The 72089-nt window shown below is 44.7% G+C and overlaps 2 protein-coding genes across 2 annotated transcripts; one reads left to right on the forward strand and one right to left on the reverse strand.

Annotated features, from left to right (window-relative positions):
- Positions 1-11436: 11436 nt before the first annotated feature.
- Positions 11437-41105, reverse strand: GET3 (guided entry of tail-anchored proteins factor 3, ATPase). Its single transcript, XM_077470398.1, has 7 exons — positions 40914-41105; positions 36692-36839; positions 36012-36160; positions 24627-24777; positions 18740-18847; positions 14111-14308; positions 11437-11991 (listed from the first exon to the last, which is right to left on the reverse strand). Exons 1-7 carry the CDS (start codon positions 41054-41056, stop codon positions 11860-11862), a joined length of 1029 nt encoding a protein of 342 aa, XP_077326524.1. The 5' UTR covers positions 41057-41105; the 3' UTR covers positions 11437-11859.
- Positions 41106-41436: 331 nt separating this feature from the next.
- Positions 41437-49313, forward strand: TRIR (telomerase RNA component interacting RNase). Its single transcript, XM_077470399.1, has 3 exons — positions 41437-42080; positions 44301-44381; positions 47672-49313. The coding sequence occupies exons 1-3, from the start codon at positions 41622-41624 to the stop codon at positions 47777-47779; spliced, it is 648 nt and encodes a 215-aa protein (XP_077326525.1). The 5' UTR covers positions 41437-41621; the 3' UTR covers positions 47780-49313.
- The last annotated feature ends 22776 nt before the right edge of the window (positions 49314-72089 follow it).

Consider the following 72089-nt stretch of genomic DNA (forward strand, 5'->3'; position numbering starts at 1 on the left):
ACCAATGCACGCATCAGAAAACCAGACACGCATTTCGCAAGATCATTGCTCGCTCATCAGGGGTGGATGCGGATGAAGTGTATTTAAATAGACAAAAAGATGTGTCACAGTGGTAAATGTAAAAGCAATGGCAGAATGGGCCAGAGCAAAACGGCCCAATACTTACCAATGAACGAAACCAGAGTTTTCATCGCTGAACCCCCAAATGGACAACAGCAGCCAGAGTATGGCACGGGAGCTGAGGGGGAGAAGAGGAACACAGGTACCCCCAAGGGGGATGCCAGGCGGCAGACATGGCATCGGTGAAGGTGAATCGTGTTACTCAGTGGCTAACTGTGACCACCTCATTTAAAGTCCGAGGGCAACTCTCCTTTTTAGTATATGTATATATGGATAGAGGTGTATCACTGTTGACTGCAGAACTTTAATTTTGTTTCTATAATATGAGGTTAAACCTTAAGAGTTTCAATGTGTATACAATCAGGCAGGCCCTTGCATTACATGGTTTTGATAAACCTGAAGAAAAAACTGATAGTGTGTATGGGGCTTAACAGGATTTCTTATAATATTGCCCTGTATTTGGCTCCATCCATCTTCCCATCAACTCTGACCAGCTTCCCTGTCCCTGCTGAAGAAAAGCATCCCCACAACATGATGCTGCCACCACCATGTTTCACGGTGGGGATGGTGTGTTCAGGGTGATGTGCAGTGTTAGTTTTCTGCCACACATAGCGTTTTGCTTTTTAGGTAAAAAAAAAGTTCAAATTTGGTCTCTTCTGACCAGAGCACCTTATTCCACATTTGCTGTGTCCCCCCACATGGCCTCTCACAAACTGCAAATGGGACTTTATTATTTTCATAATCGATTAGTTGGCTGATTATTGTTTTGATTAATCGGTTAATAGCCTTAAAAAAAAAAGTGGGTCAAATTGACGTTCATTGTGTATGTGATTTTTGTTCAGAGATGAAGTGAAAATTTCAAACAAAATTCTTTCATTCAGCAAATATTCTCACCTGAATATTGATCCGTGAGGCCAGCATAAGGCTCGTGCACACCTATGCAGTTTTTGCCTTTGATCTGTTTCTGCAGTGCTTTTTGCTGTGCGTTTTGATTTTTGTGCATGTGATTTTACTGCAATTTTGCGTTTTTTGCATTTTTTGGGCAGATTAAAAAACACAAATTGCTGCAAAAACACATTACATTATTTTCTGCAGCTTCTCCATTGAAGTATATTGAACCAAAAAAGCACCGTTTTGCGTTAAAAGTCCCTGACCCTTTCCAAATATGCAGCGGCTGAAAAAAAGCACAGATATGAACGTGTCCCATAGGAAACTATGTAAATAGACTGTAGTGCTTTTCTGCAAAAAGCACTAACAAACATATAGATGTGAACCAGGCCTAAGACGTTTAGTAACATAATGGGGTTAAAAAGACTAAAATTAGCCCTTTATAGTACAAAAAAGCAGATAATCACTACTGGAAGGGGTTCATTTTTTTACTGTAGAACAGTGAAAGTAATATTTACAGTAGTGATCAGGGGCGGACTGACCATTGGGCCACTCGGGCACTGCCCGAGGGCCCCGTGCCATTAGGGGGCCCCATCAGGGTTGCCAGCCTCAGTAAAACCAGGGAAAGTATGTGAAAATCTGTGTTTTTTTTTACATCTGTCTCTGAAATGTCCTTTACCGACATACTTTTGGTCTAAAAATCCAGAGATTATAGCTGCCCCACCTCTCCAGTACCTTCTCAGCCAATAGAAACATGTCTATGTATACTGTGTGATTGTATACTATTTGTGTATACTGTGTGGCCCCATAATGTCTGATTGCCTGGGGGCCCCATAATCTCCTATTGCCCGGGGGCCCCATGAGTTGTCAGTCCGCCCCTGGTAGTGATTATATTTTTCTACTATAAAGGGCTCATTTTAGTTTTTTTTTTAACCCCATTATGTTACTGGCCGATTAATCAATTATTAAAATAGTAATCGATTAATTTCATAATCGATTAGTTGTCGATTAATGAATTAGTTGTTTCAGCCCTAGTGGACAGATTCTCCCACCTGAGCTGTGGATCTCTGCAGCTCCTCCAGAGTTACTATGGGCCTCTTGGCTGCTTCTCTGATTAATGCTCTACTTGCCCGGCCTGTCAGTTTAGGTGGACGACCATGTCTTGGTAGGTTTGCAGTTGTGCTATACTCTATCCATTTTCAGATGATGGATTGAACAGAGCTCCGTGAGATGTTCAAAGCTTGGGATATTGTCTTTATAACCTAACGCTGCTTAAAACTTCTCCACAATTTTATCTCTGACCTGTCTGGTGTGTTCCTTGGCCTTCATGATGCTGTTTGTTCACTAATGTTCTCTAACAAATCTCTGGGGCTTCACAGAACAGCTGTATTTATATTGAGATTACATTACACACAGATGGACTCTATTTATTGTGAGGGGTTAGCTCGGCAGCGGGTGTGTGTGAACCCTTGGATGGGTTCACAACACAAAATCAGGCACAGCAGACAGCGTTGTAGGTGCAAAAAACAAAAGATGCAGTTTATTTATGCTACATGCAGTGAAACATAACAGCCAAACAAAAATAAAACATGAAAATAAATCCTGGTCAGCTTGACCTCTAATTCCCTGTCTAACAACTGAGTGCAGCCTTGTGCTGCACCAGTCCCTGTCTCTGTTGTAGAGATTTGCCACACAGGCGTTAACTCACCGCACAGAACAGGTGTCACACTCCCCAGTCTATACAATACAAAACTGGTTCCAGGATGGAGCATCTCCCTAAGCATGCTGGGGTTTTTTGTAGAGGTCTTAATGAGCCCACTTACTTCAGCTGGGCTCATTAACTCTTCCCCTCTAGTTGTACAAGTCTGCATAAAGCCTGAATCTAGGGCACACATATTTCCCATCCTGGATACAACCAGGTGACTTTACCTGCCTGCTGCCACATTATATATTAGGTGACTTCTGAAGACAATTCCACTAGATTTTAGTTAGGGGTATCAGAGTAAAGGGGGCTGAATACAAATGCACGCCATACTTTTCAGATACTTATTTGTAAAAAATGTTGAAAATCATTGATCATTTTCCTTCCACTTCACAATTATGTGCCACTTTGTGTTGGTCTATCACATAAAAAATCCCAAAAAATACATTTATGATAACAAAATGTGGAAAATTTCAAGGGGTGTGAATACTTTTTCAAGGTACTGTAAGTCTCAGAGAAGGGATTATTGACAGCTGAAGAACCCTTTGCAGTACTTCTAACCACTACTCATCCATAAGTGGTTTCATACCTTGTATTCATGTTTCTTTGCTTAATGATGTCAATAGACAGTGGGACCTCGCCCATAAAGGATCATATATTCTGGATACCTTTTGTGTGGGCCATTTATTATAAAAAATAAAAAAAAAAGTTACATTATATTTCTTATATGTATAATTATTTGCGATTTCCACAGGAGGAGGGACAGGAACCATGGTCAGGATGTTATTTTAGGCCCGCCAGCCATTGTCCTTGTCTGTCACCTCTCGCCATCTATTATACAATTATACACTACTATCACACTTTCAAAGCATTATAAAAGGATTTTTTTCTAAGTGGACACAACAAACATGGTTGTCCCTGTTTATCCAGCACTCGAGCAGACAATGCACAGTGACTGTGGGAAGTAAAGTGACATTAAAGACAGAATATCCCCTGCTCAACGCACTGTTGTCTTATGAGCGCTGATCTAATAAGTAGAGTCATCCACGTACGGTGGGAAGGAAAACAACATAAATGCATCTGAAAAAGTCTCTGACGTCAAGAGCAAAAAATTTTACTAATGCATGAGAGCACAGTCAACCAGTTTTGTATAGACAAGGTCAAAATGGCTACCACACACGAACGGACAGGACCAAAAAAAAAAGTCAATAGCAAGACCTACAGCTTGACAATCTCATTATTTATTTATTATGATTTTTTTTTTCAGTGCCCAAAAATTACAACCTCCATTTTTTTTTAATTCTCCATTATACATGGTACAATGCGGCCAATACGATCTTTGTATAATTTTTATATTTATCAAAACTGTGAAGTTTCTTCCGCTCAGCACTCAGTAAGTAAGTGCAATTAGTGTGAGATTTAATAGTATTGTTAAAAAGCGGGAGTGTACAATGATGCTTTCCAAAATGCTTGCAATGTATATAATTAGCCTGAGTAGGATCATTTATTTAATCTCACTAAAGTGTAATAGCACTTTAAATGGCCATCTAGTCCTGCGATGTGAATGCGCCTACCAGACATGCACAGTTCAAGTCACAGCTGTTTCAGGAGTGAAGCCATGCCAAGACCCTCACCTACCTAGACACCAAACAGCACCAGGCTGGGTGGGTGAAACCTTGCTTAAAGACAAAAAAAAAAATGTGTGTGATTACTAATACCCTGTTTCCCCGAAAATAAGACAGTGTCTTATATTCATTTTTGCTCCTAAAGATGCACTAGGTCTTATTTTTAGGGGATGTCTTATTTTTCCATGAAGAAGAATACAGTACACATTTATAGTTGGATTAAAAAAAATGGAAATGTATTACTTGTATATAGTACGGTAGTTGTTGTCATCACAAACCAGCATAACCAGACCCTGTGTGTCTGTGTCGGCCAGATTCCACACAATGTGGCCGACTCCTGCCCCGCGTGACTCACTCACTGTCTAATTGTGAGTCAGTCAGGGCAGAGCGTGCAGCAGCTTGTCCTGGCGGAGGAGCAGGCTCTCTGATTTAAAGAGGCCTCACACTGCCTGAACAGCTCCGGCTGTGCTGTGGCCAATCAGTGAGCTGCGTGGCAGCGCTCTCCGATACGGTCCAGAGGAGTCAGATGCTTTACGGTAGCTTCGGGGGCCTTATATCCTGGGGTGGCCTTATTATCCGGGGAGGCCTTATATTACAGCGAGAAGCAAAACTGGAAGTAGGTCTTGTTTTCAGGGGGATGCCTTATATTACAGCGAGAGGCAAAACTGGAAGTAGGTCTTATTTTTAGGGGGATGACTTATATTACAACGAGAGGCAAAACTGGAAGTAGGTCTTATTTTCAGGGGGGATGCCTTATATTACAGCGAGAGGCAAAACTGGAAGTAGGTCTTATTTTCAGGGGTGATGCCTTATATTACAGCGAGAGGCAAAACTGGAAGTAGGTCTTGTTTTCAGGGGGATGCCTTATATTACAGCGAGAGGCAAAACTGGAAGTAGGTCTTGTTTTCAGGGGGATGCCTTATATTACAGCGAGAGGCAAAACTGGAAGTAGGTCTTGTTTTCAGGGGGATGCCTTATATTACAGCGAGATGTAAAACTGGAAGTAGGTCTTGTTTTCAGGGGGATGCCTTATATTACAGCGAGATGTAAAACTGGAAGTAGGTCTTGTTTTCAGGGGGATGCCTTATATTACAGCGAGAGGCAAAACTGGAAGTAGGTCTTATTTTCAGGGGTGATGCCTTATATTACAGCGAGAGGCAAAACTGGAAGTAGGTCTCATTTTCAGGGGGGGTGCCTTATATTACAGCGAGAGGCAAAACTGGAAGTAGGTCTTGTTTTCGGGGGATGCCTTATATTACAGCGAGAGGCAAAACTGGAAGTAGGTCTTGTTTTCAGGGGGATGCCTTATATTACAGCGAGAGGCAAAACTGGAAGTAGGTCTCATTTTCAGGGGGGATGCCTTATATTACAGCGAGAGGCAAAACTGGAAGTAGGTCTTGTTTTCGGGGGATGTGTTACTTTCGGGGGAAAGACGGTAGAAACCTGAAATGGAAAAGATATGTAGCCTGTTACACAATCTTTCTGAAAATGCTAGTTGCCCAATGTCAATTTGTTCCAATGGCGTGAACACTTTTGAATAATTGACCTCAAACCAGTATGCAAAACAGAAATTCAGATTTTAGTTTAAGGGTTTCCATAGCCAGCTCAACTTTTGTTTGATTCTTGGTGAATCGGATGAAATCTGAGCTGTGGGTGACCTTGCCAGCATCATCCCAGTCAACAAAAATTAAAATTAAATATTGAATCACGCAGGTGGACATATATCAGCCCAACAGTGACTGCTTCCTGTCGGATGCAGTCGCTGTTTTTAAGCACCATTGTTTTCAGGCAGCCATGGGTGCCAAATGCCTGAATAGAAAAGGCAGCAGTGGAGACTCCCCATGCATGCTAAACACCAGTTCATTTTTTTCTTGTACAGCCTACCCGCTGTCGGCATCCTAAAGTGGTTGTAAAGGCTGAAGGTTTTTCACCTTAATGCATTCTCTCCTGTGCAGCCTCCCCTTGGCCACCTTAAATAATTTCCATGAGCCCAATCTCTATGCAGCGTTCTGCCCGAGGGCAGAGGTGCTACTCTCTCCCCCCCCCCCCCCTTCCTCACAGGACTCAGTGAGAGCATCAAGGGCCATTGGGTTCTGTTACTATCATTTAAACCCAGTGACAAGAGAACAAGGCCACGACAAACTATGTGTGTCAACAGACACACACACAGTACAGCTTGAGATCAAGCCCGCAAAAGTGCCCCCATAGCAAGTGGCTTGCTATGGGGGCACTTGGTGGGGGGGGCCATGAGGGACCCCAAAATAGGAGTATCAGGGCTGCTCTGTGCAAAGCCATTGCATATAGCAGGTAAGTATAACATATTTGTTATTTAAAAAAATAAAAATAAAATAAAAACGGATCCTTTACAATCACTTTACCTAACACATGTTTGTTTCAGGTCAGTGACTTGAAAAGTATGGAACGCGAAGAAAGCCAGGAAGCTGGCATTTAAAAATAAAAGGGGGGGGGGGGGGTCACCAATGGCAGTCTGTTTTCCCCTCTTTTTATTTATTTATTTTTACTTGGAAGGGGGAGTGGGGGTGAGACCAAGGAACAGTCATCAAGGTGTCTCATAGGAGGCCGCTGTAGTTGACGTTGACACACAGATCCTTTCAGGCTCACATACTGGGATGAGAGAAGGGATAAGACTGTGCAGTACACTATGGCTTTATATTGCAATCATCTGTATCAGTGATGTGCTATAGTAGATGTGGCTTTGGGGGGGGGGGGGGGGGGGGGAGCTGGACGTTGCCGGCAGGTTATGTAAGGGGCACAGACGTTTTCTGTCCAGAACTGTGCGTCTCTCTGGGGTTCCCTCCTGTGCTTTATTTAAGGGTAATTAAGCAGAAAATCCAAATATAGGAGGAGTGGAGGGGAGAGCGATGAGGAGGGACAATCTGATTGACCTGTTCCCAAAACAGAAAAGACCTGGAGTGGATGGCGGCACTAGCTGTACAGGAAAAAAAAAAAAAAAAACCCTCATTCAAAACCAACTCTCGGCTCAATCATTGCATGGCAGGGAGGATGGGATAAGACTGAAAAATGCAGGAACTGGTGGCAAGCAACCCGATCTGGTTCAATAAACATTCATCAGTTTTCCTTGTTTAAGTAGCTGTGAACACAGGCAGGTGGGATCAGATTGTGCTTTGCTTTCATTGCTCCATAAGGCCTTGTTCATGTGGGCATCAGTTCATCCAATGCCCCATACTCATAAATTCTGCCAACAAAAGTCGGGTGAGAGCTTTGTCAGAAATTCCAACCGTGTGTACGCTCCATCAGACTTTTGCTGGCAGAATTCCAGCCAGCAAAAGATTGAGAGCAGGTTCTCTATTTTTGGGTCAGAAAAAGCTGCTATCCAAAAATTCTGTTATGCAATTTGGACGGGAAAAAAAATAAATAAATAAATAAATCACGCATGCTCAGAAGCACTGAACTTAATTTTCTTGGCTCGTCGTAATGTTGTACGTCACAGTGTTCCTGACGGTCGAAAGTTCCGAGAACTTTTGTGTGACCGCGTGTATGCAAGGCAAGCTTGAGCGGAATTCCATTGGAAAAAAACATCCAAGTTTTTTCTGATGGAATTTCTGATCGTGTGTACGGGGCATAAGTGCAGGCAGTCCAAATTATGTCAATTGGTACGCAATGGCTGCAGGTACACAACTGCTTCTGCCAGTCTGACATTCGTGTGGGTACAGGTGCATGTCCCCGAACGCTGATAGTTGGGTTGATTTACTAAAACTAGAGAGTGCAAAGACTTCCATTTTTTTTTGTCAAAACCAAATTGAACAAGCTGAAGTTAGAAGCCGATTGGTTTCTAAGCAGAGCTGCACCAGACTTTTCACTCTACAGTTTTAGTAAATCAACCCCAGTGTGAGTTCAGACGGTCGTGCACCAGCACCCATATGGATGTCAAATTTAGAGCAGCAGTTGTGTCCATGCAATCATTGGGTCTCATCTGACATGAATGGGACTGACTGCACATTGATGCACGTAACACTTGTTCATCCCCGTGCAGGCAAATACGGCCGTTTATGCAGGTGTATACCCATGAGAGCAAGGCCTAAAAGCAAGTGTGAATACATGGCAGCCCCATCTCAAATGTACATCAGCCCTTCGTAAACCGTATCCAGCAACACCTTAAAGATAAATTCCCGATATGTTTTAATTTTTACATTATTCACTTGATCTAGCTTGGACCAGTAAGTATGTATGTGTCATGCCCATGGCAAAGGTGACAGCAACAAGGAAGGCAACCTTGTCAGAATAGACAGGAGAATATATCTCATAGGTTCAAAAGGTTGCTTCTAGAGGACAGATGTATCAGATTGAGATCCTATGGCAGTGATGGCGAACCTTGGCACCGCAGATGTTTTGGAACTACATTTCCCATGATGCTCATGCACTCTGCAGTGTAGTGGAGCATCATGGGAAATGTAGTTTCAAAACATCAGGAGTGCCAAGGTTCGCCATCACTGTCCGATGGCATCCTACAGAGCACACCTAGACAGTACTGTGAGCAATGCCAGTGTACATGGAAGGTTTCGGCAGGCCAAGGTGTTTTTAGTGAACCTAGGCTTGTGACCTTTGGCTGCGTTGATGCAGGATGCTCTAAGGCAGGGGGTCTCCAAACTGTGGCCCTCCGGTTGTGCAGGAACTACAGTTCCCATCATGCCTAGTCATGTCTGTTAATGTCAGAGGTTTACAGTGCTTCATGGGACATGTATTTCCACAACAGCTGGAGGGCCGCAGTTTGGAGATCCCTGCTCTAAGGCAGGGATCTCCAAACTACGGCCCTCTGGCTGTTGTAGAACTACACTTCCCATGAGGCATTGTAAAACTCTGACATTCACAGTCATGACTAAGCATGATGGGAACTGTAGTTCCTGCACAACCGGAGGGCCATAGTTTGGCATCTCCTGCTCTAAGGCAAGGCACATGCACCAGTTAGGATAGAGCTGGTATCCATAAGTTTAGGAGAAATAGCAGCAGGTTTGACCGCCTGTACTGAGTCCTACAAACCCAACAAGGTACCATCCTCAGCTTCCTCTTCATGAAGTACAGAAGCAGTCAGAGTAAAGTCATAGAGAGACTCTGAAGGACAGGAGGAGGGTGCCTGCTTGTGGTCCCTACAACCTGAGGTCTTATAAAGGACTGAAAGCCTGCACATAAATTCACATAGGCAAGAGGAGGTGGGTGCCATGGAAGCCTTTGAGAATGGTAGTGACTCTTCAGGACAGTGAGCAGGGCTAGCAAAATCAGAACCCATATGGAAGAACACCGTTTTAGTTGTGGATGGACCACAGCCCTAGACCAGCAACAGATCTGTCATGCTGCAGGGAAAAAAACAAAACAAAAAAACATTCTAATGGCTATATATAGCAGCTAGGAAAGCTTGCTAGAATCTTGAAAAAAAATTAAAATAAATAAAAGATTTGCTTCTCTCATCTGTCCATTCTCCGGACACTAGCAAAAAAAAAACAAAAAAAAAAAACAGAGGCTTTCTGGGAGTAGGAGGGGGTTATACAGGGCTGCCAATATAATATCCCATGGGAGTAGGCTCCTGTGTCTTGTAATGTATGATTAATACAAATTCTCTAACTATGTTTGACTGTGTGATGCCAATTAACAGAATCAAAAGGGGAAATGCTGAAGGGGAGAGCGATAAAAGATTAACAGATTATTTCCTGGGTGAAGGAAAAAGCTAGTAGTAGTGTAAATAATATCTAAGAATATTGACCTGAGATTTCAAAGAGCAAGTGTCGCATAGAGTATGAAGAGCATAACGTTACTTACATTAGATATGAACTGCTGCCATCATCCTGTGCTGCTGGCTCATTGTGGTAATGCCAGGAGCTTGAACTCAACAAGTATCATTGGATGGAGATTAATCTGCTCGGCAGCACTTGGTACTCAAATGATAGCTTAAAATGGAAGTAAACTCCCCTATCGTTTTCAGTCAAGGAAGCTGCCATCTTTGCCTCTGTTTAATCTTCAACTGCTATGGTGCTGCACATGTGATTTGTTATAACACCAGCTGGTGGATGGTTTGATAGTTTGGCTGAGAGCACAGCCAATGGGCAATTAGCATTCCCGGCATGCCTTTTTTTTTTTTTTAACTGTTTAAATCGATGGGTTTAAAAAAAAAAAAAAAAAAACAACATGTTATACTTACCTCCTCTGTGCAGTGGATTTAAACAGCTCAGCCCCGATCCTCCTCTTGTCGGGTCCCTCTTCCATCATGCCGAGTGCCCCCACAGGCAGCAGCTTGCTATGGGCACCTGAGTCACAGCTCAGTGTGTCCATTGAGACACGGAGCCCTGACCAGTCCCCACCCTCTCCTGATTGGCTAACTGACTTTGATTGACAGCCATGGGAGCCAATGGCACCACTGCTGTGTCTCAGCCAATCAGGAGGAGAGTCCCAGATGGCTAACACACTTGTGGACATCGCTGAAGAGATGCCTTTACAGCTCCTTTAAGAAGAGCTCTGAAGCCATCACTGGGTTGGTAGAAATCTGCTGGGCTGGTGGTCAACAGTAGGACCCCTGGGGACTCCTTGTGGAACCCTGGTTGTGCACATGGGATTATGCAATAAGGCAAAGCATAGCATCTCATAATAGACAATCAGCACTCATCTTTAAATTTTCATTGCTTCTCACTGCTCTTCTTAATAGCGGATTTATTGCTACATATAAATTGCACAGTAAGGTGTCTCAAATGATATACATCATTTAAGTACTTTCAGGTATAACAAGGCTCTCTCAAAAGCTGATATTTGTCAAATACCAAGTGTATACACAAACGATAATACCAAGTTTGTGTGTGGTAAAAAAAAAAAAAAAAAAAGTGTATGTGTGTAACGTGTAATTATATATAAAAATGGATCACACCGCACCCTATAAAGGATATTGGTTACCTATACACCCACCCCACCCCACACACACACACAAATAAGGATATCAAGTATCTATATTCCCCATAATGATCATATCAAGTATCTCTACACTGATAATCACATGGTACAGTATAAAAATACTAAGTATTTATACACTGGTAACTGGATTATAAATATTGTACTCTGATAATAAACACCCAACACAGATTTGTATAAAGAGATTTTAATACTCCGCTCCCAGAGCACTACACTTTTGTTTTTTGGGGAGAGGCGGTATATTAGCGATACCCTGAAACTAGAGTGATGTCATGCTTAGTATTGGTTTATAGTGTGGCATTCTCAATGCTTTTGTGAGCATATGAAAAGACAACCGTCCAGGGAGATAGAATGATGCTGAGACACATACACAGACAACAAGGAGATCGGAGTGAAATGTACATATTGTTTGGGTCCCCAAATTCCAGAAACAATAAATAAACCCTCCACAAAAATAAAAAAAAATAAGGGTGGGGAGGACAGGAGGTTTTTGGAGGGGTAAAACCTAATCTGTCAGAGGGAGGTCATCTGTCTTGCTTGCCTCTGTAGTGTTCATGAAACGGTGTGTGGGTAACCAACCCACATCCCAACCCCTCACTTCCCACTTGGAGGTGTGTACGGCTCCAGTAGAAGGTTAGAGAATGTGTTCACGTTTTCTGCTCCCCTAACTTCATGCGGGAGAAGAGGGAGCTTCACGATGTGGAAATCTTCATACAGGTCCTCCATCTTGGATAGAATTAGAGAATATTACAGAATGAAAAAAATTAATTAAGAAACAAAAAAGCAATGAAAGCGGGTAAGAGACACGGAGAGAAGAGTAAGGTAGAAGCAGAAAGATGTTCTGCCAGTGGTAACACCTTAAAATTAGTCTCGCTTTTGACTATAGATATCTGAACGGTTTATTTATTTTATTTTGTGCCGTTCTGTTGCATTTTGTTTCACTTATAATATGCATAGATGCCACATCAGTTATCACTTTATGTTCTGATGACCGGATTCCCTGCTGTGTGTGTGGGCTGCACCGTCCAGTCACTTGTTTTTAGTAGATGACTCCTACATATACAGGGGACAAGCTGGTCTGGCATTAGCTATAATTAAGCACCCATTTGTGGTGTGAAATATGCAAGCTTTGCCTTGTCCTGTTCCTGAGATCGATGTGACATGTTAAATCACTGACAATGGCACCATCTGAATCAGTGCGACGCAGACCTTGCAGCACCACACAGATTTCCAAAAGTAGTTCCTGTACTACTTTTGGCGACTTTGGGGGCGATTCGAATAGCCATCTCTGCATGACCCCCGCACAGATGTCTATCAAATCACCCCCCAAAGTCAGACTGCATTGCCAGTTTGAAATCATTCAGTTCACTCCCATGTGCAAGTTCAGCTGAACTCACACAATTTCAAATTGTGAACCTGGGCTAAAAAAGTCAGCAGCTACAAATAAACGCAAACTTACCTGTCCAAGGATCCAGCTTTGTCCTCTCCCCAACCAATTCTTCAATCGGCTTTGAGTCCAGGCACTGGCATCTTGATTTACAGCTTCATAGCCGGTCTCTCACTGTGCTACGCTTTGTGAATGGGTCCAGTCTTCCAGGACCTGTGATGTGTCCCAAAAGCCTGGGGGGAGGTTTTGGGAGCGGGTACCTGTCAAAACTAGGTACAAGCGCCCTCCAAAAAGTACCAAATGTGGCAGAGGCTGTAAAGAAGTGGAACTTATCCTTTTGGTTGAGATTACGCTTTAATAAAAATCTGCACACATTGGTGTATTTTACATATAGGCTTAAATAAAATGGTAGCACAGAATGCCTGATTAGCCTCCACCACTTAATCCTTTTACCTCATAAACCCCCCCCCCCCCCCCCCACCATTCATGCAACTGCACATTATATTCCCCCCCCCCCCCCCCCCCCCCCACACTACCTTTTTGGGAAAACGTTCCTGCAAAACCAGATTTCTCACCAAGGCCAGCATGACATCTCCCTGCTGCCCGAGGCCTTCAGGGATACTCATGCCAGACATCCCAGGAGGCCTCAGGGTGATGTAAAGCACATCATCAGTGGGCTGGCTGCAACTACCAGGAAGAGAGAGACAGCCAGCACCCAGATGAAACAAGAGAGGACAGGGTGAGCAGCAGCAAAACAGTGTGTTACTCCAGAGCAGAACTGGATTCGTTGGGTGTGAATGCAAGTTTATGAAAAGCAAATCCCACATGGTGTGGATGAAGCCTCAGGCTGGGTTCACACTACTGCGAACTGGATGCAGGTTTCACATCCAATTCGCATAACATTGGGACCGGCTCTCTATGGAGCCAGTTCACACAGCTTTAGTGCTAACTGCACAGGAGGCCTGTGCTTCTGTTGGTCCCATTCAGGTCCAAATGCAGCCCAAAATTTGGGCCTGAAAATTGGACCAGAAACTGTGAATGGAAACGCACCAGACTTTTGCTGTGAGCCGCTGCTTTCTCCAGTGTGAACCCAGCCTTGGTAGAGGTTTCTTTTAATACCAGGGAGGTCCTCCTCCCTAATAACTTTACTACTCATTTATGCAAATCAGCTCCACCTTCTCATTTTTCCTATGTAATTTTGTGTACTTCCACTACCAGGATACTCCACCTGTTTTCAGAGAAAAGTAAGATTTCTCTACCCCACCCATATTTATCCTGGCAGCTCCATCCACTCTACAAACCAGAATACTCATCTGATCTACCTTTTAATACCAGACACTTCCAACCACTTCCTATTACCAAATTCCACCCTTTGGCCAATAGTCAAGCCCCAACCCCCCTATCACCCTGTAGGCCGCTCCCTCTCCTAGATTCCCCCCCACCCCATCATTGACATACCTGGTCAAGGTATTTTGACTGGATCTTGTGTCGGGCTTCGCACATCCTGCATGGCTTCTCAGGTTCAGGAAACACCAGCTGGTTCACTATGATGTTATGTGTGTCTATTTTACATTTCGCCAACTCCTGGATCAATCGCTCTGTCTCATACAGGGACAGGAACTCGGCAATACAAACGCAGATAAACGTTGTCTGCTCCTGTATGGAGAGATATCATACCAGCTCTGTCAGCAATATGTTATTTTATTCATCAATGTGTATAGCAATAAAAAAGGTAAATAAAACCTTAAAAATTCATAATAATAAAAAAGTTGAAATTGTATATATATATATATATATATATATATATATATATATATATATATATATATATATATATATATATATATATATATATATATATATATATATATATATATATATATATATATATATATATATATATATTATAATATAATATATTTATGTTTAGAAAAAAGCTAGGTGTACAATATTGTATTTGTCCATTAAGCATTATACCCAAATAAAGGCCTTCAAAATATATTACTAAGCTCTAATATGCAGGGTCAACTAATATATGTAATATAATGGGGGTTATTTACTAAAGCTAGAGAGTGCAAAATTTGGTGCACTTGTGCATAGAAACCAATCAGCTTCTAAGTTTTATTGCCAAAGCCTAATTGAATAAGCTGAATGGCTACCATGCAGAGCTGCACCAGAGTCTGAGTGCTCCAGTTTTAGTAATTCTCCCCCAATGTGTATGTACATACAGTAAGGGGGGGGGGGGGGGGGGGGGGAGTATTTGATCCCCTGCTGATTTCGTATGTTTGCCCACTGACAAATGATCAGTCTATCATTTTAATGGTAGGTTTATTTTAACAGTGAGAGACAGAACAAAAATATCCAGAAAAATGCATTACAATAAAGTTATAAATTAATTTGAATTTTAATGAGTGAAATGATCCCTTATCAATCAGCAAGATTTCTGGCTCCCAGGTGTCTTCTTATACAGGAAAGGAGCTCAGATTAGAAGTACTCTATTAAAGGGAGTGCTCAAAACTCAGCTTGTTACCTGTATAAAAGACACCTGTCCACAGAAGCAATCAATTAATCAGATTCCAATCTCTTCACCATGGCCAAAGCTGTCCAAGGATGTCAGGGACAAAAATTGTAGACCTACACAAGGCTGGAATGGACTACAAGACCATCGATGAGCGGGTGACAACAGTAGGTGCGATTATTCGCAAAATGGAAGAAACAATAAATAACTGTCAATAGCCCTTGGTCTGAGGCTCCATGATAGTTCTCACCTCATTGAGTTTCAATGATCATGAAAACGGTTGAGGAATCAGCCCAGAACTACACAGGAGACTACATAGTCACCAAGAAAATAATTGGTAACACTACGCTGGGAAGGACTGAAATCCTGCAGTGCTCACAAGGTCCCCCTGCTCAAGAAGGCCCATGTACATGCCTGTCTGAAGTTTGCTAATGAAGAACTGGATGAAAGTGTTGGTCAGATGAGACCAAATTCAAGCTCTTTGGCATCAACTCAACTGCTAAGGGGACAGGACAACATCACAGCATCAAAAGGACAATGGACCAGCGAGGCCATGTACCATCAAATCTTGGGTGATAACCTCCTTCCTTCATCCAGGGCATTGGAAATGGGTCGTGGATGGGTATTCCAGCATGACAATTGCCCAAAACACACAGCCAAGACAACAAAGGAGTGGCTCATGAAGAAGCACATTAAGGTCCTGGAGTGGCCTAGCCAGTCTCCAGACCTTAAAGTGGGAGTCTACCGGGACTCCGCGTTTTTTTTTTTTTTTTTTAAAGCCAGCAGCTACAAATACTGCAGCTGCTGACTTTTAAAATAGTGACACTTACCTGTCCAGCGCGCCCGCGATGTCGGCACCCGAAGCCGATCGCTAGGTCGTCTGTCGGGTCCTGCCGCCGCCATCTTGGGTATGGGAATCAGGAAATGGAGCCGGTTCCCTACTGCGCATGCGCGAATCGCGCTGCGCAATAAGGACGCTCCCAGCTGCCTCTGGGAGCTGTGTGTTTCCCAGCAGGCAGCGGGGCACTTGCGGGAAGGGGCGGGCACTTGCGGAAAGGGGCGTAAGTTACGCCCCTTTCCCGCAGAGAGCTGTCCCGGAAGTGGGTGCAGTTACCTGGATTATCCAGGTAACTGCACCCCCCTCCCCCCTGAAAGGTGCCGATTGTGGCACCGGAGGGGGGGAGGGTTCCGATGAGCGGAAGGTCCACTTTAGGGTGGACCTCCGCTTTAATCCCATAGAAAATATGTGGATGGAGCTAAAGGTTTCTGTTTTTTTTTGGTTTTTAATTCTGTCCGTCTGTCACTGTTAAAATAAACCTACCTTTAAAAATTATAAAGCATTAAAATAATTAAAGCAGAAGTTCATCCAAAGCTCGTTTGGCTGTACTTCTCCTGTGGATCACAGGAGTGCAGTTCGTTCTGCACTCCTGTGACCCGCTGTCAGCTGAAATCACAGAGCTGGTCTAGGCTGTGGAAAGATCGCAACAATATCGTCGAGATCAGCATCTGGCTCAGCCTCTCAGTGAGAGCTTGTGCCAGCCACTCCCACCCCCCTCTACAGTATAGCGCTCGGGTTGGGGAGCAGAGCAGACAGTGGTAAATGACAGTCATCAGCTCTCTGTGCACAGAGCTCTGAGAACTGAGCCATCAGCGGTATTTGATCACTTGGTTCTCTGTCTTAGGGCCAGTGGGGGACCGATGCTGCATCCACCTCGGGTGGTACGATTAAAAAAAAAAAATAATAATAATAAATAAAACCCCACACACCACACCCACACTTTGTTGAACCCACACAGTTTTTTTTATGATGCATCTCTCACACTCAAAATCCTCAACTGGTAAAGTAGCCTTAAAACACTGCTGTACACATCTAAATATGGCAAAAGCTTGTATTCCACTGTCCTGTAAGCAGGCAACAGCGTCATCCATAAGCCTGTGGTTCGCCATAGTGAACGAAACTCACCAAATGGAAATGGCTTGTAGCAACAGCTAACTATCGGGAAGAACGCTGCCATAAAACGTGCTTCCGCTGGACCGAGTTTACTTGATCTTTGGACTACCGAGAAATCGTAGGTTCACAGACAGTTCAACATCCCATATACTTTTGATGATTCAGGACAGTACTTTCCTCCCACAAAGCATCCAGATATTGCACATCCCCCACCACCTCTGCCCTCATATCTACTCCCTCCCCTGATTCCCTCTTCCTTTCTGGTCTATTTGTTGGTCTTTCTACTTTCTTGGTATGTATGAGAGGGCCCTCAACTTGATCCAGGTGCATGCCTAGTAGTGTTATGCTTGGGGATTCTTCTTGAGCTACCTCAAGTACCATCAGCTACAAACTCTTTTGGCTCCACCAACTATAGCCTAGGCCAGCGATGGCAAACCTTGGCACCCCAGATGTTTTGGAACTTAATCTCCCATGATGCGCATCTACACTGCAGAGTGCATGAGCATCATGGGATGCTAAGATTCGCCATCGCTGGCCTAGGCTATTACCGTTTTCACATACCGGCAATAAACCTTGTTCACAGAGATGCACTGGATCTGTTAACTTTTATACAGGGAGTCCCCGGGTTACAAACAAGATCGGCTCTAGGTTTGTACTCAAGCTGAATTTGTATGCAAGTTGGAGCGGGTACATTTTTTTTTTTTTTAAGTGCAACTCCAGCTAAAAAAAAGATAAAAAAAACTTCAAAATTATTATTTTTTGAGATATCATAGGGAAGGGTTAACACCCTGTAATGTTTGTTTTGCTGCCTGTGCCCCTGTTCAGAAGATTTCACCTCACTTTCTGTCCTGTGACAATTGGATTTTAAAGTTTTGGGATGTTGTGGAAACAAGGATAGGTGATAAAGCTCTTCACCCACCCCCCCCCCCCCCCCATAACTCTTACAGGCGTGAATTTCCCTTCCTAGCGGGAGATTTCCTCTCACTTCCTGTTGTCTCCCTCAGTATGTATGTATGTATGTATGTATGTATGTAAGTAAGTAACTCAGGGACAGCCTGTACTGTATTTTGCCACTGGATTTGTTGAGCAGCTGGTCCCTTACTTATTCTTACTGAACAAAAAAACAAAACAAAAACACTGCTGTACATATTTGCTGAAGATAATTAAGAACACTTTAAAGTAGAAGCCCACCCTAAAACTAAAATCCATGCATCTACAGACATCCACGATCTAACACTAACCTATCTAGCCCTCTAAAGAAGAAAGTCAGTATACATACCTTTTCTGCAGACAATCCAACGCGATCCCACACTGAGCTGTCAGCCATGGTTTCACTGTGTAGGCAGTTGCAGAGGACACGTCCGACAACGGAAGCCCCATAGTAACTCCCCATTCATTTCACAGCTGTTGTCGGCTGTCTCCTCTGCAGAGCTTCCGCCGCTGGAGATCTGGTGGAATAGACTTTAGAAAAAGGTATGTTTACCGATTTCTTCTTTACAAGGCTAGATAGGTTAGTTTTAGAATGTAGCTGTCTGTAGATGCAGGGATTTTAGTTTTAGGGTGGACTTACACTTTAACCATGACTTCAAATCATATTGGCCACTGCTACAGATCTCACCGGGTCTTTGAACTGTTCGCTGACTGATCGGATGACGGGGAGAGTCTCTTCTAACTTGGAAGCAAGCTGGTCGGCGTTCATGTCCCCAAGTCCCAGCATGTTGCACATCTGAAAAGCAGAAAGATAAAGTAGGAGAAAAAAAGAGTGGAATGTTGGGATTAATGTGAAACATCAATGGTCCCAAGTCAATTTCATTTTGTTTTGGAAACTTCAAAGTCAAAAATTTCTGATTATCATTTTTCATTAGTAACAAAAAAATAAAAATAAATCTTGATATTAAAAACACAAAACATGACTAATAGTTTGCATGACCACTACCATTCCTCAGCGTGTAAAAGCTGCACAGTTTTGAACAAAGGAAAGAAAGAGTTGTTTATGTTACCTTTCATTTTTATTTCTGTCTTGGTGTTTAACGACTTACTCTCTCAGCTGCCTACGGGGTGCCTAATTTAATGGGAATGAAGTGCTGGTGTGCCTACGGTTGGCCCTACACTGGGGACACTTGGGACATGCCTCTGACTGCCTCTACCTCATGACACTTGGATCCCCTATTATGAACGTTGGTGGCTGGTGTTCTCAGTTCTTGTGTTTCTTTAAAGGTACATGAACTCTGTGCTATTTCTTTCATTTATGTGTTATTATATATATGTTGTAATTTGGGGTTGGAGCCGGAGCTGCGGCCTGCGACTTCTGTTTTGGACGGTTGCGGGTTGCTGCTGCCTGGCCACATGTGTTTTCCCTCCGGGGGGCGTTGGGCTGGTCTTGGCCCCCGGGCTCCGGTCGTTTCGATGGCTGGGGCTCCGGGGGAGGGGCCCCGGTCGATTGCCCCTTTACTGCACTGCGATCTGCTGCGTGCGCATGCCGCGGTAGACCCAATTGGGTCTGGGTTGTGTGTGCTGCAGGGGTTGCAGGTCATAACCTGTAATACTTACCTTCTCACTACTCTCCTTCTCTTTCCTCTCCTTTTCAAACTTTTTCTTTCATCCCCCTGCCCCTTCCTTCCCCTGCCTCTGGTCCCATTTCCTGGTAACGGGTTGTATTTGGAGCTCTCTGACAGAACCCCATGGCCGCAGTGGAATTGTTATCGTTAAACGTGAGGGGCCTCCATGCCCCTGGTAAACGTCATAACCTATATCGGGAACTGGGTTGCCTGCGGGGGGACATTGTCTTCTTACAGGAGACCCACCTTACCCACACCACCTCGGTGAAATTATTCTCCCCGCAATACCCAACCTGGTATTATAGTCTCTGATGTGCATAAGGCAAAGGGTGTGGCCATTGGGTTCCGCAGAGGTACCTCTTTTAATATGGTGAAGATGTTGAGTGACCCTCACGGACGCTTTCTGTTCCTCAGGGGCAGTCTGGGCGGGATGCAATGCACGTTGGCAACCCTCTATGCTCCTAATCGAGATCAGGCCACCTTTATTGCCACTACGCTTAGGAAATTGAGACTTTGCTGGTGGATGTGTTGTCCTGGCTGGAGATTTTAATGTCCCATTGGAACCAGGGTTTGATACGTCCATGGGCAAGTCTTCGGTTCCTCGTAAGCGTCTTGCATACATTCGTAAACGATTGTGTGACGCCCAGTTAATGGACGTATGGAGGATAATGCATCCGCGAGCAAGAGATTATACGTAGTACTCGAGCGCCCACCAATCCTATTCCAGGATTGATTTTTTCTTTCTTGATCACCAACAGCTTTCCCTATTAACAAATTCAGAAATTGCTTCATCAACCACATCTGATCATGCCCCCATTTTGCTTACCATTAATATCTCTTCATTGCCCCGAAAACCAGCCAATTGGAAATTGAATGAGAACCTTATTAGCGAGGAGGCAGACAAAATACACATGCAAGAGGAACTAAATCAATATTTCAAAGACAACACCCACCCAGAAGTTTCCTGAGGAGTACTATGGGAAGCCCATAAGGCCCATATGAGAGGTAAGTTGGGCTCCAGAAGGAAAAAGGAATTTGCACAGCAACAATCTAAACTATTGTTAGAAATTAGCACCCTTGAGTCACAACACAAGGTCAGTCTCGCACAAGCCACACTGCATAACCTAACAGTGAAGAGGGAGGAGTTGAAGGCCATGTACCATGAGCAATGGAAACGGGAAGCCCGTAGGGTGTCACAAAAATTCCATGAATGGGGTAATAAACCGGGGAGGCTTTTGGCTCATTCCCTACAACAGGCAAAAACCAGGGCTTTCATTGATAAAATTAAGACAGCTTCTGACACTCTCACGCATGAGACCACAAATATAGCCAAGGAATTTCATGCATTTTACCAATGCCTATACCATGTCCCTCACGCTGTGCCGGACTTGGTGGTTAGGAGAGCTCTGATCCGAGACTATCTACAGCAGGCCAACTTGCCCAAACTGAACTCAGAGGCCCTCGCTTCGTTGGACGGAGAGTTTTCTGTCCAGGAGTTCAACGTGGCACTGAAGGCTATGGCGAGCGGCAAGGCCCCTGGACCGGATGGCTTTACGGCCTTTTACTATAAGACCTTTGCGGAGACCCTGTTGCCGCGCCTCGCCTCTTATGCCAACATGATCTCACAGGGGGGGACACTCCGTCCGGAGACGCTGCATGCACATATCTCGGTGATTCCTAAGTCGGGGAAGAACCCTAGTTTATGCGGGAGTTATCGACCTATATCTCTCCTGAATCTGGACGCTAAACTGTATGCCAAAGTTATAGCGAACAGGCTTCTACCCCTACTTCCACGCTGGGTTTCCAGTGATCAGACTGGGTTTATCCCGGGTAGGGAGGCACGCGACAATGCCCTCCGCACCCTGTCCCTGATGGCTTTTGTTAGGGGGTCCGCCCAGCCCACCCTGTTACTTTCTACAGACGCGGAAAAGGCGTTTGACAGGGTGGACTGGGAGCATCTCATGGCAACCCTGTCTCACTTGGGAATCAGCCAAACCTTTCTAGCTCACATTTCAGCACTATACCATTCCCCTACAGCTCAAATTCGTGTTAATGGTACCCTCAGTGAATCCTTACACTCTATAATGGTACACGTCAGGGCTGCCCCCTCTCACCGATTTTATTTGCTCTATCCCTGGAACCTTTCCTCTCTACAATTAGACACACACAATCCAAACATCCATGGGATCACTGTTGGTGATCGAGAACATAAATACGCTGCCTATGCGGATGATATTCTGTTCTACATATAACAACCTCCGATTTCCCTTCCCAATCTGATGTCTGCCTTCTCACAATTCGGTCTCATCTCTAATTTTAAAATTAACATGTCCAAATCGGAGATTCTTAACGTCTCTATCCCTGGGGAAACTGTGGATCGTCTTAGAGATTCCTTCCCTTTTAGCTGGCAAAAACACAAAATGAAATATTTAGGCATCTACCTCACACCTAAACCCCAGACTCTGTTTCGCGCTAACTATATACCCCTTCTTAATGCAATTCAAATGGACTTACAAAGATGGTCCCAAGTAGCACATTCGTGGTTGGGGAAAATTAGTGTGATTAAAATGAATATCCTACCCTGGATTCCGTTTTTACTCCAGATGATTCCAGTGGGTATTCCAGCTAGTTTTTTCACGCTTCTAGATTCACTGATCTGCAGATATATATGGAACAGAAAGCGTCCGAGACTGTCCCGAGCCCTTCTAGCCAGACCTAAACGGCTGGGGGGCCTGGCTTTACCCAACGTGAAACTTTACCTTTTAGCCGTTGTTCTCAACAGGATATCGGACTGGAAATATCACAAACATTCTAAATTGTGGGTTGCCCTTGAATTGGCTCTCAGTGGCACGGACCTCTACACCCAAGTATGGATCCCCAGGAAAACATAGGTCGTTAGCACCTAGCTCCTCTCCTCTCACCTACTCTACTCTATGGATCTGGGACTCGATATGTAAACAACACAAGTGGTTATATCACTCTCCCATTATGCCTCTGACTGGCCATAATTACTTCCCACCAGGAAACATTGACCCCAGAATTCATTCCTGGAACCTGGGTAATACACCCCTGCTACACCACGTCGCCAACCAGGATGGCATTGTGCCTCCATCTCAACTAATACTTCCCTCACGGGAAACGCCCATGGATCACTGGGCCTACCGTCAACTTGCTGCCTTTGTATGCTCCCTGCCGAAACCATTGCGCTCACTGGCGGATTTAACATCGATTGAATCGGCTTTCACAGAAGACCAGCCGGTGGAGAGGCCTTTATCCTTTTTTTACCACGTTTTACAGCTTTTGTTGATTAAGGGCTTCCCCTCCTTTTTGTCTAATTGGGAGAAAGACCTTCGCAGCGAGGTTTCGGAGGCACAAAAATCTACTATATTATCTATGGCTCATCTAACATCTACGGCCTCCAAAACGGCAGAAGTGAACTATAAATTTTTAACGAGATGGCACTATACCCCAGTTGTCCTACATAAGTTGTTCCCTCAAACATCATCTCTTTGTTGGAGAGGCTGTGGGGAACGTGCCACACATGCCCATATTTGGTGTTTCTGCCCACTCATACGGCCTTACTGGCTAACTATTCTACATTGGATGAAAGTCATTTTGGGTTATGAGTTATCCAATGACCCATGGCACAGGCTCCCCAGCAGGACCCTATAAAAAATCTTTGACTCCACATTTGCTTAATGCTGCTAAGGCACTTATTCCACGTAGGTGGAAGCAACCCACGGCTCCCTCTTTACGTCAGTGGTTGATGGAGGTAGATCGCATATATTATTTGGAGGATCTTACCTACTCCCTACAGAATAAATCGGACCTGGGGAAAAAGATTTGGTCCTGCTGGTTAGCCTTCAAGTGTACACCGGGGTATACGGACATTATGTCACAAGATGGATAAGTTATTGTACTATCAGGTGTCCCGTCTCTCTGGCGGGGATAGGGCCGAGGCAGACCCTTACTCTCTCTTCCCCTTCCTCCCCTACACTTTCTGGTTCTTGACCTTCTTCTCTCTATCTTTGCTTTCCACTCTTTTTCTCCCCCCGCTTCCTTTCTATTAGCTTGGTACAATTTTATTTGATTGACGCAACAAGGGACTTTGCAGTCATGCAGTTGCAGCCCCAATTATTGGTTGGTAACTGCTCTGTTAGGTTGGGTGGGCTTAGAACATAAACGGATATTTACTTTCGGGATGCTAGCACCTCGGTGTACTATGCCTTGAACTATAACATCTGCAGCCCTTGTCTTACTTTGTACTGTATATTGTATGTGCCAAGCTTCCCGTTATTGTTTCTTTGTTTTCTTCTTTTTTAAATAAACATAAAATAAACAAAAAAAAGAAAGAAAGAAATAAAGAATTCTCAGCACATGGAATGCAAGATGAGCTTACCCTGCTGTGTTTTAATGCAACTATTAGTCAGATCTGGTGAAGAGGGTAAGCAAATGCTCATCTCTTGTAATGGAGTACAGTACTGTGATTTAAAGCGGTATTGAAGCCAATCATTGAAAACCACTGACAGGCAGGGATTTTATAACAGAAGAGACCCTAGTTATCTCTTCTGTCATAAATGCCTGTCCCAGCCTGTTAGCTGTAATGCAATCTGAGCGGTGCATGGGCCACATGTATGGGGTCTGCTCTGCACTGAGATGAAGTGAATCCTGTGTGCATACAAAGGAGTAATGTCATCACAGCCTGGCCAATCAATTGAACTGATCGACTGAACCTGGAAGAAAAACCGCGCAAAAAGATAGAAGCACCCGTGACCAGCTGCAGCAGTGACAGCACAGCTGGTATGACAGGTCAGTCTGCCATGATGCGTTACTATGCGATGAGAAATAAACCTCCTGTGGCCCATTAAGAAAAAAATAACAAACAGTTTAATACCACATTATTTAAACATATTTATTTAATATAGCCTAGTGAAGAGGGGGTCTCACCTGGGATATGAAGGGGCTGATCTGGTTTTTAATCTGCATCAACCTTCCCAGACCTCGCTCCACAATGGTTGGAAAGTTGAGGAGTCGCAACGTGTGCCCTGTAGGAGCCGTGTCAAAGACCACTACTGAGAAATTCATTCCTTTTACCAGCCTGAGAGGAACAGAGGAAACAGCATTGGTTACAAACCCACATAATGGACAGTAAAAACAAATGAATGAGGGCGCAGCAGGCCTATTACACAGTGGACGGCCAAAGAGACATCCTGACTTAACATGCTGCATTCTTGATTCAGGTTTTTGTATTCAAGCCCATTTCCCTCTGCATCACTCAGTCTAATCTAGCTAGTACAGGGGACTATGGACTTCCAACTCAAGATAAACAAGAACACAAATGTCCACTGGCTTCCTGAGGATGCACGTGTGCAAAATGCGTTCAGGTGCAGCAGCATGATCCAGACGTCAGATCCGGCATCAACCAATACACCACGTCCTGTAACTGGAACACACTGGCCCAAACTGCGGGAAGGGCGAGTCATATTGCTGTGAATGATTGCTGAATCAACTAGGTGCCGATTCTGAGGGAACCATCAAATGTGAGTAAACCATTTTGTTTTTAAATACAAAGATTTTAGCTTATTAAACATGTTGCGCAACGATGGCTTCTCTTGTGGCTTATTGGCATTTGTTGAGGAACCAACTGAAACTTCTGGGAGCATATGCTGTAATACGCATGACCATTGGAGTAAACTAATTAAGCAACATAGACCTCTTTGGGATCTTAGAGTTCTGATGAGGGTACCCGTAAGAACAAATCACAGTTTGGGAGTGTTTATTGAAAGCAAAACAGTGGACTGTGTACCTTTCAGTAAACGTGCCCTCACCTCCTCAGTGATCCTATCTCAAACCATAAATTGTGTGATCAATAACAAATTATATAAATATTTATCACTCAGTGAATAGCCAAATTTACATTTAGATTACCGTATATACTCGAGTATAAGCCGAGATTTTCAGCCTCTTTTTTGAGGCTGAAAGTGCCCCCCTCGGCTTATACTCGAGTCATCGCTGTCTGCCCGCTCGATCAGCGTGTCGAGCAGACAGACAGCGGCCATTCTATAATTCAAAAGCCGCGCCTCCGGCTCCGCCTTCGCCTGTGATAGGCGGAACACTGAATTTCCCAGCAGCCTGTGTTCCGCCTATCACGGACATCGTATCATCCTCGTACTACGGACGAGGATGATACGATGTACGTGATAGGCGGAACACAGGCTGCTGGGAAATTCAGTGTTCCGCCTATCACAGGCGAAGGCGGCGGCGCAGCTTTTGAATTTTACAATGGCCGCCGAGGCGCCGACGAAGAGGGCACGGGACGGAGGCAAGGCAAGGCACGGCACGGCACGGGACGGGACGGGACGGAGGCAAGGCACGGCGGCGAGGCACGGAGGCAAGGAGGCAAGGCACGGGACGGAGGCTCGGGACAAAGGCTCGGGACACAGGTAGGCTGGACACACACACACACACACACACGGATGGATACACACACACACACAGGGATGGATGGATGGATGGAGACACACACACACAGGGATGGATGGATGGATGGATGGAGACACACACACACACAGGGATGGATGGACGGACACACAGGGATGGACGGACACACAGGGATGGACGGACACACACACAGGGATGGACGGACACACACACAGGGATGGACAGGCATGTCTTACCCTCGGCTTATACACGAGTCAATAAGTTTGCCAGTTTTTTTGGGGGTAAATTGGGGGCCTCGGCTTATATTCGGGTCGGCCTATACTCGAGTATATACGGTACATATACAGTGACAAATATAAACAAATGTGAATATAGTCCATCCACCAAACAATATTTAAAAATATCCAGATTACAGAAAGTCTTTCTATAAATGCGTGAACAAATCTCCAGTGTTCAGATTCCTTTTTACAAGTGACTCCTTCACCACACCATCTGTGATTTATGATCCCCCCTTCGTGAAAACACTCACCGACTGATAAGCCTTACACAGCCTTCAAGTCAAATGATTCAGTCCTCTTAGTCCTGTGCCTCCTTCCCAGCTCCGTGTATGTCAGCTCAATATTCACCAGATAGCCTCCCTCTGTGATTTCTCTTTGAGGTATATATATATATATATATATATATATATATATATATATATATATATATATATATATATATATATATATATATATATATATATATACACAATGAAGTGAGTAAGTGGAGAAGATCAAATCGGATGTGCTGGTGTCTGAATTTCATCTTGAGAGATTTTTTGAAAGCCCTTTTAGCCTCACACGAGAGTGTAAGGCTTATCAGTCGGTGAGTGTTTTCACGAAGGGGGGATCATAAATCACAGATGGTGTGGTGAAGGAGTCACTTGTAAAAAGGAATCTGAACACTGGAGATTTGTTCATGCATTTATAGAAAGACTTTCTGTAATCTGGATATTTTTAAATATTGTTTGGTGGATGGACTATATTCACATTTGTTTATATTTGTCACTGTATATGTAATCTAAATGTAAATTTGGCTATTCACTGAGTGATAAATATTTATATAATTTGTTATTGATCACACAATTTATGGTTTGAGATAGGATCACTGAGGAGGTGAGGGCACGTTTACTGAAAGGTACACAGGTAATAGCGCCACGTGCAACCAATTAGTCATTTGGAATTTTAACACTAGTTTTGTATGCACCTTTATATATTTGATAGTTTATGGTAAGTGACAGCTAAGGTGTAAAATATTGGGTCATCTGTAGCGCTGTGACGATACACTAGGTAAAGGGTTTGTGGGGTGTGCATCTTTAAAATAATAAAACAGTGGACTGACTTGTGGTTAAAGTGGTTGTAAACCCCTACAAACCACTTTGACCTACAGGTAAGCCTAGATTAAGGCTTACCTGTAGGTCCAAGAAATATCTCCTAAACCTACACGGTTTAGGAGATATTTGCCGAAAGACAGGCAACGCTGTCTACGGCGCATGCGCCTTAGACAGCGGCGCGCAGGCCCACTGAGAGCGCCGCTGTCCACGGCGATATGGCACGAGTGGCGGCTCCCGTGCGCATGCGACAGCGGCGGAGCAGCGAGACCCACCGAGAAGATGGATGCGCCGGACTACAGGGGACAGCGGTGACTTTGCTGGCTCCTGTGTCAGGTAAGTGACACATAATGGACTACTATGCGATGCATAGTAGTCCATTATGCTTTACCTTTGCAGGGAATGAAAGAGGAAGTAAACTCATTGGGACTGGCACTTCCAATTAAATTGGATTAATTCATGTGGATTATATGTAGTGCAGCTCTTTCTATACATTCATTTTCAATTCAAGGTTAAGCCTCACCCTCTCCAGGCACTACTCCCAGCCACCAGCTGTGCATTTGGAGTGTGTACGTGGTGAAGGGGTACTTTTTTTTTTTATTACATTTTTTTTTTAATTAAAAATGTATTGCCATCAAATGGGGGCAAACAACCCCCCTATGTGATATAGCATTGGCATGCGACAGGTCCTCTTTATGGAGACATCAGGCGTCTTAACTGATTATCTGAATCCTTGGTTACAATAGCTGAGGAATGGCAGCTGTGAACCTGGAAGTGATGTAACATGTTGCTTCCGGGGATCATTAGTCTTAGTGGGGATCAGGGAACGGGTGTTCCCTGATCACCTTCTGCTCTCAAAGTTACTGCCGTTTACCGTAGTCCAAGAACCACTGCGAACACTAATGGGAAAGGGTTGGGGGGCTGGGGGACATGGCATCTGTGGAGGCCTGTAAGCCCTTGTATACACGGTCAGAGATTCTGATGGAATGTGTCCTATCGGACAGTTTTGTCAGATATTCCGACTGTGTGTGGTCTGCATTGGACTGTTTACATCGGAATATCCGGACGGACCAACTTTTCCAACTTGCCGGTAAAATTTTCCGACAAAATGCTCCTATCGGACATACTCCGATCATGTGTAGCCTACTCTGACGGACAAAGTGCCACACATGCTCAGATCAAATTCCTAGACCAAAGCTATTGGCTACTAGCCTGAACGTAGACCCGTCGTAATGAAATAACGTCATCACGTTATGTACAATCAGATTTTCCGACAACTTAGTCCGACCGTGTGTATGCAACATCACTTCCGGAATTAATCTGAAGGATTTGGTTGTCGGAATCTGCGACCGTGTGTACAAGGGCTAAGAGTGATCACCAAAAAGCCAAATTATCAGTCGTAAAAATCAATACCAAGCTCAAGGCTTTGGCAGTGATGGGGAAACTGTATATTTTATAGTTTGTTATTGGGGGCTCACAATAGCTAATAATGAATTCTAAAACTGGTTAAGGAGCCATACAAAAGACAAGGATGGTTGCTTTAGTTGATTTATACCAAAGGAATGTTACTGAAACTGACTGTCCTTAAAAAGTTTTTGCTTGCAGTAGGAGTTGACCATTTTCTTACACAAGGTCTATATAAAAATGCACACACAGCTTGTAATACTTGTCTCGTCTTCAGAGCTTGCAATCTTGCATATGTATGTGGCTGCCTGCACCATGCCATATAATGGGGGGACCCATGGCGGAAATGGCATCTTTAGTTAAAGTGTTACTAAACCCAGGACACTGCATTTACTATATCTGGTCTCCCACAGTACATCGAAATGCAATTATTTTAGTAAATATAAAAACGGCTAAATACCTTTTCTCATCAGCAGTATATAGCAGTCTTGTGCTATCAGATCTTGGTGAAGCTTGCAGGAGTCCTACTGCACTGAGCTGTCCTATGAGGCTGCAGGGCTCCTGACCCTCTGTCTGGACAGTGCTGATCACATGCACTCTTCCAAAAAAAAAAAAACCACACCCCTCTCTAGCAATACACATCAAACTGAGCATGTGCAGCTTGACTCCAAAGGCTCTGTACTATCTGGACTTGTCCAGGAGGACAGTGCAGGGAGGGGGATAATCGGTGCATACAAGATCAAGCAGCCTTTTTACACAATGCAGAGGGTACCATAGTGAGTACAAGTATGCTTTACTGCATATGCAGACTGATTTTACTGGTGTAGGTGTAGTAACACTAAGTATTCTTGTTATATTTTTGAATATTTTCTTTATCGATCATTACTTTTAATAAAGGTTATACTTCTAAGTATTTGTGTGATCTCTCTTTGCACATATCTAATACAACTCCAAAACCAGGACAAAAACAGGCAGTGAGCTCGTTTTAACCCCTTGTATACAGGGAGGTTTATAAAAACATACTTTGGTAGACAAGGGGGTTAATAAATACTATCAAAAACAACATGTGGGGGCATGTCCAGATGCGAGCAGCGGTGGACGTTTTGTAGAGGAGCTCTGGGGATTCCGATCCAAATTCTGTGCCATCCGTGCACCTGGTGAGCGTAGATATTCTACCAGCCAGTCCCTCTTCATCCTCTGCCTTGATCTGAGCTGCAAAAATGCGGCAGATCGGTCCGCTGTCTGCATACTACAGGCCGTCATAGGCTCCACGGACTCATGGCAGCCGCCATTTTACCAGCCTCCACCCCGCTGGTCTGCTTTGAGCCTCATCCACCCTGGATCCCGGCACACAGATCTGCGATCCTCCTCCACCTGCTCCTCTCACTACCGCCCCTTGGCTGAACCCGCCTGACTGATCCAACTGCGGGCTACTGAGACCTTGTGACCATCGTCATCTTGGCAGCTTCTGCACATCCTCGGGGGTAATCTAAAAGGGGACAGACTACTCGCCTGCATTGAGGTTTCCTCCCGATGCATAACCCCTGCAGATGTCAAAAAAAGAATACCAAATCTAAGAAAGCTGTCACACCACTTCACCTGCCACCGACCACTTCTACACAGCCTGGCGCTGTATTGGTTGTTAGTCCCCAGGCCTTGCTGGCTGAGTTGGAAATGAATCCCAGGGAGGTCCCAATGGTGACTGCATCAAGACAGCACAGCCACGATCCTCGCCGCAATTGAGCAGAGCAGGACCTCGCTGCTGGTGCACATAGATCACCTTGCAGAGGAGTGAAATCTTATATGAAACGACCTAGACAAAATAATGGGATGCTGACCGAGACTGAGACCAGAGTATCTGCCACAGAAGATCTTACCACCACCTTTGTCACCTCCATAGCAAATTCATAGCGCACAGTACAGACTCTTATCGCAAAATCAGATGATGCTGAAAATCGTCAAGAATGTTAGAGTCCTGGGTATCCCTTAGGGGGATGAAGGGGATCACCCAGCAGAGTTCATGGGGAAGCTCTTTAAAAGCCTGCTGGATCTTACAGATGTCCCACCCACTTATGTGGTTGAGAGAGCTCACCAGGTACCCACAGGCCGAGCCATCCCTGGGACCAATCCCAGAACTTTCTTGGTCCACTTTCTCAACTACAGATACAGGGATAGGATCCTTTCTGAAGCCTACAAACACCCCACACTCAAATACGGCTGATTTGCAGAGGAAAACGTTCAATGATGTCCGTAAAAGGCTCCGGGATAAAAATATTAAATACAGCATGCTTTACCCCAGCTGCCTCCATGTCCAGCATGAAGGAATGGTTTGTTTCTTTCATATCCCTGCAGATGCTGACGAACATCTGACCGCCTTGCACTAACAAAATCTTATCTCTTGAATTCACCAGATGCATGGATCTTCCATACCCTGGGGATTTGCCTTATCCTAGTATATTTTCTGCAAAATTCAGCTTGCTTCACACTAGAGGTCGAGCGATATGGGTTTTTCTCTGGCCGATTCCAATATTTAGAAATCATGGTGGCCGATATATAATGTCGATTTTTTTTTGGGCCGATATGTTAGGCCGATTTTTTTATTTTATTTTCCTTTTTTTTTTTATCCCCCTTCCTCTCATAAAATCTAACAGACACCTTTCCCACTGGGGCATTTTTCAGGCGCTTTTGGGCTAAAAATAGCACCTGTAAAGTGCCTGCAAAACGTTTCCCCTGCAGTCTGTGTGAAAGACAGAGTGCTTTCACACTGAGGCGATGCACTGGCAGGATGTTAAAAAAAATAGTCCTGCAAGCAGCACCTTTGGAGTGGTGTATGCCACCCCTCCACCACTCCTACCCATTGATATTAATGGGCACCACTGCCGAAGCGCATGCAATGCGATTTGGCAGCGGTGCTTCACGGGCGCATTTAACCTCTTCCTCGGCCGCTAGCTGGGTTATATGCACCCCACTAGCAGCCGAATAGCACCGCTAAAATGATGGTAAAGCGCCGCTAAAACTAGCAGAGTTTTACCATCAACGTCTGCCTGCTCCAGTGTGAAAGCAGTCTTCATAAGTGATACAGAAAATTTCTTACATTTAAACATTTATTAAAACAAAACAAATCTCCAGTTTACTTGTATGTATGATTTAGATAAAATAAATATATTATATATATATATATATATATATATATATATATATATATATATATATATATATATATATATATATATATATATATATATATATATATATATATATAATAAAAAACAGGTAGTGAAAACTTTGACAAAAAAATAAATAAAAGAGCTAACTTTATTGTTTTAGTTTTTTTTTTTTTTTTATCTAAATCATTAGTGTATTTTTTTCCCCAAAAAATTGCATTTGAAAGACCTCTGCACAAATGCCGTGTGACATAAAATATTGCAACAACCGCCATTTTATTCCCTAGGATCTCTGATAAATATATATATATATAATTTTTTGGGGGGGGTCCAAGTGATTTTCTGGCAGAAAATACAGGATTTTTTTCTTGTAAACAACAAGTGTCAGAAAAGATTTAGTCTTTTAAATGGTTAAACTGAGAACTCTACACATTGAGTTGAGTTCATTCAGTGTAAACATTGTATCTCTTTGCTCTTTTCTTGGCAGACTGCCCAGAGAGGAGGAAAGTCCCTTCTATGAAGACTCAGGCAACATGCATTGACTTCTATTACAGAAGTCATTTGCAAGTCACACTGTAGTTCTAAATCGGCCTTTTTAAATCAGCACAATTGGCCGATGCCGATTAATTAAAAAATGGCAAATATCGGCCGATATATCGGTCGACCTCTACTTCACACTTACCCCCTCACGGTTTATCTTCATAGAGAACAGAAGTTGTTGGAACTGCTATTCTCCATCTACCTGGAGTAGCTTCAAAAAAAAAAAAAAAGAAGATCTAGTTAGAATTCAGGGTATCAAACTGACTGGAACTGTTGTTGGGGTTTCCTGTCAGAGTTCAGCTCATTGCTGGTTATAGGGTGGTAAGCTGATGAAGTCCCCACCTATGGCCAGTAGTATGTTTATATTGGTTTTATTGCTGTTGTCTTTATGTTCTATATTCACCGGCCAACTGGCTCTTTTGGTACGACATGTTACTCGGGGTTATCTCCAGAGTGACTCTGCTCTGCACTCTCTCTGTCTCCAAATAGGTCTCCTTTATGTGCATTACCTAGCTACTTGGTATGGAACGAAAACTTGTATCTTGGAATGTCCGGGCTTAAATTAAATTACAAAATTAAGAGAGCTTTGATGTTTAAGTTCTCAGAACCATGATAAGTCCCGTATCTTGTTCCTACAGGAGGAGCATCTCCTTGGCAACAAGATCGTTACTCTTCGTAGGCTCTGGATAGAACAGTCATTCCATGCAACCCATTCTAGCTACGCATGGGGAGTGGCTATACTACAAAATAAATCCCTTCAAGATTCTACACCTGGTGACTGACCCAGAAGGTCGTTATATTATACGGTTGTTGAAAATTAAAATGATTGTGTATGTTATGATCAACGTATATGCTCCCCCTCCTTTCAACCAGCGGGTCTTATATGCTGTGTATGAAAAGTTAGCCACACTACAATTCTCCAGACCTTATATAGCTGGGGATTTTAACTCCACCCTCAATCCATGTCTGGACTTGTCTAATCCTAATAGAATATACAAGCCTGATTTACTTCAATGGGCACAAGCCTTTACCTATACTGAAATTTGGAGATGGAAGCACCAGACCACTAGGGCCTACTCCTTCCACTCATGTCAGGATCCAGTATTGTTCTGGTCTTTAGCAATGCCTGTGCTCTAGCAACGGTGCAGGAGGTCTCGTATTTGCTTGCGGGCCTCCCCGATCATGCCCCTCTGGGAGGTCACCCTGTCGTTGACGGGGGAACAGAGGTGCTGCCATTTGGCAACTAAGTGGTTGCAGGACCCTAAAGGTTGAAGAGATGGTCTCTTCCAAACTGCAACAGTACTGGGAATTAAATGAAGGCGCCATCTTGCCTCCTGTGGTATGGGAACCTTTAAAGCCACCGCCGGAGGGGGGGGGGGGGGGGGGGGGGGGGGGAGTACCTCTCAGCTATTAAAGTGGTCTGCTCTGAGATGTCCTCTCAAGTCCAACAACTTGAAGATGGTTAAATCTAAGGCTTTTAGATTTTCTGAATCTCCCACTCCGTATCCTTTCAGTCAGCTAGCTGATGTGAGAAGAGCTGATCTCTACGCATTTGGAACTTGGTTCTTTGGCTGGAAGGATCTTCGAGTTTGGAGACAAAAATAGTAAACTCTTAGTAAATCTAGCAGCTGACTCAAAGATGCAAATGATGGTGTCAGAAATGTGTTGCTTGGATGGCAGGGTTGTCTCTGATCTGGAGCAAGTACTAGATGAGTTTAGGTCCTTTTGCAAAAACCTTTATAAAAAGTGATCCCTGGTTGGCCTAGTGAGCAGCTTAAAAGTATACCTGCAATCCTGTCTGGCTTGTCCTGACCTCCATAAATATTATCTAGGCTGCTATGTTGTCATACGCACATAATTGGTTAATTTACGAGTCCAATGCGGCAGTGCTTCTGGAGTCAGCCTGCCTGGGCTCTTACGAAGCATTGCAAAACCTGATCTATCGTGTGCCATGTGAAACTTCCCCCCCCCCCCCCCCCCCGACAACGGCTATGAAAGCCATCGTGAGAGCATGGCTAGTAGCCAATTCTCTACCCCCTATACCCACTGGACACATTTCACCACATAATCCTCTTTGGTATAATCCAAAGATGTCGGAGTTTATGTCAATACCTGATCCCAGTCTGTGGGCACTCAAAAGGTATTAAAATACATGGACCAAATATGTACTGGGGGGCAAACTACAAACTTTGGATTTACTAAAAGAAAAGATACAACCTCCCTAACATTTGTTTAGGTTTCTGCAACTTAGTCATGCCTTCCATACTCAATTTGAGAATTCCCAAATGGCCCTCTATACATCAACTCTGAAAGATTTGCTAAGGGATGAATCTATGTCCAAGCCCTAGTCCAGCATCTATAAAATATTACTGCCCAACGAGCACACTGGACTAAAAGCTCTAAAAGCTAAATGGGTGGGGGACTTCCCTGAACAGGACACAGAAGAGTGGGAAGACCTCTGGGAGGGCTCCTTCTCACAACTGGTCCAGTTCAAAATGACAGTATTTTACACCCCTGCCCCTACACAAAATATATCTATATATTCCAGATTCCTGCTGGGGTTGTGCCACACCTGCAGTGGACTTTATACATATTTTTTGGAGCTGCTCCCTGGTCAAGACCTTTTGGAATGAAGTTAACACAATTTATTTGGACAATCACTACGGTTCAGATTCCATTGAAGTGGGGCTTATAGCTCCTCTGGCTCCTAGCCGGGCAGTTAGAACCCTATTGGGGATACTCATTTATTATCCACGCAAGGCCATCATCATACGATGGAAATCCTCTGCACCATCAATCAACTTATGTTTGCTCAATTCAGCCCTACCATTATACAAAACCACTTATATGTCTAGAGGTTGTGCCAAGAAATTTCATAAAAAGTGTGGAACCCTCTTATGCTAATTCTTCGGATGACAAGTTAGCACTTAGATATGTGATTAACTGTGGATATTGTTGTAGAATTCTGCATTTATGCTTCATTCAAGGGAGTTATTCCTGATACAAAAGATAGATATGGGAGAGTGTGTATTTTCATCAAATTCCCGAGTTAGCTCTGTATGTTTGAGAGGGAGAGTGGCCAATAAGAATCCTAATATTTCAGCCTGCACGGCGGTTAGAGCGTACCAACTTTTTAATAGATTAGAGTGCTTTGATTTTAGCTAGGTTGTTTTCATTGTGCTTTTGTCTTGTTTTTTTGTTATGCATTCAAGCCTAGGTATGCCCAATAGGCTCTGTTATGTACTGTTAAATTGAAAACCTGCAATAAAAAAAAGATTTAAAAAAAATAAAAAATAAAAATAACATAACAAATGTTCCTCTTTATTCCAATGTCCCCTCAGTCGCTGGCTTTGTAAGGGTAATGTCTAGTATGAAGACAGCCGACAACTAGGTCTCCGTTTTTTTTTTGCTTACCTCATCACCTCTGCATAACTCATAGCCTCATCTATTCCAGGAAAGGCACTCATGGCTTCCTGCATCATCTTCTTGCCCATGCTAAGCATGTTGTCCTCCTCAAATATCTCATCCGGCAGCTCAGCCACTCCAAGGCTGGGATCAATCTCCTGCATACACATGACAACGAGTTATACAAATGTTCTTCCCAGGTAGAAGATAGGGGAACAGAATTAGTTTAACCAAAATAACAAAAATAGGATAAAAGCAGACTTTTATAAAAGAGAAAGAATTGTTGCCGTCCTCTTCTGCTACTAACCTGTTAAGTCTAATGTCATTTATCTAACACTACTAATTTATCATTTAGAGCGATGATTGCAGGGAGATATGCATGAACATAATGCTGACCGGCCTTCTGGTACTGCCTGGTGGAAGGGTACACTTCATACTCCATAGGGTCCTCATAAGATTAAGGAAATGTCCATAGCATTGTCTGATTTTTCAATAAATATAAACCCAAGCACTGATGTTTGGGGCCAAACACAAATGGAACTCTCAACAAAAGCCTGTGGTCAACCAATGTTCCAAAAATAAATCACAACAGGTATATGTTAATGCATTTATTTCCTACTTAAGGGAAAGATGGAAAATGTGAGTCGTGTGGTATACTGTATTCACATTAGACAGGAGAGTCTACTCACCATAGCAAAGAGATTATCATAGCCGCGCACTTTCGTGGGGACCTTGGAAAACTTTTGGTCAAAGGCGTCAGAGATGTTATGTGCGGGGTCTGTGGAAATGATCAGTACGCTTTCCCGAATCCGAGACAACTGCACGGCCAGGCTACAGCTGTGGGGCACAGACAAAAGATATTGGTTACTTTCCCACCCTTATATCAGAGTGAGCACCCATGTCATATGATTACATTTATCAATTCTACATATCCCATCATTGGCTCTGCCATGGATATGCCATAGTGCTTGGTGGGCCCTTACCCCTTATTACTTACTCCTTATCACACTTCTCGTGTTTTCTTCCCCCCCTTTTTTTTCCTTCATTTTTATCTACTGTTTCTGCTTATATCTTGCTTACTTTCTCGGTTTCATAATGCGAGGTCAACCATCCGATTTCCATCCTTCAGCTTGGTTGCCACCATCCTACTGTTAAATTACATAATACCAAGTAACAATGTCATGGATAGCGGTTCCTTATATACTTATCACTTGTTCTAACATTGATGTCGTTCATATCCTTTGTATAGGTTTGCTTTTGAAATACAACCTTCTAGCTCCTCGATTGCACAGTGCTTCACTTTTTCCACATTTTGTTATGCTACAGCCTTATTCCAATATGGTTTTTCCCTCACAATTCTACAAACAATAGCACACAATGACAAAGTGAAAGAAGTTGGTTTGAAATCTTTGCAAATTTATTAGGGGCCTTATTGGGCAGTTTCCATTCTTCTTTGCAGGACCTCTCAAGCTCCATCAGGTTGGATGGGGAGCATTGATGCGCAGCCATTTTCAGATGTCTCCAGAGATGTTCCATTGGGTTCAAGTCTACTTCACTCAAGGACATTCACAGAGTTGTCCCACAGCCACTCCTTTGTTATCATCTTGGCTGTGTGCTTAGGGTTGTTGTCCTGTTGGAAGATAAACTGTCGCCCCAGTCTGGGGTCCAGAGCGCTCTGGAGCACGTTTTCATCAAGGATGTCTCTGTACATTGCTGTGTTCATATTTCCCTCGATCCTGTCTAGTCTCCCAGTTCCTGCCACTGAAAAACATCTCCACAGCATGATGCTGCCACCACCATGCGTCACTGCAGGGATGGTATTGGCCAGGTGAGGAGTGTTGCTTGGTTTCCTTCAGATATGATGCTTGCCATTCAGTTCAAAGAGTTACATTTTTGTTTCATCAGACCAGAGGCTTTTGTTTCTCATGGTCCGAGAGTCCTTCAGGAGCCTTTTGGTAAACTCCAAGCGTGTTGTCATGTGCCGGAGTGGCTTCCGTCTTGCAACTCTATCTTACAGGGCTGATTAGTGGAGTGCTGCAGAGACGGTTGTTCTTCTGAAAGGTTCTCCTCTCTCCACAGAGAAATGCTGTAGCTCTGTCAGAGTGACCATTGGGTTCTTGGTCACCTAACTGACTAAGGCCCTTCTCCCCAATTGCTTAGTTTGGCCGAGCGGCCTGCTTTAGGAAAAGTCCTGGTGGTGCCTAACTTCTTCCATTTACGGATGATGGAGGCCACTGTGCTCATTGGGACTTTTAATGCTGCAGCAATTTTTCTGTACCATACCCCATATCTGTGCCCCAGTACAATCCTGCCTTGGAGGTCTACAGAAAATTCCTTGGACTCCATGGCTTGTGCTCTGACATGCACTACAAGACCTTATATAGAAAGGTGTGTGCCTTTGCAAATCATGTCCAATCAACTGAATTTACTATGGGTGGACTCCAACCAAGTTGTAGAAACATCTCAATCACAATCGGTGGAAACAAGATGTACCTGAGCTCAATTGGGTGTCATAGCAAAGGCTGTGAATACATATTACATGATTTTTTATTTTTTTTTAATACATTTGCAAAGATTTCAAACAAACTTCTTTCATGTTGTCATATTGGGGTAATTTTTGTAGAATTTTGAGGAAAAGAATTACTTTACTCCAGTTTGGAATAAGGCTGTAACATAACAAAATGTGTAAAAAAGTGAAGCGCCGTGAATAATTTCTGTATGCACTGTAACTATACAGCCTTATTTCACTCATTTGGATGAATGTGATGGTCTTGTTTGATTCTCTTTTCACTTTGGAGAGTACCTATGTGTTCTACGTTTCATTATGTGACCCACTGTCACTTATGTATCTCTATTACTAGTATGATGGTCGCACATATAGATCACAACCTGCTGTTTCTTTTCATTTTACGTATGAAATGTATAAGACATTAAACATAAAAATGTAAAAGGAAGGAAGAGGGTCTAACATCAATTTAATTACCTTCTCCCCTCCCTTGCATTGCAGCGATTGGCTGCTCAGGCCCAAGCCTGCATTCTGGGGAGGAGGGGAGATGGTCTCATGATCCCTTATAATGACAGTGCTGAGCAGACACATAACAGGAGAGTGTTGGTGGATGGGCTTTCAAGAGAACCTGTCTTTGTGAATGAGTATAGGGACGGAATCTCCTTCATGATAAACGATTGGTAGATGATCAGCAGAACCACCCCCCACATCCACAGGGATAGTCCCAGCATGGCCTGACCATCCCATATAAGAGGGTCCCCCAATCTCCCAGCATTTACTGACCACCTCATATAGGAGGGCCCCCCCCATCTCCCACCATGTCCTGACCACCCAATATCAGAAGGTTGTTGTAGAATCTCATTAGCCAATGTAATTCATATTGATTTACACATGTATTATTGAGATGATTATTATTATAATATGGTAGTGGTCTTAATATTATTATTAAATAGTTAAACAATTATTAATCTTTATTAATGTATAATATAGAGAAAGTTTTAAATGCTGAACTTTAGCTTCATGCTGATATTCTTAACTGGGTGAACGTTCATTAGAATACATTCAAGTTATACAGAATTGTTTAGAGTCTTGAAATGCATATAAATCACAGAGATAGGATAGTTCATTTTTAGTTACTAATTAGGAGAGAGAACTTTTGACATAAGTGAAATGCAGCCTGATAAGATAAGGACGTCTTATGCAGGTGGTCATTAAAACTGTTAAAATACATTGAATGGGATAACACGTGCGTGTGTGTGTGTATATATATATATATATATATATATATATATATACACACACACACACACACAGTATGCATGTATATATGCTTATTATGTAGATAATACAGTTTGTGAAGCTAATGTATGTATACATGCACATAGAATTGTATAGTGAAGAAAAATGAGACATATAACACATCTGGTGGGGTTATTGAACGTTCATACTTCCAGAGTTGTAAATCTGTAGTTCTTCAAGATAATTAAATCTTACCAAGATGAGGAGAGTTTGACAACACAGCTGGGTGCCAGACTGTCTCTAGACAGGTGTTTAATTAGACAAAATCAGTTATAAATCAACTTAAACATACAGGAATTCTGGGAATAATTAAGTTTATCTGGTTGTAGAACAGGTTTCAGATTTATGGTTGATTACATTGACGTAGATCTTAGCGACCAATTATATCTAGGACAGACGGCTGAGATAGGCTTGTAAAAGGGTATATAAATGCAAGCTCTACAATTGTTAGACACATCAGATAGGAGCTCATAAGGCTGAACTCTGTGTATGCAGCCCTATTGCAAGGGTCATAGAGGTCAGAACCAATGAGCAAATATCTGTCCGAAAGTTGGCTCCTCGTACGAGTCAGAGAAGACTTCTTAACTTGTTCCAGAGTGTGGTCTCCCATGAATTTCCCTCATGAATTTGGAATTCGCTCAATTTGGTTAGGGAATAAGAATACCTATATCTAATATGCTTGCATTGTAATACTTTGAACATAAACCTGTATGTTATCAGCTGTTAATAAACCTGCATTGCTGAAGTTCTGCCTGGTTCAATAGTTTACTATTCTACTTCAGGGTCCCCAATCTCCCAGCATGCCCTCACCACCCCATATAGGAGGGTCCCCAATCTCCCAGCATGCCCTCACCACCCCATATAGGAGGGTCCCCAATCTGCCAGCATGGCCTGACCACCAGGGGCATGTAGTCCCATCGCATCTTGCAGTGCACAGACCCCTCAGAATAAGGCCATCAGGGGTTGCTAGGGAAACCCCATCAGACACCCCTCCGGCACAGATAGTTCCTCCCATATGCCTGCCCCCCCCATGAGGTGCTGAGTTGGTACAGTCCACCTACACCCATCTCCTGCCTGGCCTACGCAGTACAGGCCTTGCCGTTCACCTGCACGTGGTCTTGCCCACTCCTCCCTTCCCTCCTACGAAGATCCAGCGGAGGGAGCGCTGCTCTATCACATTGAGCAGGGTGGGTTCCAGCGGCTCCACGTCTGGGGCATCCTCAAACTCTTCATCTACCGGCGCAGCCATCTTCAGTCAGACTCACGTGACCAACGACAGCCAACCCACACAGAGCCCGTTCCACGTCACACAGAGAAGGAAGGCCCCACCTCAGCTGCCACCAATCCCGAAACCTTCCTGGCGCTGATTGGCCGCGAGACACGCCAATCAATGTCATTAGCTTCATTTACATAAGCGGCGTCCTATTGATTGGCGGCGTCCGCGCACGGCGCTTCTAATGCAGGATTGGCTGGAAATGCTCATTGGCACGCCAGATAAACACGCCCAGATGCGTCTCACATTCGATCTTCTGATTGGATGTGTGCCTGCAAAAACTGCTTACTGATTGGCTGGCTTTTCGGTCAATCTTCTCTCCTCTGTGGTTTCGTCATTACGTAGTGTCATCGTGCGTAAGCTGCCATTGGCTATCGCTTGCCAGTCACTGACTCTGCGTAAGTCTAGAAATTTCTTCTTGCGGGTTACCGCTATCCGCCATCTTGGAAAAACCTTTCCCGCTGATTTTCTGGGGTGAACGTTACGGCCTAGAGACCGGGGCATCTGTGGCGGAGTGTCGGTGAGGTCTGGAGGCCCCGGCATGGCAGAGGAGAGCCCACGGCCGGAGTCAGGGGAGGACAGCGAGGAGGGGGAGGAGGGAGAGGAAGCCGCAGAGGCCCCGGTCTTAGAAAAGAAGAAGGAGGAGGCTCCGGTGTCCGAGGAGGAAGAGGAGCAGGAGGCAGCCGCCACCCCTGAACCCCCACCGCCGCCCGAGGAGGAGGAGGAGAAGAAGCAGGCCTCCACCGCGCGCCAGCCTCTCCTACCCACACCCCCGGCCTTCCCCCTCACCATGCCGGCCTACCCTGCCTACTACACCCCCGCGGCTCCGGCCTTCCCCTCCACCACCCCCGGAGTCAACGTGTTCGCCAACGACGGCAGCTTCCTGGAGCTCTTCAAGAAGAAGATGGAGCAAGGCCCGACCGGGAGCAAAGAGGAGGCCACCGCCACCCCGGAGGAGAAGAAACCCCCCGAGCCCGAGAAGAGGAAGCCCATCAGCTTTGTAAGATCTTCCCGAGATTCACCCCTCCATTGTACTCATTTGTGTGGTCGCCAGAATCTCGCATCTTGGGTTGTCACCGGAACAGGAAGTGAGGGAAAATCTTCCAATGGGGACACTAGTTCTGGGGAGTTCCTCACTTCCTGTTTTGGCTATGAGACAGGAAGTGAAGGGAAATCTTCAAACGGGGACACTAGTTCTGGGAATTTCCACTCGCTTCCTGCTTTGTCTATGAGAAGTGAGGGGATATCATTCAATGAGGACATTAGTTCTGAGGAGTCACGCACTTTGGAGGGATTGCCTCTCACTTCCTGTTTTGGCTATGAGACAGAAAGTGAAGGGGAATCTCCCCAAATGAGGATATTGGTGCTGGGGATTCCCTCACTTTGGAAGGATTTACTCTTGCTTCCTGTTTTGGCTATAAGACAGTATGTGAGGGGAAATCAACATTCAATGGGGACATTAGTTCTGGGGAGTCCCTCACTTTGGAGGGATTTTCTGTTTTGGCTATAAGACAGGAAGGGAGGGGAAAATCTTCCCATGGGGACACTAGTTCTGGGGATTTCCACTCACTTTCTGTTTTGGCTATGAGACAAGAAGTGAGGAGAAATCATCATTCAATGAGGACATTAGTTCAGAGGAGTCCCGCACTTTGGAGGGATTTCCTGTTTTGGCTACGAGGCAGGAAGCGAAGGGGAAACTCCCCAAATGAGGATATCAGTGCTGGGGATTCCCTCACTTTGGAGGGCTTTCCTCTCGCTTCCTGTTTTGGCTGTGAGACAGGAAGTGAGGAGAAATCGACACAAATGTGAAGGAAAAAAAATACACTGACATGAGTTAAATATACTCCCTTACTCTATACAGAATAAACCATTTTGTATAGTGATGGTTTCATTCCTACATGGCTCACAGGACAGCACAGTGGCTTAGCAGTACTTCTGCTATTCTGCACTGGGGTTCTTGGTTTGAATCCCAATTAGGACACCCTCTGCATGGAGTTTGCATGTTTCCTCCCACACTCCAAACACATGCTGGTTAGGTTGCCCACTTGCTGACCAGTCATGTACCCGGTACGTCACCGGTGCTCAAGTGGTTGTATCAGGATGATGCCTGCAGCTCCTGGTACTTTTATTTATTTTTTTTATTATTAAAGCCGGTGGTCAGCTCTCCTGTAATAGTAAGCGATTGATTGCTATTACAAGCAGCGCAAAGGGACGTCCCTCTCCCGCCACCTTCTGGAGCTTGCTCGAGCTCTACCGTCCAACCGGGAGACCCGAGCGACCAGTCGGCTCGTCAAACAAAGCCAGGATTGGCTGTTCTGTATAGTAAACCCGAAAGTGACATCACTTCCAGTTTACTGGGATGTCATCTGCGACCATTTTGAAAATATCAAAAGCATTCAAAAACTCCAATCTCAATGTTTTTGAATGCTTTTAAGGAGGCGCTCCCAGGCTCCTTCAGACAAACAAGCAGGGATTCCCCTTATGGGCAGAGCTCAGCTTTTAGTGCAGAGGAGAGATGTGGGGTGTTATTGATTCCGGATCCCTCCATAATGAGTACCTGTCAAATTCCTAATACTGTCACAAGGATGTTTACATTCCTTATGACAGCAATAAAAGTGATAAAAACAAAAACAAAGCAACAGTGTGGAAAAAAAAATACAAGTAATCCCCCCCCCCCCCCATGCACAAAGACAAACGCGTACATTGGTCCCGCACACAAGAAAACAGCAATTGTCCCACACATAAAAGGTATCCCCATGAAAGTCAGAGCATTGGCAGTAATTCTAGCACCAGACCTCACCTGTAAAGGCTTTTAAAGTGCAGAGTAAGACTAGTTAAATGTACAGTTTGTCACTGTTGCACTGGGAAGGTATAGCATATGTATTTCATAAGTACCAGGTTCATTACAATATGGACTCTTAAAGCAAAGGTGCAAGCTGTCCTTTGGGGTTGTTTGACAGATGTGTATGTAGCTGTGTGCATGCTAATTGAGAGAGCGCCCCTATTCATACTCTGCTGACCTTCAAAGGCTTTAGCACCCCACAACTGTGATGTATAGAAGGAAGTGTGGAAAGTTGTTTGGTTTCTTAAGCATTGCAGTTGGGGAGTGTCTTGTGCCTGTCTAACTGAGGCCTCCCTTATATTCTGTTATATAGAGGGACTCAGAGAGGCTGCAAGGGCTCGTATAACGGTTGCAGTCTTCTGTTCCTTCCACCCCCAGGTGGGCAGGCGTAGAGGAGGGGCGAAGCTGGCCCTGAAGACTGGCCTGGTAGCCAAGAAGCCAAAGACGGACGAGGAGGAGGTAAGAAGCTTCTACTTTGCATGTCTATGCTTCACATTTGGAAGAACAGTTGGAATGTGGTAACCAGTGTTCCCAGTACTTGTAGTAAATGGGCAATTCTGGATACCTGTTTGTGAAACCCAATAGTTTGACTTAGAATTGTTCATTTTTGTGTTACCTGGATGTGATGCAGAATGCTACTGCCTGATCTCCTATGAGGGTCATTGTATTCATACTGTCTGATCCAGAAAGTCAAATACTTGCAGGTTTTTTGTTGCAAAACAAAAGCAAATGTATAAGGCCTCATGCACACTGGACGGTTTTACAGCGGCTGCTTTTGGCTTCACACATGTATTTTAATTTTTTTTTTCTACAGTCCACAAACTCTCCATGTTATCCTATGTGTCCATGCACACAGACTGTAATCTGTCGTTTTTGGCTTTAAAAAACAAAACTAGTGGGTTCTGAGAGTTTTTCATCTGCAAAGCTACTGGTGTTTTTTAGAACATTAGTTTAAAGTGGTTGTAAACCCTTACAAACCACTTTGACCTACAGGTAAGCCTAGATTAAGGCTTACCTGTAGGTCCAAGCAATATCTCCTAAACCTATATGGTTTAGGAGATATTTGCCCGAAAACAGGCACCGATGTCTACGGCGCATGCGCCGTAGACAGTGGTGCACAGCAGGACTGAGCGCGGCATTCTCAGCGACGGAGCTGCCGCGCGTGTCGGCTCCCGTGTGCATGAGTGACGTCATTGCGGCTTCGCCGAATGACAGCGGCGGAGCTGCGAGACCCCACCAACAAGATGGATGCGCCGGACTACAGGGGACAGCGGCGACTTCGCTGGCTCCTGTGTCAGGTAAGTGACACATAATGGACTACTATGCGATGCATAGTAGTCCATTATGCTTTGCCTTTGCAGGGAATGAAAGAGGAAGTAAACTCATCAGGGTTTACTTCCTCTTTAACGTCCAGTGTGCATGAGGCCTTAAAGCTGTATGAAATTTCCCTGGCACACTTTTCAGCTATTAAAATAAAAAAAAAAATACAACTACTGACTGGTTTAGTATTACCAATTCTCCTGCATTATTCAGTAACATTTCTACCCATTAAAATGTAATTATGAAAAAAAAAAAACATTTCAGCTACTAAATGGAACGTTACTCGCCTGTTCTCCAGGAGCTCCACGGCGGCTGCTGACATCTTCAGCCGGGCGGCTTCTCTGGGTGTCGATCCCGTTGGCCGGGCCAAGATGAGGTCACTCCTGCATGTGGGTAGCTCAGTCATCGTGGCATAGCAAACAATCTTTGAGCTTTTAAAATATATGTGAAGCTACATGCTGAATCAAGGCACCTCTGACTAGTGTGGCCCCCCTTACTCAAAACTTGTGTATAACTATGGGACATTTTATAGCAATGTATAGAGTGTAGGGCAATATGGAGGCAGCCCCCATTTCCCGAAAAGGTACAACCGCACACCAGAAGCCAACATTACTCTGGGCTTTGCTGCAGAGTGTCTGTTTCTGACTGTTTTATAAACCATAATTACTCTGGTACCCTTTTATTTTGCAAGTACATCCTTGTTCTATTTGCTCACTTTTGCTTTTAAAAAGTAACTTGAGCTTAATGTACATGGGAAGTTTTGAAGCCTCTCCTGAACGATTTAACTTTACAGTAGTAACTGACGTTTTAAAAACATCAGTTTTGCTGTGATTACATGTAGCATTTGCGTTTTCAAAAGCGTTTTTTATTTTGTTAATTTTTTTTTATAAATAGACACACACATATCTCAATTAAAAACGCCTGAAAAACTAAACACAAGTTACTGTGTTTTACAAGCTGTTGCATGCATTTGACATTTCAAATGCCTCTGAACATTTGTCGTGTGTGTGTGTGTGTGTGTGTGTGTGTGTTTTTTTATTTTTTATTTATTTTTATTTTTTTCCTTTTTCTTTCCAAAATATGCTTTTAAACTGCCTAGAAATGACTATAAGCGACCCTGTGTACATGTACTGATAAGATAACATAGAGGAGAGTTCAGCTGAAAAAAATGCCCAACTGCTCCTAAATGTCAGTTTTCCAGCAGCAGTGTACAGGAGGCCTTCTTGTAACATTTTTATAACGCCTACCCATAATAGAATTAAGATCTCTTCTATGAAAAAAAATCCACATAAACAATAAATAGGCTGCACCCCCTCCAGAATACTTCCTTCATGAATGGGCACTAATCTGCTAGTAATCGGCTTGCTGAAAAAATAGTCTTTCCTTTAAAAGAACTGAATCTGTTTGCCTTAACGCAGTCCATTTGATCTAACTTAAAGGATAAGTTCAACTTTCATAACAAGTTAAGTTAAGAAAGGACTGGCTCCCGCTTCCCCGCTTTGATAGCTAGTGGGTGAGGGATCTTCTTCCCCGATAGCTTAAACTTAAAAAAATAAAAATAAAAAAATATATGGTCGCGCATCGCTCCTCCCACCCGGTGCCCCGTGAATGGGAAAACTAAAAGTCCTCACCACCTTGGTGGCTGTCGGGTTGCAGCTTTCAATGAACTACAACGGTAGTTTGTTGTTTCTTCCTGTTGGCGAATATCAGCTTGCTCGTATGAGGCATTAGCAAGCAGATACACTGACAGGTCAGCAGAAGACCTGCATGGCATTGGCGATCTGCTGATCACTGGTGCAATGCTTTACAACAGTGGTCATCAACCCTGTCGTCAGGGCCCACTAACAGGCCAGGATATATGTATTACCTTGTGGAGATGCAGAGTAGAATGCTGCAATCACTGAGCAGCAAATTATATCACCTTTTTGATGTATTTGTTATCTTGCAAACCTGGCCTGTTAGTGGGCCCTAAGGACAGGGTTGATGACCACTGCGTTACAATACCTACAGGCTCCTGCAACAAAAAATAACTGCACGTTTTTATTTTATTTTTTTACCTGCTTATAATATTTTTTGTCAAAAAATAAACTTGTCTTTTTAACATGGATACAGACAGATTGAATTTTGATCTGTACGTGTGGTCCTCTGTGTGATCACAATGGAACACTTTCATCGACCACCAGCTGCGGCTGCTGATTCGTGTATTGTAGCAGAGAGTCCAACTGTCTGACTATATTGTTGCAGCAGTGACACTTTCTCCATCCACCTTGCTTGTGTGGCTGGGGGATCCCTTTCTTTTCTTTCCTTTTTACCATATATATCCAGTGTTAATCAACTAAGCATCTTCTAAGGGAGACCCCTTTTATTATACCTTGTTTTAAAAATCATTTATTGTGCCTCACTGTAATATATACTTTTTTTTTTTCCAGGTTGTTGTACAGAAAGGAGGGGCTTGGGCACAGTACATGGCAGAAGTTAAAAAATACAAAGCCCACCAGTGCAGTGATGACGACAAAACCCGACCGCTTGTCAAATAACACAGAAAAATGTATGGACTTGTGCCGAGTGAATTTAGGGGGTGGCTTTGGATTCCCAAACCCAAGAGTAATTCTTTCCATGCACCAGCTGCATATACTGCAGGATCCTTCTGCTGGCCCCCAAATGTCACCTTGGAGTGTATATTGTTGATCTGTTTTGGACTTGCTAATTTTACCGAGGAGAGAAGAGACTTTCCTAGTGGGTGCTAAAATGCTGTGCTGGTGAAATGCTCACTCCTCCAAGAGGATGCTTTCCCTTACCTGGACTCTTAGAGCACCTTTTTCCCCCTAACCTGTCTGCTGCTGCAGAATGGAGGAATATAAACTTTGTTTTTGTTTTTTATTTGTGTTGTGGGCATGACTTATTTCATTTTTCGTTTTGTTACAATGCTTGCATTCAGATCAATATCAATATCCATGTAGAATGTTGCCCTGTGAAATGAAAGGTAACCTGACCCTAATTGAATTCCCATCCTAACAATTTAAATTTTTTTTTTCTTTAGTTTCCATTTAGGCTGGGTTCAGACTGGCCATGGCTTGAAGCAGGGGGTGTGGTGCATCCCTGTTCAATGTTTTCAGGAGCGAATCATTGGGTCCAAATTTTTTTTTCCTGAATTTGCTCAGGCCTGAAACGGAGCCAATGCCTCGCATAACCCTTTTCCAGTGCAGACTGTGGGAATCCTCATTGAGATCCGGTCACACTCTCCTGTCATGCACATTGTATGCTTGTTTTCCTGCATCCAATTTGCATAAGTGTGAACCTGACCTTAAGGGAAATGTTACCCTTACTACAAGCTGCATAGTACCCATTCACCACAGTTGTAGCTTATGGAACATGATTGGCAGCCTAGCCCTCTCTGCTACAAGCACTACCAAATACCGGTCCAGTGGAGAGGAATTGTACCCCAAAGTATGCTGGGAAACTAGCACTACTGCAAGTGTTCACTTCTTCAATCCCCCACAGTGTTCACTGTTTTATTTTTTTTATTTTTTTTTTCCCTGCTACTTTCAGGTCACTACTATGTAGTAACATAGCAGCCAGCAGGAGGATCCACATAGCCTAGTGGGGGGACATGCTATCTGTTACTCGAAAGTGTCGGGTAACAGTGATGCCTAGAGCTTATAAAGATGGCAAAGATTTCACATGCTGCCCACCGGAGAAGTAAGTATTCAGCAGTTTCTACTGCAGCTGGCTGTAAGCTTTGCGAGGTGTGACCAGGTTTATTTAGGATCACCCTATGGGCCCACAAAACTAGAGTTCTTAGTTTGTACAAGGCTGCCTGGACACCTCCGGCTTTGGGGTTCTGGGACATCACATGTATTTGAATGCAATACTCCCAGTCTCTTTTAACCCCACCCTTGTTTCTATTTATAGGAAACGAGTTACAGTCCCAATATCTCAATGAAATCCTGATTTGATCTGTAGCAAGTTATGTTCAAGTAATTGCCTGTGTATGGACAGGCCCTGGGTTATGCTTTTCCCATTATGCTTGTTCTCCAATTCAGGCAAAAATAAATTTCTTCTCTACCATGAGTGTTTAGCACAAAGATTTAAATGACTACAGGGATCTTTATACCATGTTCCCCTTCACCTTTTGATGGACACGGTGAATGTGCCTGTTTTGAAAATCGTATTTCAGATTTATTTGCTAAAGAGGCCCAATCACCATCTTTAACTTAAAGCGGTAGTAAAAAAGAATCTCCAGCAAGCATAAGACCACTGTGATTTGCATTTGTAAGCACAGGGATAACACTGTAGACTCTTACCAGGTTTGTGCAGCTTGTTTTCCTATTTCTGATCCTTTGTACGCTTGTACTTCTGCCTTTCAGTATGTAATTGGCAGAATCTTGCACGTACACAATAAACGAGAACCAAGCCTTGCTTTCATGTAAAACCCAGCAATAGAATGTGTAATCCCCTTGCTCCCTTTACACCCCCCTGTGGCAGATTTAGTTACATGGGGTTTCATAACTTTGTGAATGGTCAGCATAACTCTACAGCATTGCAATCCTGCAAGAGTGCTGAAAGAGGCATGGCATATACATGTATAAAACCTTCGAAAAACAGCGCTGGTCTAAACAAAGTGCTAGACAAATATATATGAAAAAATCAAGTGTAAATAAAACAAAAACTTGATATTAGTGTTAATACTGACAGTAGTAAGTTCTTGCTGCAACCCAATGCGAGACACACACAATATACAACAATCAAAAAAATATGGCTGCGCTAAAACTTATAAAACAAAATTATAAAGTGACATAATTTTTTCTAATTTACAAAAAATCCCAAAAACATGCAAAAATAGTGCCAAAGTAATAATTTCCAGGCATATAAGCAGTCCAAAGAGAAGGAAAGATGGATAGGATGCTGAATCTTAGTCCATTTTCGGTGACTCTCAAAAACCACCCTTTACACACGTAGCAGGTGCACCCAGAGTAGAAAGATTATCCACCACCAAATTAGAGGAGGCTTACCAGCTGTCAAGATCTCTTTTTAAGGAGATCATACGGGCTTGTAAAATGTTACGTTCCTGGTCCCCACACTGGGCTCTGTTGGTAACACCAATCTATCTGCTCCCTCTTTATAAAAGGGGTCAGTAGAGCTGGAGGGGGAAGTTTAATTGAAGAGGGGGCAAAAGAGAAGGTGGAGAGCATTGGAACAGGTAAAGGGGCAGCATTACAGGTGAGAGGCAGTGTCACACACACACCTAGGGAAGCACCAGTCCTTCCAGCTCTCGCCTGTCCAGCATTACCAGGAGGGGTAGCTGAGCCTGTGTCCCATCTCCACCAGGCTCGCTGGAGGCAGCTGCAAGAGGGGGGGGGCTCCTCTATCCTCTCCTCCTCCTCCATGGGGCCCTCTGCTGGCACCAACTGCCCCCCCCCCCCTGCTCAGCCCAGGGTTCACTAGTACAGGAACAGAGTCTGATAGCAGGCCTCGACATGCACACACAAAACTGGGGGGCTCCTCCACAGAGCCCTGTGCTGGTAACAGCTGGCTGCCACACACCTTAGTACTGGAGCGGAGCCTGTCTGATAGCGGGCCCCAACCTGCACATGCGTGGGATCCGCCTTCCGCTACATCCTGGCAGATGGTGTTAAAGATGGCCTGGGCTCCTTGCATGTGTACTGGCTGTAGCCCCCTGTTGGCGGCCCTGGCTGGGGCTGCTGCTGTCAAAGACAAGATGGCATCCACTAACAGCAAACGGTGTTTTTGCAACATGTAGATTGCTTTTCCAAAGCAACGCATGTCTACTGGTGGTGATAGAGTTAACATAGGGAGTCAAACTTGAGTTGAAAGCACTTAAGACAGTGGGGGTTATTTACTAACGGCAAATCCACTTTGCATTGCAAGTGCACTTGGAAGTGCAGTCGCTGAAGCAGAAGATCTGAAATGAGGGGAAGCTCTGCTGATTTTGTCATCCAGTCATGTGCAAATTAAAGTGCTGTTTTTTATTTTCTGTGCATGTCCCCTTCAGATCTACAGCGACTGCACTTCCAAGTGCATTTGTATTTTAGAGTGGATTTATCTTTATTAAGTAAACCCCAGACTCCCTTAGGCCGCGTACACACGCGCGGACTGTTCGCCCAACCTTGTTCGTCAAACAGTTTGACAAACAGTCCGCTCAAAATTAGCATGAGCGGACTTGACCACACACTATGAACGAACAGTCCGCTGAAACCGTGCGCGATGACGTGAACGGCACGTACGACGGGACTAGAAAAACGACGTCCTATACACTGCAATGCAACCTTCGGCGTGTAAATCCTTTCTGAGCATGCGCGGAACTTAGTTTGACAAACAAGCCTACACACGAGCGGACTGTCCGCTCAAACCAAGTTTCAGCGGACAGTTTTACGGGATTTCCGAAAAACTTTGTTCGTCAGACTGAAACTGTCCGCTGAAGCCCACACACGAGCGGACTGTCCGCTGAAACACTGTTCAGCGGACAAAGTTGGGCGAACAGTGCGCCCGTGTGTACGCGGCCTTAGACTTACCCTGAGGCATAACAATAAAGATACCATGGGTACACAAGTTTTTGTCCTGTGCAATCATGATGCCTACAGTGTTTACATAATTATTTCCAGATTCACATACAGTGTGTGGTTTCATTTTGCTAAATGTCATTTCATTAAACTGGAGGATTCTCTGTTTGCTCAAGTCTTCCTATTTTTCCTAAGTCTTTGTTTTGTTATGAAACTACATTCCATAATTTATTTGCATGAGGTTTTTGATTATTTTTGTTTTTTATGAAGCATCTGTTTACCGTGGAAAGACGGGGCCTGTTGGTGACTACACAAATTTTAGTGTCCCCCTCCTAGCTCAGCATGGACAGAAATTCAGGTAGCATTCCGCTGAAACCTTTTTTCTTTCAATCAACTTTATTGCAACAATCACATGGCTTAAAAAACACAGGATCTTCTGCTGGATAAAACGGTTCTACTTTGATGCATTTCACTCGGTTCAGGGAATATTCATTCAAGACTTGAACAGAGGTGAAATGCGTCAGTTGGAAATATGTTCAGACAGAATAGATTGTGCATTTTTAGCCATGCTGTTGTTGCAAGCTGATTGGGGGGAGGTTTTAGCAGTGCAACCTGAATTTATGTCTGTGCGTGTAGTGAGGAGGAAGAGGAATGCCATTGGTGATCTGAGCACCTGTGGCTAGTGTGTTCTATATACCGTATTTATCGGCGTATAACGCGCACTTTTTTTACCCTGAAAACAGAGGGTTAACTGTGCCTGTGTGTTATACGCCGATATCTATCTGTTTTTTTTCTCACCAGGGGGGGGCGGGGATCGGGCGGCCTGTCCAACTCTCCTGGCCATGGGACAGCGCTGCCAGGACACCTTCTGATAACATTACTGCCAGCCGCCTCCCACACACCGCTCCCCCATGCCATTGTATGGCAATTCAAACCCCTCCACCAACGCCGCTCTCCTTCTCCCGCTCCGCCCACTTCCTCGAGTGTAGCTTGTGATTGGAGGAGAGCGGTCATGTGACCGTAAATGATTCAGAGCAGAGATATGTCACTTGTCTGGGTCCACGGCGCCAATGGAGGTGTTCAAAAGATACACAGGTGACACAGGAGCTGGCAGCCTAGGCAATGCAGGTATTCAATAGCTCAGATCCAGAGCATGCTGGCAATGCCGTCCCAGGAGACTTGGTGGTCTCCTGGGAGTGCAGAGGAGGGGGGCTTTATAATTAAAGGGGCCTGTGTACTATGCAGGGGGCTCAGTGTACTATGCAGGGGGCTCTGTGTACCATGCAGGGGGCTCAGAGGTCTGTGGAAAGTATTATTTCCTGAAACTTCCCTCTTAAAGTTAAGGTGCGTGTTATACGTCGGTGAGTGTTCTATGCCGATAAATACGGTAGTTCCTTCCCAGAGTGATATTGGCTCCCCTAGCTTGGCACTGACAAAATTACTTGAATTGCTGCTCTATACAGAACATTTAAAGGAGAAGTTTGCCTTTCGTAACATGTTGTACCTATATTTAGGGTGTAGCATGTTACTAACTACGTGCATGCGTGTGGAAGCCCTCGGTTGCCTGTAGGTAAAAATGACCAAGCGGGGTATACAACCACAAATTGTGGCTGATGGCTTGTAGGTCTCAATGAACTTACCATGGAGATGATGAGAACCCTTGGTAGCTTATTGAATCTACCTGTCATTCTGTAAATGCCTGCAGCTGCTGACTTTTAATAAATGGACACTTACCTGTCTCATGGTCCAGCGATGTCTGCAGCCGAGACCAATCGATCGCTCGGCTGCTGCCGCCGCCATTCTGGGTGAGGGAATCAGGAAGTGAAGCGTTGCGAGTTGCGCAGCGCAATGGGAATGGTCCGCGCTGTCTCTGGGACCAGTGTGTGTCCCAGCAGACAGCGCGGCGGGACAGGAAACAGCATAGACTCCCATGGGAGTCTATGCCCGGAAGTGAGTGCAAATATCTGTCTTAGACAGGTATCTGCACCCCCCTCCCCCCTGAAAGGTGCCGACTGTGACACTGGAGAGGGGGGAGGGTTCTGATGAGCGGAAGTTACACTTTAGGGTGGAACCCCGCTTTAAGAATGCTGCATGGCCCTGCGCAGGTTAAAGTGGTTGTTAAACCACCACTATAAAAACCTCTCATCTCCTCTGTAACATAACAATTTGTGTCCCTGTGCCTGTGTTATATATAAAAAATAAAGCTGCTTATTTGTACCTGACTCCTCAGCTCTCTCTGCCCAGCTGACCCGAGCACTTCCGATGATGTCAGGTGGGGAGGGGAGAGAGAGCACACGCCAAGGAGTTACGCGAGCGCTGGGAGCCGCTCTGCTCTAGGTGCAGATTGGCATATTTTTTTATATAACACAGACACAGGAACACAGGGCAGTGATGGCGAACCTTGGCACCCCAGATGTTTTGGAACTACATTTCCCATGATGCTCAACTACACTGCAGAGTGCATGAGCATCATGGGAAATGTAGTTCCAAAACATCTGGGGTGCCAAGGTTCTCCATCACAGACATAGGGGTTTATTTACTAAAGACAAATCCGCTTTGCACTACAAGTGCACTTGGAAGTGCAGTCGCTGTAGATCTGAGGGGGACATGCAAGGAAAATAAAAAGCAGGATTTTAGCTTGTACACGATTGGTTGATAAAATCAGCAGAGCTTCCCCTAATTGCAGATCTACAGCGACTGCACTTGTAGTGCAAAGTGGATTTTTGCCTTTTGGTAAATAACCTCCATAGTGTTATGTTACAGAGGGGATGGGAGGATTTTATAGTAGTTATGAGAGCAGCGGGAGGGGGGAGGGGTTGGGTGCTAACACGAATAGACACAAGGTGGGGGGATGTAAACTGACCACAGTGTCAGGGGTCAGTGGCCATGATAAACTGTGGTCAGTTTACAGGGGGGAAGGTATAGCCAGGCAGGATCAGCCAGGTTTTTTAGGTGATAGAAGGGGCCGAATTACACAGCACAAGAACTCTGCTGTATAACATGCTTTAAAGCGGAGTTCCGCCTGCTGATTTTTACTATAGGGACACTTACCTGTCCAGGGAGCCTGTGATGTTGCCACCCCAGCTGATCTTTGGATTGACTGTCGGGTGCAGCCGCCGCCATTCCAGGTAAGGGAACCCAGCAGGGAAGCCTTTCGGCTTCACGGCTGGTTCCCTACCGCGCATGCGCAAAGTGCTTTCTGATTGGCCCGGTGGGGGAAGGAGGACGGGGGCAAACTTCTGGGAGATCTGGCCGCGACCCAACTTCCCAGAAGTGGGCCTGTCAAAAATCCCCGTCCCCCCTTAAAGGTGCCAAATGTGACACCAGAGGGGAAGCGATTAAGCGGAAGTTCCACTTTTGGGTGGAACTCTGCTTTAAGGGAACAGGATCTTAGGTTAACAAACACTTTAATACAGGTCCTCTGTCCGGGAGACTTCCCGTCTGCTGCTAGCCCAAAATTGGGCTAAGTGCTTTTCAGCCATTCAATAAATTGAAGTCTTCCTGAGTCTCACCACCTTCCCATTTGGGCCAGCTGTGCCCAAATTAACTTTAAATTGAATGGAAACCTGGATTTGTAAGCCTGTTGGATGTGTAGCATATCATAGCAGTCAAGCGGTTGACACAATTTTCAGGAACTTGTTTTAAGAGTTAAAGTGGATCTCCACCCATGCCTGGGTTATTTTTCCCAAGGTGTCTTTCAGGACAGCACCTGGAGCGAGTGTAGTTCCTCCCCTTTTCTCAAGAAACACTGCAGCAATAATCTTTCCTGACAGGCTCCATGGCAGCATACGTGTGGGTTAGCCCCGCCTCCATAATTACCCAATAGGACCTCTACTCCCATAAATCTTTGCTCCAGGCTGCTATCCGTGTTCCTTTTTTGTCCTCCTCCATAGGACAGGTGTTTCCTATCTGAAGAGATCTTCACTACGATCAAGTTGGCCGACTATCAAGCTTTTGTTCCTCCGATAGGCCCTGTCTGTTAAGCATGGGTATGGAGTGTATGGCAGAGTAGCGCTGAAGACTTTGTTTATCCGAAGATAAGTGCGCACGGCTTATTACCTGCTATGTAAGGTGGCCATTATCTGCCCGGTGGATCGGTGGTGTGTGCTTGAACCTGTTCGGCCAGACGATCGTTGGTGGAGTGGTGAGCTGTAAAAATTCCGTTTTTCATGGCAGCAGTGTTTATGTGTTTTCTTTTCTACCTGTGTCTTTTCATATGCCAGCTGGTTCTTGTGTATAGGCGCTGACGCTTCCGCGTTCCAGCAGCCTTTCTCCCCCTGTTTCCGGGTCCAGCGCTGCGTTCTGCGCATGCGCGGACCCAAATCCAAAGCGAGGCTTGGTTCCCGCGCATGCGCGCGGGCATCTCGCGTCTGACGCCGCTGATGACGTCATGGGCGCCATATTTAAAACACAGTGAGAGATGTCAGAATTTGGGAATGATTGCAGGAGATTCAGCGACTTCCCGGGGCTATTCTCTGGTTGGTGTAAGGTAGGGTTATGATCTGCTCTGATGTATTGTTGCTCCTGTGTTTTGTATGGCTGCTTATGAGGGTCTATTGTTGTTACAGTCAGCGTTCTTAGTCATGGATGCCTCACTGCCTACTAGTGACCTGCCCGCTTGTAACAGGTATGTGCATGGCTGGATTGCTGTGTATTTGTGGAGTATTCCTTAGCATTTGATACCAGCCTGGTCTGTATCTCTCTCTTTTCTTGTGTATTTCCTTATAGCCCTTCTAGGTCTGAACCGCATTACAGTGCGCATAGTCGCAGTGGATCGTCAAAATCGCACCACCGTAAATCATCGTCAAAGTCTGGTTACCGCAGGTCTTCCAGATCTGAACAACGCAGTGGTCACTCGCATTCAAGCAGAGGACCAGATAATTCATGTTGGGGCTGTAAGATGCCCATTTCATCAGACAAATCGCTCTGTGATCATTGCTTCTCTAAAGTCGCAGATGAAAGAGATGGTGCGGATCAACGCTTGGAATCTATGGTGAGAAGGGTGGTGAAGGAATCCCTGCAGCAGAGGGAAGCTCATCACGCTATGGAATCCCCCTCAGACCCATTATGTCCTTCAGGAGGTGAAGGGCTCTTACAAGAGACTGGGGAATCTTCTCAACCAAGCCACCACTCTGTGCTCTTGTCTGACAGCGAATCGGATCCAGAGGATCCAGGAGTAGGATTTGATTATGCTTTAGTACCTGCTCTTGTCAAGGCAGTGAAAGAAGCTTTAAAATGGGAAGAACCCACTACTTCTCCCCAAACAAAGAAAGTTTTTCAAACAACTCAAAAAGGAACGGCAACATTTTCCTTTCCTATCTGAATTGGGAGAAATCATTACTGAAGAGTGGAGCAAGATTGATAGGAAGAGCTCCATGCAATCAAAGGTGTCTAAATTGTACCCCTTTAAGGAGGATGATGTGAAGTACCTTGAATCAGCTCCTCTGGTAGACGCAGCACTTATGCGTTTAGTCAAATACGTGACTCTCCCTTTGGAAGACACAGTATCTTTCAAAGATCCGTTAGAGAGAAGAATTGACTCAGATCTGAAAAGAATTTATCTAACTTCAGGGATGGCTTGTAAACCAACTTTGGCTTTAGCCGCAGTCTCAAAGGCTATTGAAACATGGGCCGACAATGTTGAAGAGTTCTTGAGAGGTATCTCAGTGAATACGGCTAAAGACTCTCCCATTCAGGAGATCAGAATGGCATCAGCCTTTTTGGGGGAGGCATCTATTGACATTACCCGCCTTCTGTCTCGGGCTATGTTGGCAGCAGTCTCGGCACGCCGTGCTTTGTGGCTCCGTCCCTGGTTGGCGGATCCAACATCTAAGCAGGCATGGTGTCGTATACCATTTGAGGGAACCTCCTTGTTTGGTAATAAACTAGATAGCGCCATATCCCGGGCCACAGGTGGGAGGTCTGGGTTCCTCCCTCAAGACAGACGCCTTCAAAACCAAAAACGTATTTTTCCAAGAAGGCAGACCTCGGATCGTGCTAGAGAAGCGCGCAGTTATAGACCCGGCAGGGAGTTCTCTAGATCTTGGAGGTCCAGACAATCCTCCCTTAAGAAAACCTCAAAGGGGGCTTCCGCAGGTAATCAAGATTCTACCAAATCTTTTGAATTTGGGCGGCCTCAATTCAAGATTATTGGACCGTCATGACGGTTTCCTCGGGTCACAAGTGGACTTTCATCAACACTCCGAGATTAAGGTTCATTCCCACAACAATTCCAGGCTCAGAGGAAAAAGAAACAGGTCCTATTGACCTACGTAAGTTGTTTGCTGGATCAAGGCGCAGCCGTGCCCGTGCCAGAAGACGAACGTGGCGAAGGCATGTATTCCCCTCTGTTTATGGTTCAGAAAAGAAATGGCGCATGGAGGCCGGTGATAGATTTGACCTTCCTCAATTTCCTCATTCGCAAGGAAAAGTTCAAATGGAGTCTCTTCTTACAATCCAACAGTCGGTGCAGCTAGGGGATTGGTTAATCTCAATCGACTTGAAGGACGCATACTTTCACGTGCCAGTAGCAAGGGATTTCCAGCAATTTCTCCATTTCGCAGTTGGCAATCAACACCTCCAGTTTACCTGTCTCCCATTCGGGTTGACAACATCTCCTCGGGTCTTCTCCAAGGTACTCCTAGCGATAGTAGCTCTTTTACGAGTCAAAGGAGTTCGTCTCCATCATTATCTGGACGATTTGCTCTTATTATCTCAGGACAGAGATCAAATTCTGGTTCACAAGAATTTAGTCATCTCCACTCTACAGACGTTTGGTTGGCTCCTGAACCTAGAGAAGAGCCATCTGGTTCCAACTCAAGTGATCGTGTTTCTAGGGGCTCAGTTTGACACATTAAAAGGCACTATCTCTCTGCCAGAGGAAAAAATCTATGTTATCCGGGACAGGATTCACAAGGCTTGGGAATCATCTCATCTTTCGGCTCTTCAATGCTTGAAAGTGATCGGCCCAATGACGGCCACCATCCCTATGGTGAAGTGGGCCCAGTGGCACACTCGTCCCTTCCAGAAAGGGTTTCTGCAACAGTGGGACTCGTCCAATCAATCACAGCGCATACTCCTTACACCAGCGATGAGGATGTCTCTCCTCTAGTGGCTTCAAGGGAAGAATCTACGCAACCATCATTCGATAATCCCCATTTCCTGGGTGATAATAACCTCAGATGCCAGCAACAAAGGTTGGGGCGCTCATTGCCTTACGGAAGTAGCTCAAGGAAGGTGGTCGTTCCCGGCGCTGTGTGTAGTCTCCAACATCCTGGAGTTGAGAGCAGCCTTTCAAGCACTAATAGCATTTCGCCATCTGGTGGCAGGGTCTTCAGTAATGCTGAGACTGGACAACACAACTGCGGTGGCCTATATAAAGAAACAAGGAGGGACTCGCAGTTGGTCTCTACTACGAGAAGTAGAACCGATAATGAACTGGGCTCAGAAGAATGTGGTCAACATTTCTGCTGTATACATCCCGGGGGTCCAGAATGTTCAAGCAGATTTTCTGTCAAGGGTCAAAATAGACAACAACGAGTGGTCCCTTCACAGGGATGTCTTCGAGTGGCTTCTGACTCTGGGAGTATCTCCAGAGGTCGATCTGTTCGCTTCGCCGTACAATCGCAAGATGCACAGATACTACTCGAGGTTCAGGGATCCTCAGGCGTTCAGGATAGATGCTCTCACGGATTGTTGGAAGTTCCAGAGAGCCTACGCCTTCCCTCCAGTTCCTGTAATCCTACAGTTCCTTCGGAGGCTCAGAGGGGAGAAGGTGGAAATCATTGCGATAATACCATTCTGGCCCAACAGGCCTTGGTTTCCTCTGCTGTTGCTCCTCAGCTATCAGGACCCAGTTCCCCTGCCTCTCAGGCCAGATCTACTGTCTCAAGGCACACTGTTACACCCATACCCATCCTGTCTACACCTCAGGGCATGGTTCTTGAGAGGGGAAGGCTAGAAGCTCTAGGTTTCCCAGAAGAAGCGATTCCAACCCTTCTTAGTGCTAGACGGAAGAGTACCAATAAAGTGTACGAACGTATATGGGCCAGGTTTATGGGCCACATGTCTTCTAGATCAAATTCATATAATTCTCCGGCAGTTCAAGATATCTTGTCTTTCCTTCAGTCAGGGTTAGACTTGTCTCTGGCAATAGTTCTCTTAGAGTACAAGTTTCAGCCATTTCAGCCTTTACAGGAGTCTCGTGGGCGAATCATACATTAATACAACAATTCTTTAAAGGAGCCATCAGGCTTAGGCCTCAAAAGAGGCCCAGGTTTCCCAAATGGGACCTTCCGTTAGTATTGGACTTTCTTTCTGATCTTGGGAAAGGTTTGGATGCTCCCCTGTCTTTAGGAGATCTCACTATCAAGACGGTTTTTCTGGTAGCAATAACTTCAGCCAAAAGAGTGTCGGAAATTAGGAATCTTGGGTCAGTTGAACCATTTCTAACTTTCTTTCCGGACAGAGTGGTCCTGATCCCTATGCTTGGGTCAAATCCAAAAGTCACATCAGTATTTCACGAAAATCAGGAGATCGTGCTACCTACGTTTAGAATGTCAGACAACCAAGAGATTCATCCCCTGGATGTTGGTCGCACCTTGAAACAATATCTGGACGCTACAGCCTCGTTCAGACGAACAGACTTTCTTTTTGTCCTTCTTCATGGCAAAAATAAAGGGATGCGAGCATCAGTAAGATCAATCTCATCTTGGGTGGTCCAAACGATTCAAAGGGCATACAAGGCAAAGGGCATGGTTCCTCCTGAGGCAGTGACAGCTCATTCAACTCGGGGCATCTCGATCCCTTGGGCAGCAGTTCGACATGTTGCACCAGAAGTTATCTGTAGAGCAGCTTCCTGGTCTTCAATTAATACCTTTGTTTCCCATTATTGTGTAGAGCCAGCTGCGCTTTCTTCTGTTAATTTTGGTTTACAAGTATTGTCAGTGGACAATGAAAAATAAAATTCTAGTTTCTTTGCTCAACATTTTTAGCCCACCCGGGTGTGTTTGGCGAGTTATTTCCCACACGTATGCTGCCATGGAGCCTGTCAGGAAAAAGGAAAATTTATATCAAATACTTACCGTAATTTTCCTTTCCTGATGGGCTCCATGGCAGCAGGAGTTCCCTCCCAAATGTTGGAGTAGGCTAGTTACGGAACACGGATAGCAGCCTGGAGCAAAGATTTATGGGAGTAGAGGTCCTATTGGGTAATTATGGAGGCGGGGCTAACCCACACGTATGCTGCCATGGAGCCCATCAGGAAAGGAAAATTACGGTAAGTATTTGATATAAATTTTCCTTTTTAAATGCAGAGACCTTCCATCATGGTCTCCATTTGTGTGTTTCCTTCACCATGGTGGAGGTGGTGTTAGGTTCTCCCCAGGTGCAGTGGGAAGGTTTTTTTTTTTTTTTTGCTCTTATGTGACCATCCCAGCATTCCCCCCCCGAAGGTTGGGGGGTGTTTCAGAGCCTCCTCTCCTTTCAAACTCGGCAAGAGCAATGGCCAGCCAGATGTCTGCTGTCCCTTTCCTGGAGTAGAGGCCTTAGGAGCATGTCCAGTTGGTGGTATGGCAGGCTGTGGGAAATTTTCTTCTGTGTTTACCACCACTTACCAGGTTAGTGCTTCTCATTTCAGATACGCACCCATATAGCGGTGTCCTGCTGAGATCCTTTCATGTGTTGTCACTGCTTGGTCCTATGCCACCATGTTATCTCTGATGCCAGCGAAAGGCCCACTGGCTCTTCCTCCCAATGATGTGCCATTAGGCCTACTCTGTGAATTACACAGTAAGGGGATATGTGACATATACAATATATATAAAAAAAAAATATTGTGTGTGTGTGTATATATATATATATATATATATATATATATATATATATCAGCAAATCACATCGCAGCAACTCAATGTATCTAGACGTGGTGAAGACAGCTTGCTGACATTCAAACTGAGCATCAGAAAGGGGATTTTAAATGTGGCATGGTTGTTGGTGCCAGGTGGGCTGATCTGAATATTTCAAAAACTGATCTACTGGGATTTTCACACAAAACCATCTCTCGGGTTTACAGAGAATGGTCCAAAAAAAGAGAAAATATCCAGAGAGCAGCAGTTGTGTGGAGGAAAATTTCTTGTTGATGTCAGAGGAAAATGGGCAGACAACTCATTACAACCAAGGTATACAGAATACTATCTCTGAACACACAACACATTGAACCTTGAAGCAGATGGGCTACAGCAACAGAAGACCACACCGGGTGCCACTCCGGTCAGCTAAGAGCAGGGTACAATTCACAGAGGCTTACCAAAATTGGACAATAGAAGAATGGAAAAAACATTGTCTTGTCTGATGAGTCTCAATTTCAGCTGCGACATTCAGATGGTAGGCTCAGAATTTGATGTAAACAACATGGATCCACCCTGTCTTGTATCAATGGTTCAGGATGGTGTGGGGGGATATTTTCTTGGCACACTTTGCACCCATTAGTACCATATGAGCATTGTTTAACCACTTCAGATCCGGAAGTATTTACCCCTTTCTTGACCAGGACATTTTTTGCAATACTGTACTGCATCGCTTTAACTGACAATTGTGCGGTCGTGCAACTCTGTACCTAAACAAAACTGATGCCCATTTTTTCCCACAAATAGAGCTTTCTTTTGGTGGTATTTGACACCTCTGCAGTTTTTATTTTTTGCGCTATAAACAAAAAAATGCAACCATTTTGAAAAAAAAGCTATATTTTTTACTTATTGCTATAATAAGTATCCTCGAAAAATATATAAACAATCAACATCCTTCCTCAGTTTAGGCTGATATGTATTCTTCTACATATTTTTGGTAAAAAAAAAATTGCAATAAGCGTATATTGATTGGTTTGCACAAAAGTTATAGCGTCTACAAAATAAGGGATATATTTATGGCATTTTTATTTTATATATATATATATATTTTACTAGTAATGGCAGCGATCTGTGATTTTTATCAGGATTGCGGCAGACAGATCGGACACTTGTGACACTATTTTGGGACCATTGACATTTATACAGCGATCAGTGCTATAAATAGCCATTGATTACTGTATAAATGTCATTGGCAGGGAAGAGGTTAACACTAGGGGGCGATCAAGGAGTTAAGTGTGTCCTAGGGAGTGATTCACAGCAACAGATCGCTCTCCTCACCTCTGAACAGAGATCTGTCTGTTTACATTGACAGATCTCTGTTCTGTCCTTCTCCGGAGTAATCGTGGTCGCCGGCCACGCGCATTGGCTCCTAAGTCACGCGGCGTGTGCCCCGTATACTCCTTAAAGCACCCATTGTACAGCTACAGAGATTCACACCAGAGTCCAACTGAGCCGCTGTCAATAGACGGAGGCAGGCGGTCAGCAAGCAGTTAAATGCAGCCTACCTGAGTATTGTTGCTGTCAATCCCTTTATTACTAGTGTACCCATCTTCTGATGACAGTCACACTGTGCAGTGATATCTAACAGTCTGTCAAATGTCGGTGACGCAACGCATTGGGGGGATCCAGGTGACATCACGGCCCAGACCAGAAGTACGGATTCCTTAGCGCTCCTCCTGTGTGGGACCCCACAATCTCAGCTGCTGTATGCCTAGCAGCTATTTTAACTGTAAGTCTACCTTTGTGTTTCAGAATTTATGGCAATCTGGGACCAATTATATGCTACAATTGTAATGGGGAAGGACACATAGCAAAATTCTGCCATCTTCCTCTCTGCTTCCCTATGTACATAGCCTTGGGTTTGCGGTCTTTTTGGTTAATCCTGTTTTCTATGGATAACAGGATAGGCAGGACCTCTCAAATAGACATATTGCCTGCCTCAGGCCTCGCTGTGAACAACTTTTCTTTCAACTGGGGTATTAAACCATCAAGAAACCTTTGTTTCACCAGTTGTGTAGATGGACTTGCAGTTTCTCCCACCTTCTCTTCCTCTATTTTAATGCATGCGTCCTCAGCTATATCACTTAACCTCCTCCAATAAGCCCCTGATGCCTCCTCTTTCCCTTGCTTAGCATTCATAAATTCAGCATGTTTGGTTTGTCCATATATTTGGGGCAATTTTTCCTTCAGTTTCTCACAAACCTCCCGTCCACTAACCATCTTACCTAGATTTTTGACATCTACACCACATTCTTTAAGTATATAGCCAGACATGTTGCTTCCCACTGCTTTAATAAGAAGCTGATGAATGTCAGTAGCAGAAGCCTCATATGCTTCCTGTGCAGTGCTAAGTTTGTTTGCAAACCCAATTGGATTCTTTCTAGGATCTCCCAATCCCTCTAATATGGATCTCATATCTTGGGGACTAAAAGGTACATGCCATTTAATTTGAGACTTACTGTCAACAGCATTACCTTCAAAAACTAATTGGGTTCTGACAGGATAATCGGTAACAGATTGCTCTGTGACCAGGGCAGAAGGGGCGGTATCTCCCTTCTTTCTCTCTTCATCTTGCTGCCACAATTTGGAAATTATGGTTTGCTCCGGAAGTTCAGACTCTATCTCTCTTTCTCTGGCCAAAGCCTTAAGTTCAGAGAGATCTAGTTTTGCATATGTGCATTTGGATTTATGCCAATCATCGGTTTCTAGGATACGAGCCAAATCCCTCTTTGTAGGTTGATATCGGGCTGTTAAACCTCTGCTCTCTACTATATTTCCCAGTTAATTTTTTGTGTGTTCCATGTAATCTAATTCTTTTGCTTTTGTGAGTGGACCCCTTAAAGCCAAACTGGCAGCCACATAAGGTGGGGGGTCCTCCTCTATAGAGTCTTCTGGCCAAACGTAGTAAATTTGGGCAGTACTTTTATTAACCGGTTCCCGACCAGCGCACGACGATGTACGTCGACAGAATGGCACGGGCAGGCATATTGGCGTACATGTACGTCCAATCTTCAATGCCGCCCTGCCATCGGGAGCACGCCGGCGGCGGCGCGCTCCCACGCTGGTCGGGACCCCCGTGAGTCCGGTCGCGGGACCCGCGGACGTCTCACGGGATGGCTGAATGGAGGAAATGCAGTGTAAACAGAATTTCTCCATTCTGCCTAGCAACTAGTGACGCTGATCTCTGCTCCATGTGATTGGAGCAGAGATCAGTGTTCACTAAATGAAAGCCCAACCCCCCCACAGTTAGTAACACACCCCTATGAACACTTAACCCCTTCACTGCCAGTGTCATTTACACAGGAATCACTGCATTTATATAGCAGTGATTACTGTATAAATGACAATGGTCCCAAAAATGTGTCATAAATGTCCGATGGGTCCCCCACAATGTCGCAGTCACAATAAAAATCGCTGATCGCCGCCATTACTAGTAAAAAAATAAATAATAAAAAATTATTAATAAAAATGCTATAAAACTATCCCTATTTTGTAAACGCTATAACTTTTGCGCAAACCAATCAATAATCGCTTATTGCAATTTTTTTTTTTACCAAAAATATGTAGAAGAATACGTATCGGCCTAAACTGAGGGAAAAAAATTTTTTTTTATATATTTTTGGGGGATATTTATTATAACAAAAAGTAAAAACGAATGCGTTTTTTTCAAAATTGTCGCTCTATTTTTGTTTATAGCGCAAAAAATAAAAACCGCAGGGGTGATCAAATACCACCAAAAGAAAGCTCTATTTGTGGGAAAAAAAGGACGTCAATTTTGTTTGGGAGCCACGTCGCACGACCGTGCAATTGTCAGTTAAAGCGACGCAGTAAGTGGTTAAACATCTCCATCAAGCCAGTTTGATTTGCTACTTTAGCTTCTGTCTCCCATGTGCAAGCTATTCTCCACATTCCTTCACTGCACAGTAGTGGGCCATAATCGTGCAGAAAAGTTTGCCATACTTGTAAATCAAAAGTCCCTTCAGATTTTTAAAAGTTTAGCTGTTCCCTTTGTTCATTCTATTCATTTATCTAGGGGCTCAGTATAGGCGTAACCGTACCTTCGGTTCATATATTCTCTAGCGCTCATCTTGCGCTGGGCATTTTCTGAAGGCCTCTCTCCCTTCATTCCCTTAATTAATTTAATGCCTATAATGACTGCCCAGTTTTCTCTACTTGTGCCTATACCCTCTTGCCTCTAAAACAAATAGTACAGCAAATCTGCAGATTTACAAGAATAGTCTCCACTTATCTACGTGGATAGAAGGGGTTTATGACAATAGACAAAACACTCATTAAGAGACCCTCCTCGTCTCTTCTCTGTGAGTTTTATCTGACCCTACCATGCGCCTCTGACCCAGGTCGCCCACAAGGAGTCAACACAGAGAACTGCAGAGGATTCTCCCTATCCACACACAGTCCAACTCGTGAAGGGGGACACAAAGACATTCACACACACACATTACCCGACCAGAAAGGTCCGAGAGTGGTCTGGTTTCCTTGAGAACCGACAGATAGGATACATAGGAAAGGCAGAAATATAGCAAGCTTAAAGACCGCTTACCTAGCCGGCATTTAGATGTCTGCGTTCCTGATGATCTCGGTCAAAGCGTGGTTCCTTCTGGAAACTCTGCCAACCTCCTGGCTGGCTCGCCAAATTGTTATGACTAATTTCTGATTGGGACTCTAAAATACAGTTAATACTGCAGCTGCAGGAACAGATTCACAGGACTCAATCACTGTGTTTAAAATGTCTGTTCAGTGTCAAAATGTATTATTACATGTTATTTTATACATCGATATGGAAGGGGTGGTGTGAGATTAAAAACGAACAAATAGAAATATGTTATTAAAAACTAACAAATAGAAATATATTATTAAAAGCTAGTGAATAGAACAATTGCAAAAGTAAAACATTGAGAAGGGAGGGGGAGGGAGAGCTGCTGGTAGAAGATGTGTCTGTGTGTTAGGTGAAGGTTACAGAACACATTTCAACAGTGAGAACAAAACGGAGTCTCTTGTGCTTAAATGAACAGTACAGTGAATGTCCATGTCGGTGTTTTAAATAAATTTTACTATCCATGAGGAGCATCCTTATTACATGTGCAAGCCAATTGACTGCTACTAACTACTGAATGACATACACCATACGGAGATCGATTTCACAGTTCATGCTTGTTACCTTTTGATTGAAGGTGAGCAGCCATTGCACAGGGTGGTGGAGTTTGTCTCTTTTATTGGCATAAAGTTTTACTGGCGGGATGCTATTGCAGGTCCAGGATTGTGGGTTCCCCAAGGGTCCCCGCCTCCTGAAAGTTTGTTAACAGAACTTACCGTGAAGGGTGAAGATTGGGTCTGTTGGTTGTCACCACAGAAAACCCTGTGGAGGGAAAGGTAAGTGGAGTTTTCTAAGAAAGTTTTGAATTTTCTTATAAAATGTCTCCCTTGGTTAGTAAATGTTGTCATGCCTAAGTGTCACCACTGGGGGCTGTATGGAACACATACCTTCTCATGCTTGCTCAAGAGATCACACTGTGTCTGCAACAGCACGCTTCTTTTTTTTCTCCAGCTAGCAGCAGACCTCCCGTAAGTCTGAGGGGGTTTTCCCCTTCTCCAGACACCCCCCACCTGGGCTGTATGCTCCCCCTCTTCATGAGGAAGAGCGTTAGGAGAAAGCAAAAAGAAAAAACGATAAACATGCCGCCCTGCTCTACAGCTTCCAGGTTCCCTCCTTGCCATTTTTCCACTCACAGAAAAATCTTGTAGAATCAGAGGCCCGCGCTCATGCAGGAAAACTAATTTTTTTCTAAAAGAGGAGGGGGGACGAATGTGACGGAGGGGGCGGGGCTTAGCATGGTGTTGGCGTCCTCCAACGTCCAGCGTGGGAATGTGCTTTTTAAAAGCTCCATTGTTGCTGTTGCAAGCTGACGGAGGGACACAAGAGCAAAGAGGGGCATGAAAGAGGTTTGGTGACACAGGCATTCCTTTTGACACATTTACTATTGTATCAGGCTGAGCATTAATAGCAGCGGCAGGGCTGGACTATTGCTCAAGCAATGGATGCGTTTATTCTGGTGGTACCTCTGCTTTGTGCATCAGGCTATGGTTGGAAGGGGAGGTAAAAACACCTCAAAAAAGGTCTATAGAAAGACTTCTACAGCCACAAGGAATCCTAGAACCATCTCAAAAAGATGGCATCCTCCCCTGAGAGGGAAATGGCTGGTCTGTCAGAAACCATGAAACAGACTGACACAGAAGTACAATTAAATCACACTTGTTTATTAATAAAAATAAAAAGGTAAATAGAAAAAGCGTAGTCAAGCATAACCAGAGTCCAGTAACCATATCGGGTAGTCAGCCAGGCCAGAAGTCAGGGATCCAAGTAGAGCACAGCAAGCAGGATAAGGAGCCAGAAGGGATGTCGGCAAGCCAGTCTTTAAACAAACCGCAGGAGATGGTTTCAGTGATGTGACCAAGGCGAAGGTAGAGGTGAAGTGAGCTGGAAGGCTTCAAGTAGGCAGATCAGACGAGCATCATCAGGAACAGCTGGTAACTGTGGAGAGAGAAGAGAGCTGGCAATTAGCTGACAGCTGAGTGGCCAGCCCAGAGAAGGAAGGGCTAAGCCAGCCCTGACAATACCCCCTCCTCAATGACCCCTCTCGCTCGGAGGGCCACCAGGCTTCAGGGGAAACCGTCTATGGAACTCGCGGAGGAGGACAGGGGCATGTATGGCAGAGGATGAAACCCAGGAGTGTTCCTCCGGACCGTACCCCTTCCAATGCACTAGGTACTGTATGCGCCCACGGAACCTACGGGAGTCAACAATGGATTGTACCTCATACTCCTCATGGTTCTCAACCTGAATAGGGTCAGGACGTGGCACTGAGGTGGTAAATCAGTTACAGACCAACGGTTTCAATAAGGAGACATGAAACACATTTGAGATGCGCATACTAGGAGGAAGGTCCAATGCAAAAGCCACTGGGTTAATCCTGCAAAGGATACGGAAAGGCCCAATAAACCAAGGTGCAAACTTCAGTGAGGGAATACGAAGCCGGAGGTTGCGAGATGACAGTCAGACTCTGTCCCCAACCTGGTAGGAAGGCGCAGGCAGGCGTCTGCGGTCAGCATGGAGTCCGTACCTATCATTAGCATGACGCAAATCCTCCTGGACTTGTACCCAAGTGGAATGAAGTCCACGGAGATGCTCCTCTAACGCAGGAATACTTTGCGGGAACAAACAAGTCAGGCAACATGGAAGGTTGGAAACCATAATTCGCCATAAATGGAGACAATCGGGAGTCAGAATTCAAAGCACTGTTGTGAGCAAACTCTGCCCAAGGTAATAGGTCAGACCAGTTGTTATGATGGTCAGAAATATAGCAATGTAGGAATTGCTCCAAGGACTGATTGGCTCGTTCTGCGGCCCCATTAGACTGCGGGTGATACGCAGAAGAGAACGCAAGCTGGATTCCCAACTGTGCACAAAAGGCTCGCCAGAACCGGGAGACAAACTGACTGCTCCTGTCCGAGACAATCACCTTGGGTAGCCCATGTAAGCGAAAGATCTCCCGAGCAAAAATGGAAGCAATTTCTTTAGAGGTGGGCAACTTCTTAAGTGGAATACAATGACACATCTTTGAGAACCGGTCAACCACCATAAGGATAACAGTGTTGCCTTGGGAGTTGGGCAACTCCACAATGAAATCCATAGACAGACAGGTGAGTCCAGGGCCTCTCTCCATTGGGTATGGGTTGTAGGAGGCCCACTGGAAGGTGTCGTGGAGTCTTACTCTGAGCACACATGGGACAGGCAGCTACGAAGGCAGTAACATCAGCCGTTAGACTAGGCCACCAGAATTGTTGGGAAATGGCCCAAATGAGTTGATTCTTCCCAGGATGGCCAGCTGCCTTGGGAGAATGGTAAGTCTGGAGCACAGCAGTACGGAGACTCTCAGGGATAAATCAGTGGTCACAAGGTTTATCAGGAGGAGCATGGACCTGAGCAGCAAGAATTTTAGGAATCATAGGAACCGGAACCGACTCCGACTTGGAAGTGGAGGAAAATTGTCGTGACAAGGCATCAGCCCTTACATTCTTAGTACCAGGGAAGAATGAGACAATGTAATTAAAGCTCGACAAGAAAAGAGCCCATCGCACCCTTCTGGGAGAGAGTGGCTTAGCCTCAGACAAGAATGTAAGAGTCTTATGGTCAGTAAGAATAAGAACAGGAAAAGTGGTACCTTCAAGGAGATGTCTCCATTCTTTCAAGGCTAAAATGATCGCCAACAGCTCTCTGTCACCAATCTCATAATTGCACTCAGCAGGTGAAAATTTCTTGGGAAAAGTAGCCACACGGATGCATAGCGCACTCAGAGTTAGGACGTTGAGACAGAAGGGCGCCAACTTCAGTCTCAGAAGCATCAACTTCTAGGATAAAAGGCAACCTAGGATCAGGATGTGCCAACACAGGAGCAGAAACAAAGGCAGCCTTGAGAGTCTCAAAGGCCTTAATGGACTCCGGAGACCAACTCTGTGGGTTACCGTCCTTTCTGGTCATATCAATCAGGGGCTTGACCAGAGACGAGAAGTTACGAATAAACTTCTGATAGTAGTTGGCAAAGCCCAGGAAACGCTGCAGAGGACGTAAACCCACGGGTCGAGGCCACTGTAGGACTGCCGAAAGTTTCTCTGGGTCCATCGGAAAACCAGCAGTGGAAATGGCATGCCCAGGAATGTAACCTGTTCACGATGGAGCTCACACTTCTCCAGTTTACAATAGAGATTGTTCTCTCTTAGTTTCTGAAGCACACGACAGACATCTGTGTGGTGGCTCTACAGGGACTTGGAAAATATGAGGATATCATCGAGATAAACCACCACACATAACTGCAACAAATCTCGGAGGACATCGTTAATGAATTCATGGAAAACTTCCGGGGCATTAAAAAGGCCAAAAGGCATTACCAGGTATTCATAATGGCCTGTTCTGGTATTAAACGCAGTTTTCCACTCGTTGCCCTCCTTAATGCGCACAAGATTGTATGCCCCTCTCAAGTCAAGCTTCTCATCCTTGATGGAATCTGAGAGACCATGAGAAAAAGCAGCCACGAGGGCCTCATTGTTCCAAGCAACCTCTGCTGCCAGAGTACAGAATTCAATGGCATAGTCGGCAACAGTTCTCTTACTCTGTTTGATGGACATGAGGCACTTGGCAGCAGAAGCGGAGCGTGCGGGAACGTCAAAAACCCTTTTAAAGGAGGCCACAAACTGAGGGTAACTCAAGACAACAGTTTTTTGCATCTCCCATAGAGGGTTAGCCCAGGCCAAGGCTCTCTCAGAAAGCAAAGATATCACAAAACCTACTTTGCTTCTGTCCGTGGGAAACGCCTGGGGCAGCATCTCGAAGTATATCTCAACCTGATTGAGAAACCCTCTGCATTGAACTGGATCGCCCCCAAATCGCTGGGGAAGCGGAGCAGAACCAGATATACCTCTTAAAGAGGTAATACTCGAGGCAGGTGCCTGCACAGAGACTGATGCAGCAGCAGGGACGGCCTGCGACTCAGGTTGTACCCGAGCAGCCACCTTTGGGGATTCCAGGTGAGCCATGCAATTCAGGAGCGTTTGTAACGCCATGGCAAACTGATCCATGCGGTGATCTTGCTCATCCAATCTGGAAAAAATATTACCAACAAGTGGATTGACTGTATCTTCTGAATTCATGGCCTTCGCGTACTGTCATAAACCATGAAACAGGCTGAGACAGAAGTACAATTAAATCACACTTGTTTATTAATAAAAATAAAAAGGTAAATAGGAAAAGCGTAGTCAAGCATAGCCAGAGTCCAGTAACCAGATCTGGTAGTCAGCCAGGCCAGAAGTCAACGATCCAAGTAGAGCACAGCAAGCAGGATAAGGAGCCAGAAGGGATGTCAGCAAGCCAGTCTTTAAACAAACAGCAGGAGATGGTTTCAGTGATGTGACCAAGGCGAAGGCAAAGGTGAAGTGAGCTGGAAGGCTTTAAGTAGGCAGGTCAGACGAGCATCATCAGGAACAGCTGGTAACTGTGGAGAGAGAAGAGAGCTGGCAATTAGCCGACAGCTGAGTGGCCAGCCCAGAGAAGGAAGGGCTAAGCCAGCCCTGACATGGTTAGAGTGAGCCATCAGGGACGTTGGGTGTTGCAGCTGATCTTAACACTGCAGCCCCTGTATATACTACTGAAGAGTTTTTTTCCTCAACCATTTTAGGCTTGGAAGAAAAGATTAATGCGTTAATTGCATCCCAGAGTGGGAAGCGTAATAGGTCCCCTTCATTACCCAGGACCCTCAAACTGAGGAAATGTGGGCGAGAAATTATGAATTTCTCTCAGGGGACCAGGAGGAGGCTGATGACTTCTTCTGAAGAGTCGAATACGGAAGGAT

This window comes from Lithobates pipiens, unplaced genomic scaffold (assembly GCF_037356315.1).
Source record: "Lithobates pipiens isolate NorthernLeopardFrog02 unplaced genomic scaffold, aLitPip1_a1.2 Scaffold_8, whole genome shotgun sequence".
In the NCBI taxonomy this organism is placed as follows: domain Eukaryota; kingdom Metazoa; phylum Chordata; class Amphibia; order Anura; family Ranidae; genus Lithobates; species Lithobates pipiens.

Excerpts from the sequence above, each read along its gene's own strand:
- GET3 (XM_077470398.1), bottom strand. The coding sequence starts at position 41,056 with ATGGCTGCGCCGGTAGATGAAGAGTTTGAGGATGCCCCAGACGTGGAG. Across the intron at positions 36,161-36,691 it reads ATGATAATCTCTTTGCTATG|GAGATTGATCCCAGCCTTGG; the intron begins GTGAGTAGACTC and ends ATGTGTATGCAG. Across the intron at positions 18,848-24,626 it reads TCAGCCCCTTCATATCCCAG|ATGTGCAACATGCTGGGACT; the intron begins GTGAGACCCCCT and ends TCTGCTTTTCAG.
- TRIR (XM_077470399.1), top strand. The coding sequence starts at position 41,622 with ATGGCAGAGGAGAGCCCACGGCCGGAGTCAGGGGAGGACAGCGAGGAG. Across the intron at positions 42,081-44,300 it reads AGAGGAAGCCCATCAGCTTT|GTGGGCAGGCGTAGAGGAGG; the intron begins GTAAGATCTTCC and ends TTCCACCCCCAG. Across the intron at positions 44,382-47,671 it reads CAAAGACGGACGAGGAGGAG|GTTGTTGTACAGAAAGGAGG; the intron begins GTAAGAAGCTTC and ends TTTTTTTTCCAG.